The 67885-nt window shown below is 38.8% G+C and overlaps 4 protein-coding genes across 5 annotated transcripts in view; 2 read left to right on the plus strand and 2 right to left on the minus strand.

Annotated features, from left to right (window-relative positions):
* Nucleotides 1-25546: 25546 nt before the first annotated feature.
* Nucleotides 25547-32458, minus strand: LOC127428514 (glucagon family neuropeptides-like). Its single transcript, XM_051676982.1, has 7 exons — nt 32257-32458; nt 31876-31971; nt 30733-30867; nt 30391-30495; nt 28271-28405; nt 27681-27801; nt 25547-25987 (listed from the first exon to the last, which is right to left on the minus strand). The coding sequence occupies exons 2-7, from the start codon at nt 31968-31970 to the stop codon at nt 25979-25981; spliced, it is 600 nt and encodes a 199-aa protein (XP_051532942.1). The 5' UTR covers nt 31971; nt 32257-32458; the 3' UTR covers nt 25547-25978.
* A 7655-nt stretch (nt 32459-40113) lies between these two features.
* Nucleotides 40114-54234, plus strand: enosf1 (enolase superfamily member 1). 2 transcript variants are annotated; one of them, XM_051675020.1, is made up of 15 exons: nt 40114-40324; nt 40433-40538; nt 44048-44163; nt 44239-44325; nt 44457-44483; nt 44644-44716; nt 44803-44841; nt 45109-45191; nt 47064-47186; nt 47276-47410; nt 47969-48010; nt 50694-50823; nt 50958-51057; nt 51576-51657; nt 52557-54234. In XM_051675020.1, exons 1-15 carry the CDS (start codon nt 40241-40243, stop codon nt 52662-52664), a joined length of 1335 nt encoding a protein of 444 aa, XP_051530980.1. In that variant the 5' UTR covers nt 40114-40240; the 3' UTR covers nt 52665-54234. The 2 variants fall into 2 exon arrangements, with proteins under 2 accessions (XP_051530980.1, XP_051531055.1); XM_051675095.1 differs by lacking the exon at nt 40114-40324 and having other exon boundaries at nt 40506-40538; nt 44048-44325; nt 44679-44716.
* Nucleotides 52785-59958, minus strand: LOC127427722 (thymidylate synthase-like). The gene is made up of 7 exons (XM_051675544.1): nt 59620-59958; nt 57197-57270; nt 56937-57111; nt 56098-56199; nt 55817-55992; nt 54486-54557; nt 52785-54390 (listed from the first exon to the last, which is right to left on the minus strand). The coding sequence occupies exons 1-7, from the start codon at nt 59840-59842 to the stop codon at nt 54253-54255; spliced, it is 960 nt and encodes a 319-aa protein (XP_051531504.1). The 5' UTR covers nt 59843-59958; the 3' UTR covers nt 52785-54252.
* Nucleotides 59959-62748: 2790 nt separating this feature from the next.
* The window catches only part of LOC127426138 (collectin-12-like), a 15555-nt gene continuing 10418 nt past the window's right edge, over nt 62749-67885 (plus strand). Inside the window, exons 1-3 of the mRNA XM_051672747.1 lie at nt 62749-63651; nt 64116-64166; nt 67259-67381. Of these exons, the coding sequence (XP_051528707.1) occupies nt 63645-63651; nt 64116-64166; nt 67259-67381 (181 nt within the window). The 5' untranslated portion in view covers nt 62749-63644. The remainder of the gene's footprint in view (nt 63652-64115; nt 64167-67258; nt 67382-67885) is intronic.

The raw sequence follows: 67885 nt of genomic DNA on the forward strand, positions 1-67885 counted from the left end.
GCATATTTTGCTGTTTATAAATAACTTTTCTTTGGAGTGATTAAAGATAGCATCTAGTGAACATATGAGGGCACAGGGGGAGAGAATGCATAGGAGTGAAACGACGGGCAGAGAGAACGAGAGGGTGTTAGCAGGAAAGATCTATGCTTTCGTAAATAATATACATGAAGTCTTGTCTTTCATGTGTTTTATCAAGTGCTTACTGTACTGTTTTGTAACATGACTGTTGTGTGATTCTCAGGTCAGCTTATTTTTGTACCCATTAAAATGTCATTAGTGCTTTTGGATGTGGATCTGTGGAGGTGCAATTAAAACTCTCTTAATGAATCAATATCACCACTGGTGGGCTGAAAGTCTGCTCTGCCAAAGTCCTCATTAAAATAACACCCACCCACACATACACTCAACACCCCCCCCCCACCACACACACACACACACACACACACACACACACACACACACACACACAAATATTCTTATGGAGAATGTCAACTAACTGTTTGTCTCTGTGTGTGTCTGTATACGAACTTGACTATATTGTTGCCAAAAGTGAGCTAAATCTGACAAAGCCTCCATTTGGGGACATTTGGGGACGTCTTCAAATGGAAAATGTATTCAAAAATTGTTATTGAATTTTTTTAATTTTTTATTTATTTATTTATTCCTTGCTGTGGTCACCTTTGGCTTGCTCACTTGGGGTCTAAAAACAAATGTTATTTACTTAATAAAGCAAAATCTAATATCATATTTTTATCATATAGCACAATGATGACTATGACATTACAGGTTTTATTTTTTGTTATAGCATAATTTCCTGTACAGCTGCTTTGAAACGATGTGAAAAGCACTATACAAATAAAAATGACTTGATTTGACTTATCATAAATTGTTACTGCCAAGGACAGTCTCATAAGGGAGGGGTCACTGTCAGATAATTTTCGGATTGTTTAACCACAATATCTTTTATTATACTTAGAAATATATTAGTGTTGTTACATTATACAATCATTTTTATATTTTATGTTCCCTAACCCAACCCCATTCCTAAACTTAACCAATTATTAACATTATAAAACATGTAACAGACAGGTAAATTTAGTCACAATTATTTGATTTACATTGAGCTATTATATAGATATTTTGGAGCCCCTTACCCAAACTTTGCACCTAAACCTAACCAATTCTCAGCAATATAAATGATGCATCAAGCAGATACAAGTACAGTCAAAAGTATTCCAAACCAAACGACAGCTTTGTGTGAGGAATGGTCTGAAACCGAAGGTTTTAAGTGCCATCTCCCATCAGACAATTTTTCATCAATTCAAGGGTGATCACATTTCTTTCTAGCACTACTAATGGTGCGTTGTGCAAGCAACCTCTAAAACCTGGGTTCTGGTCCCTTGTGAAGTAATCACATTCACATGTAATCGGGCATCCAATCAATTTGCATCTCTCTCTTTGTCTAACATTTACATCAGCTTGCATGGTAAAGTGTGCTTTTGGCCGTGACACATGAAAGTGTGTCTTTAACCACGTAAGCTGTAGCCAAATAAATCCATACAAAGCTAGTCTAAATCAGTAGTTAAATAAGCTCTGAGCTTTCCTGGTTCAGGTACACATTATGAGTCAGGTCACTAGCCATTTAAGCTATTTGGCTAAGCAGGCCGAGGCACACATAGAAATTTAGTTCATGAGTGTTATGCCATTTGGCCACTGGCCAAGGCACACCTAGCACACTCTCGGTGCACATGGCTCTTCGGAGCAGCAGCAGCACACAAGTCTTGGCGATAGATCTGCTTAGTTGGGGTGTTGTGTTTTGTCTTAATGTGCTATGCGTTTTATGCAGCTTTGTTGGGGATTGTTAGTAATGTCTACAGTATTGTGCAGCAGCATATCATACATGCTTATGCAGCATGTTTTATGTTTTGTCTAAATATGAAGCAGCAGCAGCAGCATGTCCAAATGCTTATTCAGAATGTACATATGTGTATATTCTAGCAGTAGCAAGTCTCCGTACTTGCTCTGCAGCAGGTTAAGACCCCGCACCCTGTCTGCTCGTCGCCAAGGGTGTCCTCCTGCAGCAACAACACCGGCTCCACCGCAGCCCACCCCCATGGCCCGGCTCCGGCGTGGAGCCCTCTGCATGAAGCAGATGCCACCTGTCTCACGGCCGGCCACTAAGAACCCAAGGAAGGCTTCGAAGTGCCCCGAGACAGGTGACCCAGGAGCAAGGAGATCCACTTCTCTGGGGCTGGTCGACAGACCACTCCATCCCCCAGTGGAGGGCCGGGAGGAGAATCTTTTTTCACTGCATATCCAGGAGGCTGTGGCACCTAAAAGCCTGACAAAAGAATGGTTCCCTTGTCTCCTGGGTCACATATCCAGTGCGCACGGCCGTCGTCACGTCCACCATCCCATTTTGGCGGTGGACCCCCCGCCCCTGTGTGCCCAGCTGTGGCACAAACACGCCCACACGGGATTGGTTCCAGTGGACTACGGGGACGAGATTCCTCCTCCCCCCTCCTCGACCAATCTTATGGTGGGCAGCAGGAGCCAAGTAAGTGCTCGATATCCCTGGACTCAGCACGGCCACGGGGCTCCAGTCTCCTCAACATGGCACCTCGAGCTCCACCCCACCGCGAGGCCCCACCCACTGGTATGTCCGACATGATCATTCCCTTGGTCCCCCTGGCCCGGAGTTTGGCCGCATGGTTCGCACTTTCCAACCTGTCGCGATGGCTGATCCGGACTGTCCGACTCGGCTACGCGATTCAGTTCGCCAGGCGCCTGCCCAGGTTCAGCAGCATCCGCTTCACCTCGGTGAAGGGCGAGAATCTCGGCGACTGGCTGACTTTAGCTCACTCTCGAGAGTTGCTATGCACACACAGGGACCTTGTGCTTCGACACATCAGCCGACTGGGGCTTTGGGTCAACCGGGAAAAGAGCAAGCTCTCCCCGGTTCAGAGCATCTCTTTTCTCGGTCTGGAGTTGGACTCAGTCTCGATGACAGCGCGCCTCACAAATGAGCGTGCACAGTCGGTGCTGAACTGTCTGAAGGCGTTCAGACAGAGAACAATGGTTCCACTGAAACACTTTCAGAGTCTCCTGGGACATATGGCATCCTCAGCAGTGTCCACACCGCTCGGGTTGATGCATATGAGACCGCTTCAGCACTGGCTTCAGACTCGAGTCCCGAGATGGGCATGGCACCACGGAACACATCGCATGACCATCACGCCGGTCTATCGCCGCCTCTTCAGCCCTTGGACCAACCTGGCATTTCTACGGGCAGGGGTTCCCCTAGAGCAGGTCTCCAGGAGTGTCGTGGTTACAACAGATGCCTCCAAGATGGGCTGGGGCACCGTATGCAACGGACACACAGCCGCCGGTTCTTGGACTGCTCGCCTTGCGGAGGTTTCGGCCGTTGATCCAGGGCAAGCACATGTTGGTCCGGACGGACAACACAGCGACGGTAGCTTGCACCAACTGCCAAGGCAGTCTACGCTCCCATTGCATGTCACAACTCGCCTGCCGTCTCCTCCTCTAGAGTCAGCAGTGCCTCGAGTTGCTACGAGCCACTCACATCCCGGGCGACCTCAACACCGCAGAGGACGTGCTGTCACATCAGGTTACACTCAGGGGAGAGCGGAGACTCCACCCTCAGGTGGTCCAGCTGATTTGGAGTCGATTCGGTCGAGCACAGGTAGACCTGTTTGCTTCCCGGGAATCCTCCCACTGCCCGCTTTGGTATGCCCTGACTGAGGCACCTCTCGGTATAGACGCGTTGGCACAGCTGGCCCTCTGGACTACACAAGTATGTGTTTCCCCCAGTGAGCCTACTTGCACAGACCCGGTGCAAGGTCAGGGAGGATGGGGAGCAAGTCATCCTAGTAGCACCCTACTGGCCCATCCAGACATGGTTCTCGGATCTCACGCTCCTCACGACAGCTCCTCCCTGGCAAATTCCCATGAGGAAGGACCTTCTTTCTCAGGGACAGGGCACCATCTGGAACCCGTGACCAGACCTCTGGAATCTCCACGTCTGGCCCTTGAACGGGACGTGGAGGACTTAAATGGCCTACCACCCGCAGTAGTAGACACGATCACTCAGGCTAGGACTCCCTCTACGAGGCGCCTGTATGCCTTGAAGTGGCGTCTGTTCGCTAAGTGGTGTTCTTCCCGATGGGAAGACCCCCAGAGATGTGCAGTCAGATCAGTGCTTTCCTTCCTGCAGGAGAGGTTGGAGGGGCGGCTGTCCTCCTCCACCTTGAAGGTGTATGTAGCCGCTATTTTGGCTCATCACGATGCAGTAGATGGGAAGTACTTGGGGAAGCATGATTTGATCATCAGGTTCCTGAGAGGTGCTAGGAGGTTGAACCCCTCTAGACCACGCCTCGTTCCCCCGTGGGACCTCTCTGTAGTCCTTCACGGTCTACGGGGAGCACCCTTTCAGCCCTTGGAGTCAGCTGAGCTTAAGGCACTCTCTTTCAAGACTGCCCTCCTGACTGTGCTCACTTCCATCAAGAGGGTAGGGGATCTGCAAGCATTCTCTGTCAGCGAATCATGCCTGGAGTTCGGTCCGGGTTACTCTCATGAGATCCTGAGACCCCGACCGGGCTATGTGCCCAAGGTTCCCACGACCCATTTTAGGGATCAGATGGTGAACCTGCAAGCGCTGCCCCAGGAGAAGGCAGACCCAGCCTTGGCGTTGCTGTGTCCGGTGTGAGCTTTACGCATCTATTTGGATCGCACGCAGAGCTTTAGAAGCTCTGAGCAGCTCTTTGTCTGCTTTGGTGGACAGCGGAAAGGAAGTGCTATCTCCAAACAGAGGATCGCCCACTGGGTCATCGCTATGGCATATCAAGCTCAGGATGTGCCACCCCCTGCGGGGTTACGAGCCCACTCTACCAGGAGTGTGGTGGCCTCCTGGGCCCTGGCCAGTGGCACCTCTTTGGCAGACATCTGCAGAGCAGCGGGCTGGGCAACACCTTTTCGAGGTTCTCCACCCTTGAGTAGGACCTACCATGCGACTCTTCACATGACATACTTCCAACAAGACTCGGTAAGACCATGTGATGTATTTCCACTTGAAGTACCCCCCCCCCCCTTCTCTGGGCGGGGTGTGCTCTCTGCGGTGCCTTCCCCTTGGGAGTGACACCCCCCGACGTGGACACTCGCGGATCCCAGTCCGTTAACAAAATTCCACTCTTTTTGGGGAGAAATAAGAGGGAAAAGAGGCCTCGGCTGGGCTAGCCTGTCCCTATAGTTAGGCAGTCAACTTGTTCCTGATGGACCGTTCGACATTCATAAGAGTGTTGGGGGAGGTTACGTGACGGCCTGGTGCGCTAGTTACGAGGCACACAAAAGTCTGCCCGTCTCGCACCGCTAGTCCACGTAACACAGTTCAGCTAGTTGTGGCGTTTTGTATAGAGACCCCTAGTGTCACTACATCAACACAACGTCGAGTGAGTGACAGATAGGGAACGTCATGGTTACTTTCATAACCTCTGTTCCCTGATGGAGGGAACGAGACGTTGTGTCACTCTTGCCACAATGCTGAACTACCCGCTGAAATGGCCGGGACCTTGTTTCGGCTCCTCAGCACAAAACCTGAATGAGTGGTTGCATACCAGCTCCTTTTATACCCGTATGTCCTGGGGAGTGGCATGCAAATTCCACTCGCTAATTCTCATTGGCCTTTTTTCAAAAGATCAGAGGTGTTTCGGCCTCCCAAGAGTGACCCCTAGTGTCACTACATCGACACAACATCTCGTTCCCTCCATCAGGGAACGGAGGTTACAAAAGTAACCATGACATTTTGGGAAGCACCAGCAGGAACCTGCAAATGAGTCACTGGATCTGGAGTGGTTGAATGAGTGATTGGAGCAATCAGCACTCCTCCAGTTCCAGTAAAAGTAGCATTTCTAGCTCTAATTAACCACTATAGACTATAAATGATTTATGGTGATTCTTTGTGTCTGTCAATGTAAAGTACCTTTACTTAAACCTGAAGTGTGTAATTCCTGCAGCACTAGTCTCACCAGATGTAATTGCAAAAATATAGCTGCAAGCAGCAATTATCCAAGCATATATGGAGAGATGACCAAAATAATCAGATTTAACAGGAAAGATATTGTGGATGCCTTTCAACACAGTTGTTTTGGTGTTGTTAAGGGTTAGGTAAGCCTTAGGTAACCATAACGCTAACTCTAAACCTAACTTGAACCCTAACCACCTAAATCACAGTAGCCAGTACAGCCGCTCCCTATACGCATTGCGCAAACTGCGTAGGGCACCAGAAATTCCATAGGCTGTCCTTACTCTCACGTTATCCGTTATTCGCGCTCACACTTTCGTGCCACGCCTTGCTAACCCTTCCCATCCACCTCCTAACCCTGTCAACGATCGCTAACACCTCCCGGTTCAACAATCACAGAGCTCTGCATAGCGCATCAATTTGGCCAGTGGCGGCCCTGATTGTAGCACAAACAGAATTTTCTTAAGTTATAGCGCCCCCTAGAATCATAAATTAATGAAATTGTGCACATGACCTCAGAATGTTCTGTTGTCCATGTGTTTTAAGTTTTGTTTATTTTCAATCTTACGCTCACAAGATATAGTCCAATTAGTCATTATAGGCCACACCCAAAAGCATATTGTCTTATATCTTCCGAACAATTTGACGAATCAAAATTCTTTTGATTACTTTTTGTCAGGAGGAGCTGTAGATGGTGTATACTAAATTTCGCACAAATCGGGCAAATGGCCTAGGATGAGTTAAAAAAAAAATTGTTTAAAAAAAGTCGAAAAGGTAGGATAGTTTTCATGCAGAAATGGAAATTCCATGTGGCCACAAGATTTCGGGGCACAGAAGGATTTGGAGAAACTAAAAAAATATATTCCAGAATATACAGTTCCGGAGTTATTAGCAAAAACACAAATTAGCTAATTATAGCGTCCCAGTGTGGTCGATTCTCACAAAATTTTATATACAGCTTCGTGTCTACAACCTGCTTGTGTATAGTATGTTTTATGACCATCATTATGGCCATTCACAACTCAAGTTATTAGGTGCTAACATTTTATTGGCTACTGCCGACCATTTTTGTTGATTTGTCAAATCGATATTGTAAGAATATGTTAGCATTTGAATCAAAGAAGATGCCTATTTACTTTGAACAATTTATCGATCAAACGGCTGCGGAGTTATGACAGATTTTTAGTTGAAGCACCCCCTATGGGCAGAATTGTACGAAACTTTGTGTGCATCCTAAACATGGCCTGTTGACTATGTGTACCACGTTTTGTTAAATTTGGACTTTGCGTTGAGTAGATATTGATCAATTAATCAGATTGTGTTCCACCAAAGGAACTGTATCACTAATATCTTCAGAACTATTTGACATATCAAAATTCTCTTCATTACTTTTTGTCAGGAGGGTCTGTAGATGATGTATACAAAATGTCATGCAAATTGGACAAACGGCCTATAGGACGAGTTCAAAAAAGTAGATTTAAAAAAAAAAAAAATCAAAATGAAATCGGAGATATACAAAGGAATCAGAGGAAAAAATCATTTTGATTCTAGCCGTTTGGTGCTTGGACTCCTAATAATCAATGTTTTCAAACAGGTTTCCCCAAAAACACCCCTCATCTGCCAATGGTCAGCCAAACAGATAGTCCTGCCCCAAACTCATGCCATTGGTTCAGCCAATGTTTCTATGTCAGGCTGGTCAGGTAACAAACATAGCTTTCAGGCCGAATGTTAGAGACTGAAAGCCTCAGTCACCTTTCACTTTTAATGCATCTTTTTTCCCATAAAATGAAAGTGAATGGTGACTGAGAATGAACATTCTGCCTAATCTCCTTTTGTGTTTCACAGAAGAAAGTAAGTCATACAGGTTTAGAACAACATAATTTTGGGGTGAACTATCCCTTTAAGTGCACAAGTCACTATAGCAGGTGTTGTGTCTGGCAACCTGTTCAGAACTAATAAAATCCAACAGGAGACTGACAGCTGTGTGATCACACCAGCCACATGCCTGCTGACAAAATTACGACACAAGCGTGCACTGCATACACACGCACTATTTCTTTCCCTCTATGGCTCAATAAATCCTGTGATCTTCATAGTTTTTTTTAACACTTCACTATCTTGACATAAATCTTGACATCTGCAGTCTCCTCAGTGTGTTCATGACAGAAGCTCCATTACACTTCCTTGCACTTGAAGGATGCACAGAGTGCAGGTATAGCGCTTTACACATGCATCAGTCATGAGAAAGTGTAATATGTAGACAGCAAACTTGATTGCAAAATGCACTACTATGGACAGGATTATGTTCAATGATATGGAAATAAAACAAACAATATATTGAATTCTAAAGTCACTTATCACTTCAAATATTGATATATGTAGTTAATTGCAGTTTATTGAATTAATTAATTAGCAAATCATGCAATTCATCCGATTGCAATGCACAAAATGACAGCCCATAGTAAACTGTAAATATGTCATCTACTGATGAGACACATTTTTGTTCTTTAATTATTTATCTATTAAATGGAAGGATTGGTACTTGACATACAAATGGATATCCTGCCAGCAATCTCTGTAATATGATTAAATAAAGTGCATTAGCCTATAATAATAAATAACTGTGACCGTTCCTGCCTGACCAGCAATATTGAGACCACAACACTGTCATAAAAGAACCGCTTGTTGAAATCCAGAGCTCTAAAGTAAAAGAAATGCTCCTAAAATCATGCACCTGCTATTTTTATTTTATGATTTGGTTTGCTAGAAGAACCACAAACTATAACATTTATTTATATTACAAACTATATTCTAAAACATAAATATTAATTAATGTTTATGCTTTTGTGATTGAAAAAAAAAATGCATTCAAAAGCAAAGGCAACCTATTAATATCAGCTAGCAGTGTAATAATAAAAAAACATTTCTTAGATGAGAGAAGATTTTGAATCTCTTTGTGAGCAGCTCTATACAACAATTCAATTCAATATTATTTGTGCAGCACTTTTCACAGTACCCAATATGTATGAAGAGTTTGACACTTACTGACTCTTGATATATTTACTCTAACTGCAAGAACACACACACACACACAGGCACGCATACACACACACACACACACACACACACACACACACACAGGCTGTGGATATAAAATATTAAAATTCTCATTAAGCGGGTGATTAGAGAGAGGAGATAATGGCACGAGAGAGGAAGATAGGAACAGAAAAACACAGATGAGAAAGACGGAACAGAGGAAGCAAGAGGAAATAAGGGAAAAAAAGATGTTGTCCATCTTTAAACCTTTAGAAATTTGAAGTATAGGCTGATTTATCAATTGTGGGTGATAATGATAACCAATAATATTTTTTATGTTATGGCCGATATTCGATATGATAGCCAATATCAACTTTGTCTCAGATGTTTCTCCTAAAATGCCACAGAAGAAATAAAAACAAACAGTAGAGAGCTCACTGATTTTTGAGATAAGCGACAAAACATGTCTTACATACAAAAGTCATCTTTATTTTAAAAATCAAGAAATTCATAACAATAAAAATATTGGAAAAGTTAAATCTAAAGGAAATGTGTATACTCAGGGCATTGTTTACTTATGTTTTAAAACAATTTCATTAGAATTTTTTCAAATACGTGCTCTATACTTGGAAGCACATGTAACTTAACCACAATGTTAAACTGCTAAACAAAGTGTTTAAAAATGCAACAAATTCATAAATATAAATATCAAATGAAAGGTAGGGATCTGTAAGATATCAAACAATACATTAAGAAAACTTTAAATGATATTTTCCACATCAAATTTGTGTCCTCACTTTGCGTCAACAAGATTTGTTTTTTAATCCTGAATAAATCAGAAAATGTCCTGATCAGCTTTAACTCTGAGTACCCCTTTCCCACTTCCTGCTCATGGTGGATGCAACAGTAGGACACGTGGTCACACATTTGATATTTTTCATTTTTTAAACAAACAGTGTATAAGTCTCTGCGGTCACAGCTTCAACTTATCAACTCCGTCATTCTCATTATTATAATTTCTGTTAAAATTGTGGGATCAATTTTGGCATTTTAGTTTAGTTTATAGAGGGGGGGGGGCTCCAGTGTACAGCACATAGTTAAGATGGAAAAATATTACATTTTGTCAACTCTGTCAGAATTTTCAGAATAGTATGAAAACAGAAAAATATATATATATATATATATATATATATATATATATATATATATATATATATATATATATATATATATATATATATATTGAATGTATTATATCACTTAACTCCTTTACTGAACAATATTATTAGATAATTAAAGACTTTACACTTGTTGGATGAATCAAATTAAAATAGCACACATTTTGGTGTGTCTGATGGAGTTGACACAAATGACAGTATGATGCGAGTTATGAACTGAATAAATGTCAATTTTCCGAAAAGAAAAAAGAAAAAAAAAAGTGTTTTCATAAAAACCTGTTCCCTTACATCATTCGTTAGCTGAGACCTTTGTCTACAAATATATCCATTTCAAATGAATTTAGTATTAAAAAATAAAAACTCAGATTTTAAACATGTTTTGCCCCTTATCTCAAGAATCAGTGAAATATAAAACATGGAAAGTATAACTCAGATCATTTGACGTTAGGGGAATTTGTTAAGAAATGTTTAAGTTCATATTGAGATTGATTGCAGACTTTGGTATCTTGGCAAATGTGAGCACATTTTGAGATATTGTTGAGATCTCTTCTGAAACTCTAGAAGAGAAGACTTAACCAAAAGTCTGAATCTTAATTTAATTTAATTGCTGTCTTGGAGAAACAGTTCAGATATTAGTTTCAATAGATACATTTCATTTGTCCATATAGTTTAGATTAAAGAATATTCCTACTGGGTTACTGTGACCAGGAGGTGGGCTCAAATGGAGGAAGGAAGAAAGAAAGAAAGAAAGAAAGAAAGAAAGAAAGTTTTACAATGACTTTATTGACACATTTTTCACGCTTACATTAAAAATATCCCAATGTCTCAATATTCCAATACAATAAAAAAGAACAATAAATTAACCTACATTAAAAGTTCAAAACCATTTGACCATTATAAATTGTGCACAAAGTTTCATTGACACACCATACCAAAACCCATAACATTGTTTGAAAGACTATAATAAGAAAATTTTAACTTTAGCCTAGTGGCGACCAGTCCCTTAAATGTCATTTCAGGGTCCATAGTGCAAATTTCACCCCTTTATTTTCCCATGTCTTCCATATTGCTAGTTTTGCCATTCCTAACAAATAACATAACAAACGAAAAGAAAGAAAGAAAGAAAGAAAGAAAGAAAGATAGAAAGAAAAAGAAAGAAAGAAAGAAAGAGCTAATAGAAAACAGTAAACATGTTCCCTTAAGGCACTTGAAGACAAAAATACACACATACAGGCAATCATTCTTAAAAAGCCCCAGAGTTTTTGTGATGACATCTTTATTTATTATTTAAGATTTAAAAATGATGCGGCCATCCATCATTGTATGTGGTAAAATCCACTGAAGATGTAGTACTCTGCTTCATTTAAAAGGGGTTCCATTTTAACTCTAGTATTCACTCACATAGACACACAAACATGCAAACACAATCCAATAAAACCCATCTGTTCATTTTCTGATTAAGCCTTTCTTTTGAAAAATAAATTTATTTGATTCACAGCTATTGGAATATTACTGTAAACATGGTAGTCAGCATATTCTGAATTAACTAAGACTTGCAGTCCTGCCATTAACTTTTGAAAATACTGGATATGCTAATGCCATATACAGTATTTCAGTTAGTTTATGGTTATTCTAGACAGTAATAAACCAACTCATTAATTCTTCATATCCTTGAGAACAGCTAAATGAATTGCAAAATGTATGCCACGAGATTCTTACAGTGCTTCCATCTGTTTGTATAATATGTCTCAAATGCTCAGCAGCAAAACAAATACAAATAAAATAAATACCAAAAAAATTACTCTTTAAATTCTAAGGGTGAGAGAGAGTGGAAAATATGTAAGGGATAATGTACGGTCAGACGTTTGTTATCGCAAAATAAACCCAGACAATAAACTCCAACTTGCATCGGACTCCGATGCAAGTTGGAGGACTCTTGTATCACCCTGAAGGGGTTTATTTTTATTATCCCACTTATTACATGGCTAAAGCTACTAACCAAATAAATAAATAAATGGACATAAAATATTTATTTGTGTTAAAATTGTGTAATTATGTGAGAAAAAATAAATCACTGAACAGCTGAAATTAACTTCTGGTTTGCATCGGAGTTCTGTTGGTGTTTACTTACTGTCTGACTCTTCATTATTCAGCCTATTACAAGACTACTTGCCAAATAAATAGATAAATGCACATGAAACATTGGTTTGAGTTGAAATTATTTTATTAGCTTACTTGTAGAGATCACACAGTGATCCGAGAAGCAGGAAAGATGACTCACAATACCCGGATGAGCGGTTGTTACTCAGAGATATCAAACTGCTAGATGGTGCCATTGACCAAAATCGAGTTTCAGTAGTTCACATGTTAATGTAATCCTGAAGTGAGGATAGTGTAAACATGTTTGGCTCGCTGTCCCTTGTGGAGGGCTCAGGGCTCAAGACTTCACCCATCCTTGAATACTTTGGGGGGGGGGGGGGGGGGGTTGGCTTGCTGAGCCTTGTTGGGTAAGAAGGGCAGAGATGCCACAAATGATAGAATAAGCGGTTGCCACTTGCGGAGGCAGCCTAACACTAAGGTCTGCTTGGGGACAGGGAACCGAAGAACTAGGGGGATAGGATCCAGAGAAGGCAGGGAATGAATAGAATAAAGAATAGATGGAAACAACGAAGAAACAGTGGGGGTTACTGCTGCAACGAAATGAGCTCTCGCAGGAGCTAATATTGCACTGGAGGGATCCGCGACGCCCATAGCTCCTCCGGAGGAAGGGGGTGAAAACTCCGCTGCTGGGGCAGGTCCGCTCCTGGTGAGAGTGCCCACCTTGGACCCGACCTTAGGCCACCTCCAGATGCAAGTTGTTCGACGGGAGGGGCTCGCGCAGCAACTCGAATGGGCGAACCCCACGGGTGTGGGGCCCGGCTGCCACTCGAGCGGAGGCCCTCACCACATTTGAACAGTGGAGTCCTCGCAGCACTTTGCATGGGAGAGCCCATGATACAAATAAACGTGAGTTAGCTCACACAGCATCAGAACTGGAGGACCCTCACTGCGATTCGAATGGGACAGCCCAGATGTAATTAAACGGCATGGCCTTCATGACGATTCAAACAGGGGGGTGGGGGAGATTCTTGCCGCATCCAAACAGGAGGGCCCTTATAACGTATGAAAGGGCCTTCGCGCTGATTCGAACGGGAGGGCCCTTATCGTGTACAAACAAGGCTGTTTGGAACAAGCCCCCCATACAAAGGAACAAATGGGATGGGTCCCTGAACTTTAATTAACTTTGGTTAAATAGGATTATTTTTATATGTTAAGTCGGTTGGCCACACTTATTGACTGATGGATGGACTACCTGATATAGATGTTAGAGCACCTTTTTGATATGAAGTCGGTTGGTATGGATGTAGCTGTGGAATGTGTCAGATGACCAACGGCCCAGTGAACAGATTTGCTGCGATGGGTAGCACCTATTGACTAATAGATGAACTAGCTGATAGAGCTTTGTGCACCTTTTTGATGTGGAGTTGGTTGGTACGGATGTAGCTGTGGAATGCGGGCTACAGTGGTCACGGCGCCGATGTGGAAAGAGTGGCTTGGGTATGAGTTTGCTGGGATGTCAGGTGTGAGAACCAATTTAAGGTGTTTTTGGAACCAGAATCTTGACGCTGCCTGGTTGTTGTCATCTGCGAGAGCGGGTCACTTGGGTATTTAACTTGGGACCCTCTGTAAGACGGGTGGTATGAGAGTGATTAGAAGAGCTGGAGGGGGGTCTGCAGGTTGAAAATAAATTGAATGTCCTCTTTGTTGATCTGAACTAAAAGTCCTCTTTGTTAATCTGATTAGCTTAAAATGGTTTATAGTGCATATACTGCACCCTAATGACGTAAGGTTTGCACGGCGATTCGAACGGGTAACCTTGGCATGCATTCGAACGAGGGTCCTCTCTGCATTCTGCATTGTGATTGGGAGCTTTAAATATCTCAGAAGTATTCAGGAGGCGGCAGATAGTTCTTTGTTGGAAACGGCATCTTCGTTGGGATGGAGCTGTGTCATGGAACTGTTCTAAGAGCTTCATCCTAGTGCCCAGTTTCTGCTTTGGTGTTTGTACTTATGTTAAAATAAATGTTTTTTCACAGTTTTTGCGTGTTTGGTCTCCCTTTTTGTTACAGCCTTAGAGCCGGGTTGTAACGGCCTGGACGTGGTGACTCACTGCATTCAAACGGGAGAGCGCACACTGCATTCAAATAAAGTGACTGAAGTTGCTTTAGAACGAGAGCCCTCCCCCTCTTGCGATATGAACGGGCTGATTCCTTGAGCACTGTGTTCAATGAGAGATCATACGATTGATGTGAAAATGGTTTATGCTGTATTTTACTGAGCTCACTCAGCACTGCGAATGGCTGAATCCGCAGGCGTGGGCCCGCACAGTGTTCGACGGGAGAGCACTTGATTCTTGAAAAAGTGATATATGCTGCATTTAAGTGAACTCGCTATGTGATACGAACAGGCTGAATCCTCAAGCATAACGCCGTTCAACAGGAAGAGCCCCTGTTTGTGTAAAAAGTTTTATGCTGCATATGAATGAGAACTCACTCTGCGATATGAGCTGAATCATCAAGCAAGGTGTTCGATGGGAAAGCGTATATTCAAATGAAATTATTGATGCGGAGATGCAGGCTTGTGGTGAACTGATTAGAGGAGAACTGAAACAGGCCATTTGTTGTCAATCACTCAGGCATAATATGAGACGATTAAGCAGAAAACGCGGCACGGTTACAGTGTTCTGGATGCTTAATCGCATGGCCTGAAAGACACGCTGTGGTTGTGATGGGCAGCACGTTTGCACTGCTTCATAGATGAATTGAGCCAATAGCATGGGCACAGCAGTTGTGGTGTCACCAAGCTTGAAAGCACTGACCAAGGAGAGGATATTGCGATGAGGTACCGGGGTGGTACGTATGAGTTGGAGGAGAAAGGGACTTGCGGTTGCAAAATCGGGGCTCGTTACGGCTGCACTGACTCGATCGGATAGATGAAAGGGGCTTCAGCGGAAGCATGGCAAAGTGCTAAGGCTGCAGTGGATTAGTATTAGAACCATTAGTGAATGTGGCCGAAGGAACCTGAAGCGTGGTCAAACATAAATCGCATCACTCCGTAGCCAACATTGGGGCTAGCTGGGGCTCAAGTTTGGGCAGGCATCTGAGTTCTGCTGAGATCACAGCTGAGCCCGGCACTCTGATAGTAGGTGTAGCAGGGCTACCACTACTTGCTGCTTCTTAGAGGTATGGGATTTATGGATAATATAACATTTATGGATATTGTAACTGTTATATGTAAAACATACATTTGCAGAAACGCCTAGCATTGAATGCCGCTGGCAATTGAGGTATTGGACGAATAGTTGAGCCAGGATCATAAAAGGGCTCCTGTAGTAGCAGAGTTTAAAGCACTGCTATAGCAGTTGAGTAGTTGAACTGGAATGGTAAATGAGAGTATGGTAAGATGAGTTCTGGTGGAGACCAGTGGAACAAATGCTGTGTTACACTGCTGTGGAATCCACTGTAAAAGCACTTATAGGAAGATATTTCGGACCTGCAAACACATGTGAAACAAAGAAGCCATGTTCAAACACTTGTTGAAGGAGACATAATTAAACATAGCATCTGCGGACACCTTTGGTAGAAGGCAAGAGACACTTATGATTTTGATATTTGTTTCTGCGTATTGGTAGAGGAGCAGTGCTAAATTCAATGGCCTGTGAGCCATCGAGGGTGGAGAAAGTCTAGCAGGATGTTCGAGGCACTTTACTGATTTGTGGATCACAGCAAATAAAGAGTAGGGAGTTTAGATTGACTCAATCAGATTAGATTTATATAGGAGGCTTAAATAACAGCCATCGGAGGCCTGTAGGCCATGGAAGAAATAAAATTTAAACAGTTGAGTAATACAGGAGAAATGCATGAGCAGCCATAATGGTGATTGGTGGTCCAAGCATGTGGATAGGAGGAAGCTTTAATGTAGTGGAGAGATATAATTCTAATCTCCTTACAATTGTAAAGGAGGGGCAGAGGATGTGGAGGCAAACTTAAATTGTTTGCTGGATTACATTTCTGGATCATTTGTGAAGCAATGTCAGGATACATGTTTGCATGTATGACATCATGAAAGTGGTGATTTGTCATTGAATTAGAAGGTACCTGAAACTAAGTACTAGTATGAATATCCATGGTCTGATATTTATTTAACTTAAGCATAAGACTTGGAGCTTAGTAGATTGTTGTCCAACATAATGTGAGTAATTCAGTTAACTCTGTATTATTGCAATAGGGTGACTCGTCTCATTCTGTTGAGGACGTACAAAATTATTTGGACCTGGTGCCTGAGATCTGGATTTAATGAAAAGGCCTACTATATGGGCACTATTTGTAGTGTGGTGAATAAATATGGCTTATTTATATTGATAGCCTGTAATAAATTCTACAGAATAGCTGAAATATTCTGAAGTGCGAAGTGAATCATCCAGCACTGATTTCAACCCATTACTTTTAGCTTGAGTGGAGCACAAGATTATGACAGATTTTTGAAACACTTTAAAGTCATACAGTAATTAGGTTCTATGGTCAATCTTCTGAAGAGTCTGTAATCCAATGATTCAGGCAAAAGTAGAGAAAACTTGTGAGATTAAAATGATGGATTGATTTCACCAGCGTGAAATGTTTGTCCTGGGTGGGAGGAGAGAAAAATCATGTAATTGTCTATAGAGTTATGCATTTGATTAGAAGTTTGTAGAAGCGCTTGCTTCATGGTTATCGGAGCTGCATGGCGAGGTGATCTCAAATGCTGTTAGGAGTTGAGACGTGTGTGGAACGATTCATGAATGAGTTGTGACACGGAGTGCGATCCGCCACTTGCGGAGCCGAATTCGGCTCGGGTCTGTTCAGACAGAAGAAGTATACAGCTGTAGCATGGTCAGAGCAGATGGTGCTGTGGCAGCAATTTCGTACTAAAATGTCTGCAATCACTGTTTGGAAAGATGTTTGTAATTAGAGTAGAGCTCGTTTGAAAGGAAGTTCACTTGTTGCATGATTGCCCCTGAGTTCCAAATGGGATAAATCACACTCCAAAGGGCCCTTTGAAGGGAGAACAATCATGATTGTCATGTTGAAAGATAACTTTGGACTCAAGATGGCGCCGAGTATGGCTGCTGCATTGCGAGCTCCGACACAACATTGCAGTGTTTTGTTTGTTTTGTTTACAATTCTTATGTTTTTTGTCTTGGATGTTGGCTGCCTTATTGTCTATGACAGACAAACAATTTTGGACATTGGTTCTGCAATTACACACCGTAAACCGGACTTCAAATTCCTCAATGCCGACCCGCTGTTTACAAACACACCAGCAGAGCCCTTTGTCTGGGCTGCCCGGCCGCGGAACCGCAAAAGGAAAAGGGGAAACATAGCCGGCATTCTCATCAGAGTAAGACGTCATGCAAATCGACCCCCGCTACCCAGTATTCTATTGGCAAATGTTCAGTCTCTGGACAACAAACTGTGCGAGCTGAGAGCGTGGATCTCTTTCCAACGAGAGATAAGGGACTGCAGCATTATCTGCCTTACGGAAATTTGGATGTCTGCGGAGATTCCGGACTCAGCCATTGAACCCGCGGGGTTCTCCATGCACCGAGCGGACAGAGCGAAAGACCTCTCAGGTAAAAGCAGAGGTGGTGGTATATGTTTTATGATCAACAAATCCTGGTGTGATCAGAGGAACGTACATTCTATCAAGTCTTTCTGCTATCCTGATCTGGAATTTCTCACGCTTCTGTGTCGACCATTCTGGCTACCGAGGGAAATCACAGCGGTCATTATCACTGTTGTGTTCATCCCTCCACAAGCCGACACAGACTGGGCACTCAAGGAACTGTACAGGATTATAAGCAAGCAGGAAACCGCGCACCCTGAGGCCACATTCATTGTGACTGGGGACTTTAATAAAGCCAGTTTCAAATCAGTCGCACCAAAATACAACCAACACATTAGTTTTAACACATGAGGGGACCGGGTTTTGGACCATTGCTACTCTCCCTTCCGGGACAGCTACAAATCCCTTCCCCGCCCACCATTTGGCAAATCGGACCACTCTACCATTCTGCTTCTGCCCGCTTACAGGCAGAAACTGAAACAGGAAGCACCCACGCTCAGAACGATCCAGTGCTGGTTGGACCAATCAGACTCTATGCTACAAGACTGTTTTGATCACGTGGACTGGGAGATGTTCCGGTCCGCCTCTGATGAGGACATCGAGCTTTACGCTGATAGCGTAATGTGTTTCATCAGAAAGTGCGTAGAGGACGTTGTTCCGACCAGCACAATACGGATCTACCCGAACCAAAAACCTTGGATTAATAGCGATGTTCGCGCGGCACTTGATGCGTGGACCTCCACTTTTAATTCCGGGAACGTGGAGGAGCATAAACAAGCCAGTTATGCCCTCCGAAAAACTATCAGAACAGCAAGACGTCAGTATAGGAACAAGATTGAAGGACAGTTCAACACCACCAACTCTAGAAGCATGTGGCAGGGAATTAATATCATCATGGACTTTAAAGGGAATAAAAACTCCTCCATGAACACGCTGCCTCTCTCCCGGATGAGATAAATACTTTTTATGCTCGTTTTGAGGGAAATAACACCGCCCTCATGGAGAGAGCTCTCGCGGCCAAAGCTACAGAGGTTAGTTCACTCTCCGTCTCTGTAGCGGATGTAACCCGATCCTTCCGACGAGTGAATATCCGCAAAGCCGCGGGTTCAGACGGCATTCCAGGCCGCGTCATCAGAGCGTGCACGAACCAACTGGCTGGTGTTTTTACGGACATTTTCAACCTTTCCCTCTCTTTGTCTGTAGTCCCCACATGCTTTAAAATATCCACCATTGTGCCTGTTCCAAAGCAATCCAAAATCACTTGCTTAAATGACTGGCATCCTGTTGCTCCGACCCCCATCATCAGCAAATGCTTTGAGAGACTAATCAGAGATTATATCTGCTCTGTGCTGCCTCCATCACTAGACCCATTGCAGTTTGCTTACCGCAACAACCGCTCCACTGATGATGTCATTGCATCTACAATACACACTGCTCTCTCCCACCTGGAAAAAAGAACACTTATGTGAGAATGTTGTTTGTAGACTACAGCTCAGCATTCAACACCATAGTGCCCTCCAAGCTTGATGTGAAACTCCGGGCTCTTGGCTTAAACAGCTCACTGTGCAGCTGGATCCTGGACTTCCTGTCAAGCAGACGCCAGGTGGTTAGAATGGGCAGCAACATCTCCTCATCACTGACACTCAACACTGGAGCCCCACAGGGCTGTGTTCTCAGCCCACTCCTGTATTCCCTGTACACATATGACTGTGTGGCAACACACAGCTCCAGTGCCATCATTAAGTTTGCTGATGATACGATGGTGGTAGGTCTGATCACTGATAATGATGAAACAGCCTACAGAGAGGAGGTGCACACTCTGACACACTGGTGTCAGGAGCACAACCTCTCCCTCAACGTCAGTAAGACAAAGGAGCTTGTGGTGGACTTCAGGAGAAGAGATAGAGAAGACAGTCCCATCACCATCAATGGAGCACCAGTGGAGAGAGTCAGCAGCTTCAAGTTCCTGGGTGTCCACATCACTGAGGAACTCACATGGTCCATCCACACTGAAGCTGTTGTGAAGAAGGCTCATCAGCGCCTCTTCTTCCTGAGATGGCTGAGGAAGTTTGGAATGAACCGCCACATCCTCACACGGTTCTATACCAGCACTGTAGAGAGCATCCTGACTGGCTGCATCTCCACCTGGTAAGGCAATAGCACCGCCCACAACAGCAAAGCCCTGCAAAGGGTGGTGCGAACTGCCAGACACATCATCGGAGGTGAGCTTCCCTCCCTTCAGGACATATATACCAGGCGGTGTGTGAAAAAAGCTCGGAGGATCATCAGAGACTCCAGCCACCCGAGCCATGGGCTGTTCTCACTGCTACCATCAGGCAGGCGGTATCGCAGCATCAGGACCCGCACCAGCCGATTTCATGACAGCTTCTTCCCCCAAGCAATCAGACTTTTGAACTCTTGATCTCCCGCGATCAAAATACATCAGCACTGCACTTTATTACTCTTATATCTCACACCGGACTGTCATAAATTATATTATTATTATATTATATTCTCTCTTGACAACAAACTGGCAACTTACTATCAACCGACAGCCTGAATGTCAATACAGTACAATTCAACCTACTGTACATTATATATATACTATATATACTTTTTTTATTGTATAATGTGTATTCTATATTGTGTGTATTGTATACTGTACATTGTATGTTATTATTTGTATATTGTGTTATGTGTATTTATGTGTATATTAGCTTTTAAATTGTGTTGTGTAAACCTGATGTTTATTGTAAATTGGTATATGTCTCATCACTGTCACGACTACTATGTTGCTCGGAACTGCACCCAAGAATTTCACACACTATTGCACTTGTGTATATGTTTGTGTGACAATAAAAGTGATTTGATTTGATTTGACTTCAAACGGAATTTCCGATAATAAAGGCTTAAAGAAAGTTCCGAATTTTGAGCCCTCCACTTTGTAGCCCTCCAAATATCTCACAGTTGATGGTTAAGTCTTCGAAGGGAATAGGGCATGGGAATGATCACTTCTGAATGGAACGCACCCTAATCGAGCTGCACAGTGAGATAATCAGGCTGACAGGAATCACCTGAGCAGGAGAAACGGATTGAAACGTTGGAGTGTGTTGGAATAATGTTTGAATTAAATTGTTAATCTTTTGATTCCCTCGAGTTAAATGAAAGCAGTAATAGAGCTCAAGTGGCATGAAGCTGAGCAGCGGCCATTCGCAGAGGCAGCCTCACACTGGATAGGGACCGCTCCGGGAGGAAATTTAAGATGAGAGGACCTGTATACAGCCATAGGGGGCTGTACGACTAGTGAACAGCGAAGGCAGTGGCCTGTGCAGAGGCAGCCTCAATGCCAGTTCTGCTTTGGTGAGGAAAGATGAGAAAAAAAGAAAGACAACAGTTAAAATGGCATCTGGCGTTGCCACGAAATATGAAAATAGTGGCTGCTGCTGCAGCATGGGGAATAACGTAACAATTGCGATGGAAGAGCTTATCTGATGAGGGCAAATGCTTCGCACAGAGTAGCGGGTCATGGAAATCTGTCGCATGGATCTGTCGTGGGTAAGTGGGTGGGGCCAAATGCCAGAAGAATCGTCACAGCATAGAGGTAAGCGGCTGTTTATACACGCTTACTCTGGCAATGTGATTGGTCGAATTAAATTAACATGCTACTCCTGAACTTTTTTTTGTGAAACTCCATATTTCAAAGAGCCATGTAATAAGAAACATTAATTTATGACTGTTTTGAATGCAAAAACCCCCACAACATTATAAAAGTTCATCAGGTAAAAAATCAATCATACAATTTGAGAAGCAAAAAAATCACGCTAAAATACATATTTCAAATTCTTTTGAATCATACTGTTCAACCCATATTAGACCCCAAATTTTACAACTCCTGAGCAATAGTGAATAACAGTGTATGAGATCATTCGACTAGCTAACTGTGTGTGTGTGTGTGTGTGTGTGTGTGTGTGTGTGTGTGTGTGTGTGTGTGTGTGTGTGTGTGTGTAAAGTATGTTTATAAAGGTCAGTGTTTTTGCTTGCTGTGCTACAATGATGTAGGGGTCCAGCGTGAGGTTATTAGCTCTGATCTGTTCTGACGGACACTAAAAGTTTCTCCTTCTCCTGGTGTCTGCACTATAATACACCAGTCACAACCTAGTGTGAGATGCACACAAACATAGAGACACACACTGACTCTGCCTTTCTCCCATAGGCAATGGTCTATTCAATTGACTCTAAAATATTTCACCACATTAGTATGAGCATGAAACCTAAATTTATGGATGGATGGACAGACAGACAGACAGACAGACAGATAGATAGATAGATAGATAGATAGATAGATAGATAGATAGATAGATAGAAAGAAAGAAAGACAGAAAGAAAGAATGAAAGAAAGAAAGAAAGAAAGAACAATAAAAGGAAGGTAGGAAGGAAGAAAGAACAATAGAAGGAAGGAAGGAAGGAAGAAAGAACAACAGAAGGAAGAAAGAAATAAAGAACAATAGAAGAAAGAAAGAAAGAATGAATGAATGAACAATAGAAGGAAGGAAGGTATTGTTGGTGTTTGTGTGAAGTGAAGGTCAGAGTGGGTGTGGGGTGTGAGATTAGGCCTTTCAAATCTGCAGTAGAACACATTCAGGTCGTCAGCCAGTTGTTGGTCCACCACAGGGTTGGGGGTAGGAGTCCTGTAATTTGTGAGTTGTTTCATGCCACTCCACACTGATGCAGGGTCATTAGCTGAAAACTTGTTTTTCAGCATCTCAGAGTATCTTCTTTTAGCCACTCTGATTTCCTTGTTCAGTGCGTTCCTGGCCTGATTTTACAAGACTTTATCCCCAACTCTGTGAGCATCCTCTTTGGCCTGATGAAGCTGCCTGAGCTCTGCTGTAAACCACGGTTTGTCGTTGTTGAACTTTAAATAAGTCCTAGTAGGAATGCACATATCCTCACAGAAACTGATATATGATGTAACAGTATCTGTGAGCTCGTCTGTGGCTGCAGCCTCAAAAACACTCCAATCCATGCAATCGAAGCATGCTTGTAGTTCCCGCTCTGCTTCATTGGTCCATCTCATACAGACCTTCATACAGGCTTAGCAGATTTTAATTTCTGCCTATAGGTTGGAAGAAGATGAACCAGACAGTGATCAGATAGTCCCAAAGCTGCTCTAGGGACAGAGCGATATGCATCCTTTATTGTTGTATAGCAGTGATCCAGTATATTTCTGCCTCTGGTGGGGCATGTAATGTTCTGTCTATATTTGGGCAGTTCACGTGTGAGGTTTGCTTTGATAAAATCCCCAAGAATAATAATAGCTGAGTCTGTTTTGTGTGTGTGTGTGTGTGTGTGTCTGTGATTTGATCAGTTAGCTGTTGCAGTGCTGCGTTCACGCACACGTGTGGCGGGATATAAACACTCACTAGATTAAACAGGAAAACTCCCGTGGCGAGTAGAAAGGCTTACAGTTAATAAAGAGTTAATACTTCCAAATTAGGACAGCACATCTTCTTTAACGTTGTTACATCTGTACACCAACTTTCATTGATGTAAAAGCATGTTCCACCACCTCTCGTTTTCCCCATTAACTCCGCGATGCTATCTGCTCTGAACAGCTGGAAGCCCGGCAGATGTAACGCACTGTCCGGAATGGCTTCACTCAGCCAGGTTTCTGTGAAGCACAATGCAGCAGAGTTTGAAAAGTCCTTGTTTGTGCAGGTGAGGAGATGTAGTTCGTCCGTTTTGTTAGGAAGAGAGCAGAGATTCGCTAGATGAATGCTCGGAGTTTGACCAGCGCACCGGCTCGTCTCCCTCGCCTGCGTCTCATAGCACGTTTAAAAAACACAGCCGCGCCTCCGACTAAAATGTCCAGCAAAACGTTCAAATATTCAAAAACCGGAAACGTTTTTCTGGTATATGCTGCCGAATGTTCAACAGTTCGTCCCTGGTAAAACTGACTGGAATAATATTACTAAACACAGGACAAACAAACAAAAAGAACTGAAGAGCTACACACCGAGGTGGCCATCCGTGGTGCCATCTTGTATCTTGTAATAGATAGATAGATAGATAGATAGACAGACAGAAAGACAGAAGATAGATAGATAGATAGATAGATAGATAGATAGATAGACAGACAGACAGACAGACAGACAGACAGACAGAAAGAAAGACAGAAGATAGATAGATAGATAGATAGATAGATAGATAGATAGATAGACAGATAGAAAGACAGAAGATAGATAGATAGATAGATAGATAGATAGATAGATAGATAGATAGATAGATAGAAAGAAAGAAAGAAGATAGATAGTCAGTCAATCAGACAGTCAGTCAGACCGACAGTCAGATAGACAGATAAGCATTATCTTATTTTGTCACTCAAAAAAGCATCTTGCTGTCTCAAAATTATTTGCATAAGTTGACAAATTGTGGCCTATAACTATTGCCCTGGTATGTACACTATATCAATATAATCCCCCTGGGGGCCTTTTACCCTGTAGAGCCGAGGAGGGCGGGGCCGGGCTGGAATGAGACACACCCAGTCCCCAATCAGCCTGATGGGGCGCGCGAGGGATAAAGGCGGCCGGGGACGACAGTTCGAGAGAGAGAGAATTGCAGGCAGCTGTACTGTGTGTTTATAGTTATGTGTTTTGTTTAAATTGTTTATTCAATTATTATTTATATTATTAAGCCGGTTCTTGCCTCCTCCTTTCCACTGAACCCCCTTACACACCCCAAGTGAGGGGGTCTTTTACTCCAGGTGTTTTTTTTTTTTTAAAGAAAAGAATTGTATTCGAAACAACCTTCTGTTCTTTTCACGCAAATTATGTTGCTCCATCAATATTCAATAAAAATAAATGTATTTCTTGAATCCTGAGACAATTTGTGACAAGAAAAAAAGCACATTTTCATTAAGGTGTGCCTTCAGCCCTGTTGTACCCTACTTTTCGCTCTATTCTTCACACAAACTTATGACATCTAAACACTTTTACTATAATGCATGACTTGTTGGCAATGCATTTCAATGTTTGCATTACATTATCAACTACACGTCCACACATGAGCCAAAAGTGTCATTGAAGCAGCACAAAATTACATGGTTGCTTCAGCAATAGGTAGGTTTTGTTGATTTAAAACTTGATAGAGCAATACCCTTAAAAATCTTATATGTTTAACTTTTATTTAATATTTAATTTAACTTTTAACGCCAAAAATATGTTGCCACAGTCATGTATTTTCATGAGATCATGAACCCACGCTCACATGTGGGTTATTATTTTTTCTCATGTTCTATTTCATTTTGTGAATCAGTGGAGACATCAAATATAATTTTTCAACTTTAGACTCATTGCTGGTGTATAATTTGTATGGTTATAGGTAAATACATTGAGATCTTCCATTGTGACTATACAGTATATTAGGCTACTTGCAGTTGTGTTATATTTACTGTATATATTGTATTTATGATCCAAGGACTGAAAGGTGTATTATTTGGCAGGTTTTCTTCATAACTTGTGAGAGTTTCAAGGATTAGACGAAACCGTGTTGTTTAAAAAAAATTTATTCATACAAATCTTACAACACTGTGTTTTTCAACATTTTTTATGGTGACCTTGTGCGGTTCCCATGTGTTATTGTATTAATGATCAACACAAGACACAGAGATTTCTTCATCTAAAGATTTATCATAATGTTTAAGTAAGGCTTTGGGCACTGTCAGTCTAAACACACACAAAAATGAATTTCAATGGTGAGGATGTAGTGAACGCTATACAGGTAGCTTGAACACACTACATATAGTGAAGCTAAATCAAATAACAGGACATGGTGAAGGGAGTCAGATTAAAACAGAGAAGGGCCAGGTGACATTAAACAAACGCTATGTGATACGAATGATCCAATTATATAGGAGAGCTGTGAGCAGGTGACTGCAGCATTGAAGGGCCACTAACGTGCCATCTGAAATTGGTGGCCATTTTAAAGACGAAGCAAAGGCACCCAAGCCGCAAGCTGCCCTCCTGTGTCACAAAGCCTGCAGGAGAACGCAGAATTAAACACAGATTGATTTCGCATGCTTGCCCTTTTACACACACGCATACACTAACTCACAAACAAACACATACATATCACTAACAAGCCTAAACACATGTACCTTTGTCGAAAACTGTACCTTGGTATGTTATGCAAGTTGGAGGCATGTTTTCCAATGAAATAGGAGTTTATTGGTTTATTTCCTTTCCTAGGTTTGTCTTCAAGGGATATTTTTTGGTGAACTATCCTTTTAAATCATGATATTACTTTTCAAATCTCTCCCAAAACAGTTCTCACCCCCAAACCCCCAAAAACATAAATTCCCTCTCCAAAACTTGGCATCTTCTCGCCTTTAAATGTACCAGATTTCTTTGCACACATAAAGGACAGATTTTAGTTACAGGTGTATTTCAGATCAGAATACCTCTATGTCATACACACAACTCTAGTAAAAATACTCCTACAGCTGTGAAATTGTTCTTATGGATACTAATGGATGGCTTAGTGTGAGCATTCTCAGAAGTGAGGGACTTAAAGGAATAGTTCACCCAAAAATGCAAAATTCTCTCATCATTAACTCACCCTCATGCCATTTATTTCTTCTGCTGAACACAAATAAAAATTTGATATCTAATTTGATATAAAAAGAATATCTCAGCTCTGTAGGTTCATACAATGCAAGTCAACAGGGTCCAAAACTTAGAAGCTCCAAAAGTACATGAAAGGCAGCATAAAAGTAATCCATACAACTCCAGTGGTTTAATTCATGTCTTCTGAAGCAGATCAATATTTAAGTCCTTTTTTTTACCATAAATCTCTACTTTCACTTTCACATTCTTCTTTTTTTGATGGCGATTCACATTCTTCATGCATATCGCCACCTACTGGGCAGGGAGGAGAATTTAAAGTTAAAAGGACTTTAATATTTATCTGTTTCTCACCCACACCTATCATATAGCTTCTGGAGACATGGATTTAACCACTGGAGTCTTATGGATTTCTTTTATGCTGCCTTTATGTGCTTTTTGGAGCTTCACAGTTTTGGACCCTGTTGACTTGCATTGTTGGCCCTACAGAGCAGAAATATTCTTCTAAAAATCTCCATTTGTGTTCAGCAGAAGACAGAATGTCATACACATCTGCGATGGCATGAGGGTGAGTAAATGATGAGAGAATTTGTTTTAATTTTTGGGTGAACTATTCCTTTAAATCAATGGTCCCTACAACAGGAGAAAGGTAGAAAGTTGTGAAAACAAAACAAACAAACAAAATAGAAATATTGTAAGAAACCGATTTAAATACCATTTGGATCTGTGGTAAAGCACTTTAATTAGTTCTAAAAACATTCATAGATAGAAATTATTTTTGGGAATTTTCAAAAGGGAATAAATGCATGCTCAGTCAAAAGGAAGAAAGACTGGACAGTGTTTCCAAAAGAGGCATCTGTGCAGAGGGTTCTTCACAGAATTTGAGGATGCAGCTTTAATTCAAGTTTACAGTAAAAGGGTTGAGGTTTTCAGAGTATTAATAGCAGTAGTCAGTTAGGTCTGTGCAAGAAAGGAAAAAGTATGGAATTACTCGTGAGATTTCAGCCATTGATGACAGTTGGGAAAACTTCACGGGTGTAAAGAGAGCTTGGAAGGGCAAGAGACGCCACTCTAAAAGGACTACTGTACCGAGCCTTGGAAACTCACCGGGAATTCAGGAGGGAACTGTCTCAGCCAATCCAACAAAAATGCCTCAATCTCATCCCCATCCTGGAGCACACCAAAGTCTATGTCTTGTAGAAATTGGTGCAAATCTAAGTCTTCAGGGCTGTTGTAAATAAAAACACTACACTCTTAATTTCAGGTATGAAAGAAGGAAGGTAACATTCAATGCAGTGATTGTCTTTGAGACTATTTATTTACTCATGTGTTTAAAAGACAAGCTACTGAAGCATACCGGGTACAATCACTTTCTTTATTTAAATAAACAAACAAACAAACAAACAAATAAATACTATATTTTGGTCAGACTAAACGGTTGGTCCACAAGGCAGATTGATGCATTGTTCAGGTGCTTCAGTACAAAAGAAAAACAATATTATTATCAAAATATTCATTTTAATGTCTTCATACATAAATACATGTTTAAAGGACACAGGCGCGATCAGCTTATCATCTTGGTCTGGCTGACTTTTGTTGCAAGAGCTGTACATACAAGATAGTTTGAGGGACATATATTTGAAAAGCGCTACAAATAGGTGAGCCGCCGTCCTTTGCTTCTATATCTCTGTCTATACCTTTTGCCAAGGACCGTGGCCAGATACTTCTTCACGGCCATTTGCTTCCGGTAGCGACTGTAGCTGTCCGTGAAAACCCCGTCCGAGTGACGCTTTGAAAGCGGCTCATTGTCGTCCTCTATTGTGTTCCCTCCTCTGTGTGAGAGTGAAAAAAAAAAAATGACAAAGCGTCCATTATTAGAACTTAGGATCATTAAACACTTGACATTGTCTTCACTTTGTCAACAAAAAAACAAAAAAATTAAAAAATAAAAACATTTCCCTGACAGCACATGCACATCACCCAGACGTCTATTTGATGTGTGTGTTTACATCTGGAAGACGTATTTTTTAGGTTATTTGCGCATCTGCAATACATCTATTAGAAGTTACTTTTCAGATGTCAATAAGACATTCAGCAGATGTCTTTGAGACGTTTATGATTTAGAATGTTTGTAAATCTCAACCCTATCTCACGAGAATTCGTCACAATAGTACGAGGTGCCGAATTCGTACCAATTTGTACGAGTTAATTCCTACAAAATCGTACGAGGTATACACCCAACAATAAATGACGCTTCCCTCATGTCCTTGTAATTCCCAGTGAGGCTTTTGTTCCGTGGTGATCCAAAACGGTGTTTTTGTAAGTTTAACCCCTAACCCAAACCCCATCCCTAACCCTAACCATAGAGCATAAACATAACCATGATTTTAATGTTAAAAGCCCTGATGTGTAATATGGAAGAAAGCGACACTTCCCAGATTTCCGAGATGTCTGTTTTAGATCTTTTCATCTGGAAAGCATCGCGTTCAAATTAAAATCTTCTAAACATCTTAAAAAGATCAGATTTACAAACATTCAAAATCATTTACGTCTGTCTCAAAGACATCTATGGAATGTCTAACTGACATCCGAATGGAAACGTCTTATAGATGTATTGCAGATGAGTAAACTACATTAAAAATACATCTTCCAGATGTAAACACACACGTCAGATAGATGTCATTCAGCAGATGTCTTTGAGATGTTTATTTAGACTGTTTGTAAATCTGATCTTTTTAAGATGTTTAGCAGATGTTAATTAGATTGTGATGCTTTACAGATGAAACGCTCTTAGACAGACATCTCTGAGATGTACGTGTGCTATCTGGGTTATGTGTGCCAGCATTTTATTTTTGTTATTACTGGTGCCAAATAGAAAATAAATTGTTTGTATGGAAAGTGTGAATTAGTGTCCGTTAACCGTACATTTTTTAAATGTTGGTCTATACACAGACAGTCTTTGGCTGTTGAGTTTTTTTATCCTCGCATTACGCTTTAAAGTGTGTCAAGCTTAAAATAGTTTATCTTTTGAAAAACAAAAACTCGTTGCGTGAGCCTTCCCTGATAGCACCCCAGAGAGAAAATGTGCATCTCCTAGATGTCTGTTTTAGATCTTTTCATCTGGAAAGCATCACAAACTAATTAACATCTGCTAAACATCTTAAAAAGATCAGATTTACAAACATTCTAAATCATAAACGTCTCAAAGACATCTGCTGAATGTTATTGTCATACGTCTTACAGATGTATTGCAGATGTGCAAACAACGTAAAAACATTTTTTCCAGATGTAAACACACACACATAAAATAGACGTCATTCGGCAGATGTCTTTGAGACGTTTATGATTTGATTGTTTGTAAATCTGATCTTTTTAAAATGTTTAGCAGATGTTAATTAGATTGTGATGCTTTCTGGATGAAGCACTCTTAAAACAGACATCTCAGAGATGTAGGCTACATGTGCTATCTAAGTTGCACTCTGTTTCATTCAATTGTGCTCCTTTCTGAATTTTTAACGTGTCCTGTGTGAACGCCCTTATTTTCACCCACATCTTTTTAATTCTCTAGAACCGTCCCTGAATATAGCTGTTATGGTTACCGAAAACCGCAGGGGGGCTCAAACCTTATTTAGGTTCAGATCCCTCCCCCCAGTAATTCGCACCCTGCAAACTAGTGTGAATAAGAAAGTGAAACACTGAACTTGACTTGAGGTGCATGAGGGACCCCTGAGAAGGCGCTTTTGATCAAATGCATAGCACGGTCATGTCATCGAGAGAGAAATAGACAGAGATGGAGAGATAGAAATAATATTCTTACCCCACTCTTTTCGCCATCAGTGCATGCAGGTATTTCCTTGCTGATAACTGCCCAAGCGCTTTCCTGTAGGCTTTATTAAACATCCCATCAGCGTGCCTTTCCAATCTGGGATGACAAAATGCCAAACAGATTGTACAACAACGTGTCAATCGTTTTCCAACACTGAGGTCAATTTCAGCAAATAAAACCTAACCTTTCAGTCCAGGCATTTAAAATCTCACTATAATCAGCAGCAGTAAATTTGACAATCACACAAATGAACAAACACGTATGGAGAGAGTGTCGCATTTTGGGAATGCTAAGGGGAAGAATGAGAGTCCGGTAAATTAGAAGGATTATTACCTTTTTGAGGGAGGATACAATAAGGTGTATGCATCATCAGAAACTGAAGGAGAGCTCTGAATTGTGATCTGGTCACTGTCAAAGGTTAGATCCGTTAATGAGTTTCCCTCCTCGTCATATCCCGCAGTCTCCATTCTGTAACAAGACATGAAGTCTTAATTGATTGATGTAAGGTGACTCTGGCATGCAGTGAAAGTAATAATAAAAAGTCTTGAAAGTGCAATTACAACTATTTAAAAATACTGTATATGTATAATACTTTATATATATATATATATATATATATATATATATATATATATATATATATATATATATATATATATATATATATATATGAATAGTGCATATGTACGTACTATATATATATATATACTATATATATATATATATATATATGATAGTGCAATTATGACTATTTATAAATACTATATATTTATAATACGTTATTATATATATATATTATGTCCAAAACGCGTTAAAAAATGTAATTAAAAGTTACGTATATCCATAACATAAGCGAGAAGTAATTCCAGTTAGTAGCCTATATGATTAACCTACTTTATTTGTTACCATTGTTGCTTATTATAAGTAGCTTAGAACCTATTGTTAACTTTTTTTTTTTTTTTTTTTTTTATCCATACCGGATAACAAAATGTTCAAAGGTCTGCAGTTCTTTCAAAATAATTTACAATCCGATAAAAAAATAAATAATAAAAAATAAATAAATAAATAAATAAATACAAATTTAAAAAAAAAAAAAAAAAGACAAAGAAAAGTAGTTTTTTTTTTGTTTTTTTTTTTTTGATCAAAGAAATAAAGCGCGCGCGCACACGTACACTTATATTTTCATTAGCGGCGATATCGCGCGAATAACGTCGCGTTAAAGACAAAACGAAATAAAAAAGGTGCGCTCTTGTTTGCGTATAATATTCAATTTTTTTTCGGAATCTTTTTATGTATAGCCTATATTTTTATTTTTATTTATTTAATTATTATTATTATTATTATTATTATTATTATTATTATTATTATTATTAGTGCCCGTTTTACCGACCATCCATACCACTGTACCATCCTCGGGCAAAGGTATAGAAATATCTTGTTAGGGCGTTAGGTGCGACGCACGTCCCATTTCCGTACCTGACGTTTGGATAGCTGAGAGGAGAACATAAGCTGCAGTGCACGAGCAGCCCGTAGATGAAGAAAGCAAGCGTCGTTTTGCTGCTCGTCATCATTCTGTAAGAGAAAGATATAAAACAGTTAGACTGCATAATCGATTGGAAAGCATCATTATAAGAGCACAAATCTAAGCTCACAACTTTGATCTCGCTTTGTCTGGTGAGGAAATGTTCTGTGTTCCTCCCTGCTGTTGCATTGTCCTTCCATAATAATTGTGTCTCTGAGACAACTAATGACCGGCGTCAATAAAAAGTGCAACTACTCCCCCAAAAAATGTTTATACACTCTAAACAGTCACTTTTAGTCTCAATTTGAATTTTTGGAAAATAAAATATCACATACCTCCGGCAGCGCGCGGATGCTGTCCAGTGGAGATGCGACCACAAGAACGAGATAAAATCTCAAGCTCTCTCTCCCTCCCTCTCTGTCTGCTTTTTAAACTTTCCTACGCGTCGCTTCGTTATCAATGCAGCACTAAAAGTAAAAGTGCATTTCTCAGATCTCCTTAATGAGGATAGAAAACGAGTGATCATTTGTCTCCATCTCTCAGCAGTAGCGCGAGTTTTTAGTCTTCCAGCCTCTTCTTCAAGCCCTTTTCACTCCCCTCGTTAGGGATCATGCCGACGTCATCGGCCCTTACTATAGCGAGATTGCTGTACTTTTCCTCCCTCAAGTCATAAAGTTTATTTTGGGGGCTTAAGCTAGAAAAAAGAAAAAGAAAAGAAAAGAAAAGAAATCTCAGGTGAATACAAATATTTGCTGGCCTTTTTTTTTTTTTTGCCCTTGATGTCAGTTGTGGTCGTGGTCTTTAGGCTTGTCATTCCCTGTGATGCATTGCTTAGTGTTCATTTTCTACTGGTGCTCCTTAATTAACATTTTTCTTTGCAACATATTCTGAGCAACTGAATGGAGAGTTTAATCGGAGGAAAAATGAACATTTTTCCATATTTCGATAGCCTACATTAAACTTATGGTTTTAAGTGTGATTTAAGCACTGTGCACTTGTCAGTGCAGACCTTCAAAGTTGTGTTGCCTATTAGTTTTCTACTCTTTGCATTCTCAATGCGTGCATGCAAACTTGGAGGAATGAATCATCCTGGCGCTCACTTTGACGTCATGTGACGAACTGTGTGGTCCAAAGGTCTATGACGCACTAACTCATTGCATACATAGTAAATAAATAATAATAAAAAAGTGTTTCAAGTGTTTAAGAGGGAGAAACACAAAATAATCAGATGAACATGCTTTTCAGAACAGGTGCAATGTATTGACAGAATAGATTGGACAGTGGCAGTGTTGTCAAACAGGATACTTGATAACTTTAGTTCACATAAGAGCTGTATCTCAGGAACTACAGCTAAGGTTTTGGGTCAAAAGTTCAATTAGACAAACGATTGTTTAGCAAGAGTCCTGAATCTTGGTCTGGAACACCTAGTTCAAAACTGTCTTAAATAGCGCTTTGTTCGTTTGTTTGCGAATTCTGCCCTCCAAACTTAAATTCCAATATAATTTTGAGTCAAGTGAACATAAAACCCAAAAAGGTTGGACAAAGGGTGCAATGGGGCTGAAGGCCCCTTGGGGGAAAATGCACTTTTGATTTTATTTTCCCCTAAAGCAGTAAATAGTAACAAAAACTACCACGACACTTTCCTAAACACCTGTTTGTTACAATGCACTGCAAAATTACTTTTAAAATGTTGTCAATATACAGTACATATAATATTATATTTACGATACATGTTTTATATATACAGCGTATATACATTATATTGGTACTTGTATATATAAAACTAATATATGATAAATTATAGTTATATATAACTACTCTTATTTGTATTAATGGTGTAAAATCCAGTCAATTAATTAATAATTAATTAATTAAAATGTTTGAGAGTTCAGCCTTAGGCACTTTGATCGTTATATTATATTATATTATATTATATTATATTATATTATATTATATTATGCAGTAGCTAATGAGAATTCCTGAAATTTTCACATGTTTTGGAACAAAATACTCATTTTCCTTTTTTTTTCTTCTTAATTTGATACTCAAAAAAGCATCTTGCTGTATCAAAAGTGTTTTCTTAAGTTGACATTATGCCTAAGTATAAGTATGTATACTTCTGACTATTATATACCCCAAGTGTGTAGGGTTAAAGACCCTCTCGCCACCTTTTTTTTTTTTTTTTATGAATTTTAATCAAGACAACCTTCCGTTATAATTTCTTTTCACACAAATTATGTTGCTCCATCAATATCCAATAATGATACATTTATATTTTCAATCTTGATAGACTTTGAGACTATAATAAAGATAAGGGGTGCATTTAGTTTCATTGAACCCCTTTCATAAATGTCAGGTTGAGTAGTTATGCCACTTAAATACTGTAATTTTATACAGAGGTTTACCCTATTACTTGTTTTATGTTTAATTAATTGTTTTGTGTTTCATCATTGTTTAAAGGCTATTTAATGGCAGATTTCCTGACAATAATGGTGGAAATGTTACATTTTTGTAGTCAGTACTTTAAGGTACTGTATATGTGTCTATACATAAATACACTTTCGAAAATAACCCCCAAATGTTTTACTAGAGTGAAAAGTATGACTACCCTTCTGCCTTACTGCACATATAAAATAAAGCATAGAGCTAGTCACACGTTTTCAACATTTTCAAAGCTGGTTTAGGTTGAAATTAACCAGTTGGGGAATTTTGTTTGTTTGTTTTCAAACCCAATTTAATGTTAAATTGCTACTGAAGTGTATTTAGAATCATGCGAGCAACTGATTTTCCAATAAATGAATGAATGATAATTGTTGTGAACTTTCTTTTTTTTTTTTTTTTTTTTTTTTTTTTGTCTAAAGGGCTAATTTAGGTGTCTAAAGAGTCAAAATTCTTAATTTTTGCAATTGCACACAAGATTGGAATCTAATTAATGTGTATGTAAAATCTTACATTTTGGTCATTGATTTTCCAGTTAAATATCTATAGTCTTGTTATATATTTAAAACAAAGTGGCTTTGGGGGCCTGGGTAGCTCAGTGAGTATTGACGCAGACTACCACCCCTGGAGTCGCGAGTTCGAGTCCAGGGCGTGCTGAGTGACTCCAGCCAGGTCTCCTAAGCAACCAAATTGGCCCGGTTGCTAGAGAGGGTACAGTCACATGGGGTAACCTCCTCATGGTCGCGATTAGTGGTTCTCGCTCTCAGTGGGGTGCGTGGTAAGTTGTGCGTGGATCGCGGAGAGTAGCATGAGCCTCCACATGCTGTGAGTCTCCGTGGTGTCATGCACAATGAGCCACGTGATAAGATGCACGGATTGACTGTCTCAGAAGCGGAGGCAACTTGTCCTCCGCCACCCGGATTGAGGTGAGTAACTGCGCCACCACGAGGGAGAAAATTGGGAGAAAAGGGGATAAATAAAATAAAATAAAAAAAACAAAAAAACAAAAACAAAGTGGCTTCATTTTACAACATATTTATTCCAGCCTCTTTATAACAAAATATTTATTTACATTTATGTTTCGTGGATACTTTCTTAACTTATAAGAAACTGCACATATCACATAGCAATTGTGAATAACAAAAATACTTTTATACATATGGTACACACTTTTATATGACAGCTGGTCTGGAATGTGCATTTTGAAACGTGCACAAAAATAGAAAATATAATTCTCATTTCCAAGGTTCTGTAAACTGCAGAGAAATCCCCCTGGAGAGTTAATGGAACAAAGAAGCTTCATTTAATGATGGCAACATTGTGCTTATGCTCCACAAACCTCTAAGGTCAGCCTTAAACACACACATATTTATATATTTCTCATGTATTAATTAAGAGTGGTACTATACTGAGTCAGGCAGTGTCATGGTCATAAACGATCTACTTTTGTCCTATTCAATAACCTGTGTTTGCTTTTTGAACAATGGCTCATCTGAACATATGTTTCTGTTTGCAGTGTCCTAATTAGTAAAGTTTGCATTTCTTTTATGAGGTAAATATGACATTTATTTCATCCTTGGGCAATTGTGGACACAATGTAAACATTTGAGTGACACTTCGTCAAATGAGCAATGAGTAGGTCAGTTTTATTGATCTATTTGAGAGGATATTTGACACAGTCATATTCCAATGCATAGAGACAATTAAACTGTTCCTTCCCTTGATTTCTCACACTCAACAAAGCAATTTTAAAACTTAAAGTGCTTCAGTGGTTCTTTGAAGCACCTTAGATTCAGTAAATTACTCTTTTACTATCAAGAACCATTTTTGGCTGTAGGGTTCTTTGTTTTTTTTTAAAATGTTTTTTTGGAAATTAAAATAGTTCTTAGTATTACAGTGTACTGGTTCCTGGGTTCATAGATGCATTTCTAAAGAATTGAAGTTATTTGTGGGACTTAAAAGGGTTCTCCAATTACATCTGGCTGTTTAACCCTTTAAAATAAAGGTTCCAAAAAAGGGTTTTCACAACAATGCCATAAAAGAACCAGTTTTGGTTCCCCACAGAACATTTCAGTGAAAGGTTCTTAAAAGAAGAACCTTTTTTATAGACTAAAGAAGGTTTTTCCACAACAAAGAACCTTTTGTGCAATGCAAAGTTTCAATGGATGTTAAAGTTTCTTAATGGAACCATAAATGCAGATAAACAACCTTTTACATTCATCTTATTCAAAAGATGGCGCCGCGGATGGCAGCCTCGGTGTGTAGCTCTCCAATTGTTTGTTTGTCCTGTGTTTATTAATTTTTTTTCAAACAGTTTTACCAGAGACGAACTGCTGAACATTCGGCAGCACATACCAGACAATCTTTTCCGAGTTTTTGACCATTCGGACGTTTTGCTGGACATTTTAGTTAGAGGCGCAGCTGTGTTCTTCAAGCACGCTATGAGACGCAAGTGAGGAAAGCGAGCCGGCGCACTGGTCAAGCTCCGTCAGCGCGGCTTTCGAACAGTGCTGCTGAGTATTCATCTTGCGAATCTCCGCTCTCTTCCTAATGAAACAGACGAACTACATGTCACCTGTACAAACAAGGACTTTTCAAACTCTGCTGCCTTGTGCTTCACAAACCTGGCTGAGTGAAGCCATTCCGGACAGTGCGTTACATCTGCCGGGCTTCCAGCTGTTCAGAGCGGATCGCATTGCGGAGTTAACGGGGAAAATGAGAGGCGTATACTGGATCACTGCTACACAACATTAAAGGGTGCATATCGCTTTGTCCCCAGAGCAGCTTTGGGACTCTCTTATCACTGTCTGGTTCATCTTCTTCCGACCTACAGGCAGAAACTGATATCAGCTAAACCTGTAGTAATGACTGTAAAGAGATGGACCAATGAAGCAGAGCGGAAACTACAAGCTTGCTTTGACTGCACTGATTGGAGAGTTTTCGAGGCTGCAGCCACTGACCTGGACAAGCTTACAGATACTGTTACATCATATATCAGTTTCTGTGAGGATACATGCATTCCTACTAGGATTTATTTAACATTCAACAATGCAAAACTCAGGCAGCTTCGTCAGGCCAAAGAGGATGCTTACAGAAGTGGGGATAAAATCTTGTACAATCAGGCCAGGAACACACTGAACAAGGAAATCAGAGTGGCTAAAAGAAGATACTCGGAGAAGCTGAAAAACAAGTTTTCAGCTAACGACCCTGCGTCAGTGTGGAGAGGCCTGGGGGGGGGGGGGGTTGGGGGGGGGTTGATCTCATTTACAGTCACCACCCAGTGTTTCTTTGAGAAATGCAATGGCCTCATAAAGTCATTGACTTTTATCATTATATCAGCTATGTCTGACAATGTCAAAGGCAATTCAGTTTCTATGTTTATAGATGACATGAAAGTGACTTGAGCGTGAAATAAACCTGGCTTATGTCTTGTTGGAAATGACCTCATAGTAATGAAGTGAAACAAGCAGGCCGTGCATAAAGGAAAAGGGCAGTCAGCATCAGTAACACTGAAATCCAGTAATTGTTTTTACATTGACATTGATCTTTCTCTGTTTTTGTGAGTTGTTACGCCATCTAGAGATGAGATGCAGTAAAGACAGTGGGTGAGACCCCCTTTCCAACATGCATCAACTCATAAAATCGAATTATTATTTTTAATTGAAAGGCAAGTAAAGCACCCAGCCTCTGAAAAATGGAGATAAGTTTTATTATGTTCTTAATTTACATCCAAAGTAACTAAAAAGATAAAAAGGAGAAAAAGAAATGCACAGATGTAACAAAACTGACATCAGGTTTTGAAAGGAGGAAGAGAAATTAGTAATAATGTAAAACAAGGACATTTATTAATTTCATAATGTACAAAAACACCTTAAGCTACACACACACACACACACACACACACACACCGTGTGTGTTTGTGTGTGTGTGTGTGTGTGTGTGTGTGTGTGTGTATAATAAAGCCCTTCTTAATATGAAGTCCTTTTCAGAAAAGAAAAGCCCTTTGTATTTAGTATGGAGATGCAAGGGAAACGTAGTGATATACTACCTGGGTAATTAAGTTTACATTTTTCTAAAGTGAGAACGCTATAATATGGTTGAAATCCTGGGTTTGTAAACACTAGCTCCAGCATTTAGGGACATGCCATGTTTTCACTAGTGTATATAAGTACTTTACTCCCAATGTCATATGTGCAGTTTCATGGTTTTTAAGCGACGCTGAAGAAAAAAAAATTCTGAGTTTTAAAGTTTAAAGGAATATTCCGGGTTCAATACAAGTTAAGCTCAACCGAAAGCATTTGTGGCATAATGCTGATAACCACAAAAATGTATTTTGACTTGTCCCTCCTTTTCTTCTTCAAAAAAAAGCAAAAATCTCGATAACAGAGAGGCACTTACAATATAAGTGAATGGGAGCCAATCCATAAACATTTAAATACTCACTGTTTCAAAACTACAGCCACAAGACGTAAACAATATGTTTGTTAACATGATTTTAGAGTGATGAAATCACTTACTAACCTTTTCTTTGTAAAGTTATATCCAATTTTACAACTTCGTTGCCATGATGACATAACGCTGTAAACACTAAAACCTAAAACAACAGTAAAAATGATGATTTAAACAACTTTACAGCTCAAATAATAAACAAGTTTTAACAGAAGAATTAATCTGAGTGCATTTATAAAATGATAAGCTTCACATTTCTGCCTTTAAACCCTCCAATAATAGGCCCCATTCACTTCTATTGTAAGGGCCGTTTCCAGCTATAAGCGGTATAAGCGCCCCCAGGGGGCCCCACAAACCAAGGTTGTTTTTTATTTAATTGTATTTAATTTTTTTATCTTTAAATATACTAAAATGTAATGATTTGAGTCAGGCAGCTGTTAAGACTCAATTAGACAGTTATATGGGGCCCCCTTGTGGCCTGAGAGGGAAGGGAGAATGTAACCGTAAGGAGAGAGATGTAGCTAGATGTGACAGGCATGGGCACGCTTAAATGGTTTTTCATCATCATGAAGTGCACCTACAAGTAGGATTTCGCTTAGGGCCCGCCCTCATATGCTCAGAAACGACCCTGATTGTAAGCGCCTCACTGTAACCTTGATTTTTGCTTTTTTTAAGAAAAGGAGGGACAAGTCGAAATTATTTTTCACAATTATGCCACAAGTGCTGGCGATTGAGCTCATTTTGTATTGAACCTGAATATTCCTTTAAATGATGAAACTTTTAGGGAGAATTGGGCCATTCTAAAATATTGAGATGGGGCCCAGTGTACCTGAATTCACCCTATATGAGCGAAAAATGTAGTCGTTGAAGTACAAGACTCACATTACTCGCATTCTAACTTACTATACATTAAATATTGGAAATGAAAAGAACATAGGAAGGGTTAGCAGACCTACAGCTGAAAAAAAAAAACTATTTTATTTTATCTTTTAGAATTCTCGTTTGATCTTACAGGATTCTTATTTGTTCCAATTAGGATTGGTTCTAAATTATGATTAAAAAAATTCCATTATCCTTTGGGAATTATTATTATTATTATTAATTAATTAATTAATTTTTTTTTTAAGAAAGATTTTGCGTACAAGTTACATGTATGTCAATAACAGTTTTTCGTACTTAATGCATTTCCCTATTGTCCATTAATGTTTTGTACTGTTAAAATTCGCCTGTATGCCGTAGTTTCGTTTCTATAATCATGTGATCAGGTTGTTGTCCCCTGTGACGTCCATCTAAGACCCACCAATCTCTTTTTCTATATTGTGACAAATTATTTCCTGCAATCCAATCGCATCTGTCCGGGGCGGGATGTCTTTTGAAGTACAGCGATAACAAAACTTCCCAGTCGAGGAAAAACTTCAAAGCTGCTGCAAAATGTTGGGATGCAAAATTATAAATGTGACAGTGCGCGACGTGAGATTCCCGACGTCACTGGAGCAGCATGGATCGGATGCGATGGTGCGTATTTCGCGATCAGAGTTCATGCAGTTTGCGACACTCTGCCAATAATAATAGCGAATGCATAACGGATTGGACAGTTTCTAATCGATGTGATTGATTCCGCAGCACACCGATCCAGATTATTCTGCCGCATATGTGATTCTGGAGACGACGGTCGCTGAACTGAAGGGTTACGGGCTCACTTTCACTTTGGGAAAAGGGACGGAAATCGGTGAGCTTTACAAACTTCATATATGTCAGATAAAACCTAAATGCGAGTGGACTGTCATATGACTTCAGTAACTCTACAAGCCTGCCGCTTTGGGGTGAAAACTGTTATTGACCATAAGGTTTTGTATTGCCCCAGTCTAAATAAATAAATAGGAATAAACAGGATTGGAATTTCTATTATATTTCGGGATAAATCCTGAAGGGATCAAATAATAGGATACAACGGGACTAAAGGCTCCATTGATTTTATTTTTTCCCAAAACACTAAATAGCATAAAAAATTACCACAGGACTTTCCTAAACACCTGTTTGTCACTATACACTGGGAAATATTCCTGTTCCTTGAGATCTTTGTTTGTGATGTCTATTGTTTAATTTTTATGCAATTTGATCTCATTGATTTTTCATATTTTTTAAAAAGTTGCAAATTTATGTAACTAATGAAAATCCCTGAAATTAACACATTTCTTTTGAGACAAAATACTTATTTACCATTTTCAGTTTTGTTTAAGGTCATTAAATCAAACATTTTTCAATAACTGTCCCATAAGTGACAGGATAGTATTTGGGGTAAAAAAGCCCCCTTGTTGCAGGAGCAAAAGGTCTCCTTTAAACACATTGTTTTTCTTAAGTGGGGCAAATAGATTTATTATGAAGAATGTTAAAAGTGTGCTCACATTGACTCATCCAATCATAATAGAAATTAGTTTGTTTATAGAATATTTGAGATGTAATAAAATGCCAAATGTGTTTGAAATGGACAGGAAATGGTTGACTTTTTCTGAAGTGGTCATTTTGAGGAAGCATCATCTTAATATGTTACTCAGTAAAGCATCTTGGTGTCTCAAATGTGTTTGCATTAGTTAGAAATTGCATTAAAAAATACCCCTATTAACCCGAATAAGTTAGTAGAACTCAAAAAAATGTAGGTAATCGGTTACATAAATTTTAATAAATTCCAAATTGAAGTAAGTGGAACTGTCAGGTTTTGATTTTGTGCTACTTATGCATGCTAATTGGTCTTAACTTGTAAAATTGAGTAAGCTAACTCATACATTTTGAGTAAACCACCTGATTTTTTTTTTTTTTTTGCAACACAAATCAATTATTTCCATCACTTTATTCACCCAAGTTAATTCTGACTAGTGACTTGCTTAATAATGGATAAAGCATTAAATAAGATACACACTTGGCATCGGTCCTCAACCTAAGCTCAAGCTCCACTCACCCCCAAAACTCCAACATAACAGAAACTATTCTAAATGGCAACATAACAAAACATTAAACACTAACAAGTTCCCCCTTTACATTCATGTTGCAAAAACACATAAAATAACACTTAATCTTAACATTTACTTTCCCTATCGAGTCCCATGCAAAGCATGCTGGGAACAAGAAATCTCCTGCCCAATTTGAGTTGACCAAACAAAAACAAAAATGAAGTTCAATGAACTCAAAACAATAAAACAGTTCAGGTTACTTAAAAGGTGTCAGTTTCGTGAACTCAAAAGAAAGAGAAAGTTCTAAATACTCATCAAGATTAAATATTCATATATAATGAATTGAATTTCTTCGATCTTGATACATTTTGTGACCAGAAAAAAACACATTTTCCTTAAGCCACATTGTACCCTAATCCTTGAAAAATTAAATGAGACCCTACTGAAAAACGTCTGGATTTTTTTTTTTCTGTTTATTTTTAGAAATTTTTACCAGGCCTTTATTATTTATATGTAATAGGGCACTTTCAAGATGCCTTTTTATGTATACATTTGACTCTTTTAGCTTTGTCCCGGGCACAGACTATCAGTATTTAACTATGAAAATCCATTATAAAAACACAAATTATTACATGTTTAAAACTATTATAGCCAGGCTACCACCCCTGGAGTTCGCTAGTGTGCTTGTTCGAATCCCAGGGCATGCTGAGTGACTCCAGCCAGGTCTCCTAAGCAACCAAATTGGCCCGGTTGCTAGGGAGGGTAGAGTCACATGGAGTAACCTCCTCATGGTCGCTATAATGTGGTTCGTTCTCGGTGGGGCGCGTGGTTAGTTGAGCGTGGATGCAGCGGTGGATGGCGTGAAGCCTCCACACGCGCTATGTCTCCGTGGCAACGTGCTCAACAAGCCACGTGATAAGATGCATGGGTTGACGATCTCAGACGCGGAGGCAACTGGGATTCATCCTCCGCCACCCGGATTGAGGCGAATCACTACGTGACCACAAGGACTTAAAAGCGCATTGGGAATTGGCCATTCCAAATTAGAAGAAAAACAAAATATATAAAAAAAACTATTATAGCCTAATCTAAACAAAGAGTGAAATAGATATAAACCAATTCAATATATATTGTGTGAAAATTATTTCTATCTTTTTTTTTCTCCTAAAATGACTACTGTCCCATTATGATTGTAATTTCCACCACACCAAACAGTTTTGCCCCTAATAAAGTGTTTTTTTTTTAAGCTAATGTACTAGTTAACTAAATCGACAAAAGTGAAGAGCATGCTTGAGATGAAATATGGGACAAGTGATGTTTGAAGAAGAAGAAGAAAAAAGGTAAATATCAAAGTTAGCAGAATATTTTTATTTGCTGTCATTTCCAATCAAGGTGTCATTTTGCCAAATTATGCAAAGTGTGAAAATATTTATTTGTGTGTATTTAGGATACATAATATGTTTGCTATGAAATTAGCCTATTTTTTTTATTTTTTATTATTATTTAAAAAAATGATAAAAATGTCATTTCCAGCACAGAATTATTAAACACAAAACAGAATTTGATATGCTGTAAATGAGACTGTACACTTTAAAAAAATTATTTTAGTGTATTTTAAAGATTTACGCATTTCAATTTCATAACAAAATTCCACGAGTTGAATTGTGTAATGTTTAACAAAATTAAATGAATAAATTTGAAGTATTTCGTTTTTGTGTTTTATTTTATTACAGATTGCTCAATTCAATTTCATGGAATTTTGTCATGAAATTGAAATGCGTAAATCTTTAAAAAAAAAAAAGAAGTGTGGTGGGAATTTTCAGAACAATAAAAAAGACAAATCTCATGTGATGGATGTACACGCACTGTTGGACATTGTTAGTAGACAAATTCAATTAACTAGTTAGTGTGAAAAAAAATAAAAAATTATCAAGACTTTACTTTCTAAAACTTCACAGTGCTAAAAGTGCCAGAAGTTGAAGAAACACCCATTTATAATTTTACCGGATTTATACATATCAACTTATTTACACAGTTGCCCTATTGGATATAGTGTTATCTTGATCAGAACCCCTATTGGAATAAACCTTTGCTGTTGGACTGTTGAAAGAAAATTGCACAAGGGACTGTATGGGTTTTACATTTCTGAAAAAAACTTGCAAAATAGTGCTGTTAGGAGCTACTGCATGGATTGCTTCCAAAATATGACAGATATTCAAATTGGATTCCTGTTGGATTTTTTGACTACTATGCTGACGGATCAATGAGTGCGTGTTTGTTTTGTCTCTAGTTGTTTGTGCAGTTGAAGCCTTGTCTTCTCTGGTGGTGGGTAAAACTTTGGAGGAGATCGTCAGTGATTTCCGAGGTTTCTACAGACTCCTGACCAGTGATGGTCAAATGAGATGGGTGAGTAAAACAACAATGACCTGTCCTGACTGTATGAACAGCTCAGTGAACCAATCAGCATGAACTTACTGATAGATTGGGCCAGAGAAAGGCGTCATTCAGCTTGCGACAGCAGCCGTCCTCAATGCTATCTGGGATCTATGGGCGCGAGTGGAGAGCAAGGTAATCAAAAACATTTTGAAACAGCATTTTTTTTTACATATCAACTTGCAGGAATATAGTCTGAATGAATGTATATGGGAGATATTCATCACGAAAGGCAAAATTTTAATGCGTAAATTCATGTTTTGCAGCCCTTGTGGAAGCTCCTTGTTGACATGGTAAGTATTCGTTATGAAAAGAGTATTCATTTAATTGTCGCTTCATTAAGATGCACAACAAATCAAAATGACTTAAAATGAGGATTTTTGTTGAAGAGCTTTGATGTGTTTTTAATGTTTTGCATGATGTTACATATGTGTATACATCGTCTGCCTATAGGATCCTGCAAAGTTGATCAGCTGTATTGATTTCAGATATATCACTGATGCACTGACGGAGCAGGACGCTTTAGGTGAGCGCATCAGGAATTGTATCACCAATGTCATCTCTCGTCAACCCTGAATTAAATAGATGCATTTTCATTTCTGCTTCTATTAGATATACTTGTAAAAGCCAAGGAGGGAAAACAAAGGAGAGGTAAATAGCTGATCAATTCACACAGTATATAAGAAGTGGTGAATGCATTATTGGGTTATTTGATTATTTACGTTCAATTCACGTACATTCAGTATGCTGAGAAAAGGCATTGGTTTGTAGGACTGTAATGCTTCAATATGTAAGGATATTGAACATACCCGTTAACATTATGCCAGTAAGACATGATCAAATATGATACTTTGGTGATTCAGGCAGAAAAATACATATATCTATCGGATCAGACTCATGACTTAATAACCTCTACAGAGGAGCAGATGCTAAAGGAAGGCTATCCTGCCTACACCACTTCCTGTGCCTGGTTGGGCTACACTGACCAACAACTTACCCAGGTGACTTTGTTTATTTGACTTTTTACTGATAGAATTAACAGCATACTGAACTTAGTCACACTATTTGATAGATGTAAATGTTTAGTGTGTTATGCAACAGAAACTATAAAATATGCATTTTATTTTAATAGTAACATCAGACCAGTTGCAAAATCAGCATTTTAATCCTCCTATTGCTTTCAGAATCTGCATAAACCTTTTGCATTCGCGAGTCAATTTTGACCCGGTGGAATTTAAGCTTATAAATAATTCATAACCCGATGGTTTTCATCTAAAACTATATTGTAAGTATATTGTATATTGTAAAAAATTTCTTAACTGTTCATGCATGTAAAAATATTGATATTTTGGCATGTTAACTGCCAAATATAAAGGTTATTAATTAATATGCCATTTTTTTTTTGTAAATAATAAAATTTAGAAATTATTTGACATTTCAAAATATCCATTAACTACATCGAAACCAGTGTGATACATGTGAAGAAATATTTTTTATCAACATTTCTGTGAAATTGTATTTAAATATAACATAATATCAAATTTATATTAACATCTAATGTGAGAATTACTAGTAATTTGAATGAATTTCCTAATACTCATAATTGCTCAATACAACACATTTTTGAAACCAGTGTATTCTTTTTCAACTAAACAAATATCAAAACAACTGTACAACTCAAGTCTACAAAATTATTATTTTTGGGGGGGGATTTTCTCCCCTTTTCTCCCCAATTGTGAATGCCCAATTCCCAATGTGCTCTCCAAGTCCTCGTGGTGGCGTAGTGACTCGCCTCAATCCGGGTGGCGGAGGACAAATCTCAGTTGCCTCTGCGTCTGAGACCGCCAATCTGCCCATCTTATCACGTGGCTTGTGGAGCGTGTTACCGCGGAGATGTAGCGCGTGTGGAGGCTTCAAGCTATTCTCTGCAATCCATGCACAACTCACCACGCGCCCCACCGAGAGTGTGAACCACATTATAGCGACCACGAGGAGGTTACCGCATGTGACTCTACCCTCCCTAGCAACCGGGCCAATTTGGTTGCTTAGGAGACCTGGCTGGAGTCACTCAGCACGCCCTGGATTCGAACTTGCGACTCCAGGGGTGGTAGTCCGCATCTTTACTCGCTGAGCTACCCAGGCCCCCTAAATATGATGGGTTATTAATATTTTCTCAGTTAAAATGCATGATTCATTTCAAGACATTTAGTAATATCGCCAGAATTTACTCAGCTATCTATTTTAAGTATATTCCAAACTTACTGTAGGGATTGAAATAATGTAGTGCTTTTGGGGTAAACTTAAATAGTTTAACTATTAGTTTTAGGGTTAGTTTTAAAGGGTCACATAGTAATTTTTTCCCTATTAAAAAAGTTTTACTTCTAAAGAAATGAATTGTAATTTTGAAATGTATGTATAAAATCATGACCACTCACATGAGATGAGGACCCTAGTCATATCAGTAACCATATAAAAGCTGTTTTATTCTACATGGGGCAGGGGCGCCCTCATGGGGGCTGCCATTTTAGAATCACATGACCAGCTGAATACTACTCGCTCAATCTCAGGAACCATCTTGTTATTGGACACTTTCACTCTTGGATTAAATGAATCATGGCTGATTGTGAATAGTGAATTTATACAGTGGCACCTGTAACTGAAAACTGTTGATTTTGAATGATGCTGCATCCACACCACTAGGTGTCACTGTAAGTCCAAGATGACATGAACAAAAAGTTACTGAGTGCACTTTTAAATAGCAAGGTTGTAAGCATAGATATCTATACGTAGATACCTCATTAGCAGCTGTTCCTAATAATAAACATTTACAACGATCCTTTTGTCATTATATGTTTTGTTCTGTGTTTGCATAGCTTTGCACTGAAGCACTCGCTCAAGGCTGGATGAGATTTAAAGTGAAAGTTGGTGCCAATTTACAGGACGACATTCGCAGGTGCCGCCTCATCCGAAAGCTGATTGGACCAAACAACATCCTGGTAATTCTTCTAACAATTCAGAAACAAACAGGATCATGGCAAAACTCACCGCAGATGTTGGGGAATTTACAAAACCTCTTTTCTCTTAGATGATTGATGCCAACCAAAGATGGGATGTTGGTGAGGCGGTTACCTGGGTAACCAAGCTGGAAGAGTTCCACCCCCTATGGATTGAGGAACCCACCTCTCCAGATGATATTCTGGGTCATGCATTCATCTCTAAGGTAAAACATGTTTCAGGGTTCGCACCACGGTCATGGAAAACCTGGAAATATCAGGGGATATTTCAGTGGTGTTTTCTAAGCCTGGAAAAGTCAAGGAAATTAATACAATCTTAAAAGACATGGAAAAATCATGGACTTTTCTATAGTCATTACACATTTTTGTGGTTAGCTCTGCTTTGAATAGTTAATATGCTAAATATTGCCCTTGTGTAAAGTAAACCTTGCTCACAAACCCATAGTGATGTGCCATTTGAGCTCAATTTGCTCTTTTGGGTTAGTTATTTATTTATTTATTATTAATCAGTCAATTTGATTTAAAAATTGGTCTAAATAGTTAATTAGCGCATTGATCTGAATTTCAAAATGATTAAAAAAACAATTATCCAGTTATTACAACTAAAATCATTGTGGAAAAGTCATGGAAATTCATCTGTTGAAAAGGGTGGGAAGCCTGATGTTTACTCTACTGAATAACGTTCATTATTAAAGGATGTGAGTTTTGGTTTTGAGATGTTTTGAGCTTAGTTATGAAGTTCTACTGTTTGTCTTATTTCTTAGGCTCTGGCACCCTTTGGTATTGGAGTTGCCACTGGAGAGCAGGTGAGTGTGAATGTATGTAAGCATATGCCATGAGCTATAACAGGAATTCTCAACAGGGGCGTTCAAAGGATGTTGGGGAGGCTGAGAGCAAATTAGTAGAGAGTGGGGCGTTAGGTTACAAATGGGGGGCATTTATCAGTCATAAAAATCAAATCTATTGTTAAGTTCATCTTTGCATTAAAATGTTTATCTAGACTTGGAGTATATCAGTTGGTTCTCAATTAAATGGGTTAGTATGCACTTGTACCGCAGTTCATCTGATTTTGAGTCTAGCGACGTTAGTAGTACTGTATCTGGTTTAGCAGCATCAAATACACAGGTGGAGGCACAAACTCCGCTAATGCACCTGTATGGCTCTATAGATGGATACGGCTCAATGGACAGAGCAGTGCGAGCGCAGAGCTCTTAAAGATCGAGCTCTTAAACTCACAGCTTTGCGAGAATCATTGAGAAGCATGGCGCGAGAAGTGGAAACCATTTGAATTCAGCACAAAGTTCTACATCACCACCCTTGAATTTACTATAGTAACTCTTAACCTTACTTTAGGCAGAAATAGACTGATAATAAATATTATCATATCACTACTTCAGCTCTATTAAATTTGCCATAGGCTACATTAGGGGAGTTTATTATTAGTTTCTGTCATCGCATTTTCATTTTATAGGCCCTAGATATAGCCCTCCATCTGCTTGAATTCAAGAAATGCAAGGTTTGGTCTCACATTCATGACGCATAAGCCTGCTGAATTTATTAACAAAACTTTAAAATTATGCAATGCATCGAAGTTGCATTGAGCAAATTAAGCAAATAACAAATACTGAGTTTTGTGTTTTATGTTTTATGTTTTTTTTCTTTTCTTTTTTTTTTTTTTTTTTTTTTGGTACAACAAAGTCTCCCCTTTCAAATTATGTCACATAACTGGGTGGCGGCTGGGGTAAGCGAATGAAGTAGGGGGGCGTTCATCAAAAAAATTTGAGAACCACTGAGCTATAACATCAAAATCTGAACAATGCCCTAACCCTACAATATTAAACTTCAGTGTGTAACTCATCCTGCAGTGTTTGTGCACAACCATGAATCATACCTCAAAACATATAGGCTGTTCAGGAGAGATGTACTGTTATTTTTCACTTGATTTACGGGCGATAAAATGGGCAAAACAATCCCATAAACTTACAAAGGAGGAGGGATCCGAGACATACACTATGTTGCCAAAAGTATTCGCTCATCTGCCTTTAGACGCATATGAACTTAAGTGACATCCCATTCTTAATCCATAGGGTTTAATATGACGTCGGCCCACCCTTTGCAGCTATAACAGCTTCAACTCTTCTGGGAAGGCTTTCCACAAGGTTTAGGAGTGTGTTTATGGGAATTTTTGACCATTCTTCCAGAAGCGCATTTGTGAGGTCAGACACTGATGTTGGACGAGAAGGCCTGGCTCGCAGTCTTTGCAGGCCAGTCAAGTTCTTCCACACCAATCTCACTCATCCATGTCTTTATGGACCTTGCTTTGTGCACTGGTGCGCAGTCATGTTGGAACAGGAAGGGGCCATCCCCAAACTGTTCCCACAAATTTGGGAGCATGGAATTGTCCAAAATCTCTTGGTATGCTGAAGCATTCAGAGTTCCTTTCACTGGAACTAAGGGGCCAAGCCCAGCTCCTGAAAAACAACCCCACACCATAATCCCCCTCCACCAAACTTCACAGTTGGCACAATGCAGTCAGACAAGTACCGTTCTCCTGGCAACTGCCAAACCCAGACTCGTCCATCAGATTGCCAGATGGAGAAGCGTGATTCGTCACTCCAGAGAACGCGTCTCCACTGCTCTAGAGTCCTGTGGCGACGTGCTTTACACCACTGCATCTGACGCTTTGCATTGCACTTGGTGATGTATGGCTTGGATGCAGCTGCTCGGCCATGGAAACCCATTCCATGAAGCTCTCTATGCACTGTTCTTGAGCTAATCTGAAGGCCACATGAACTTTGGAGGTCTGTAGCGATTGACTCTGCAGAAAGTTGGCGACCTCTGCGCACTATGCGCCTCAGCATCCGCTGACCCCGCTCTGTCATTTTACGTGGCCTACCACTTCGTGGCTGAGTTGCTGTCATTCCCAATCGCTTCCACTTTGTTATAATACCACTGACAGTTGACTGTGGAATATTTACTAGCGAGAAAATTTCACGACTGGACTTGTTGCACAGGTGGCATCCTATCACACTACCACGCTGGAATTCACTGAGCTCCTGAGAGCGGCCCATTCTTTCACAAATGTTTGTAGAAGCAGTCTGCATGCCTAGGTGCTTCATTTTATACACCTGTGGCCATGGAAGTGATTGGAACACCTGAATTCAATTATTTGGATGGGTGAGCGAATACTTTTGGCAATATAGTGTATCTAGAGACCAAAATATCATTGAGACTTGGGGGTTGGCTCTTATAATTTGGACCAGTAAAGAACCGCTTAGCAACCATTCAGAACACCTTAGCAACCACCTAGCATCCACCCAGAACACCTTAGCAACCAGCTAGCATCCACACAGGACACCTAGGCGACCACCTAGCATCCACCCAGAACACCTTAGCAACCACCTAGCATCCACCCAGAACACCTTAGCGACTACCTAAGAACCTTTTCAAGTTCATAATGAAACGCTGTATCTTTACCTTTGTTTGCAGTGTCATAATCGAGTGATGTTTAAGCAGTTCCTCCAGGCCTCAGCTCTGCAGTTTGTTCAGATTGACAGTTGTCGAGTGGGTAGCGTGAATGAAAACCTCGCCATCATACTTATGGCTGCCAAGTTCAACAGTAAGACAATGCGCATTGTCAACAAAACTCTGAATTACATGGCTATATGTATGTGAAATATAGACATGATTATATAGGGATACTCAAGATTTTTGTGTAATCTAATATTTGATGTTTTTTCGTCTTCTTTACAGTCCCTGTGTGTCCTCATGCGGGGGGTGTTGGACTGTGTGAACTCGTTCAGCATCTTATTTTATTTGACTACATTTCAGTATCTGCTAGTCTGCATAACAGGTATGTGTGTTGAAGGGATAGTTCATGCCATCCCAGATGTGTGTGTCTTTGAGATGTCTTTCTTGTGCAGAACACAAATTAACATTTTTAGAAGAATATTTCAGCTCTGTTGGTCCTCACAAAGCAAGTGAATGGTGGCCAGAACTTTGAAGGTCCAAATACTTTTATGATGCCTTTATGTGATATTTGGACCTTCAACTTAATTGATTCATATAGAACCAAAGCACATGATTTAATCATGTTAAGTGAAAAAACATTTTTTTTTTTCTTCAGTTCACTGACATCAAGGACAATTGGTCTTAATGTGACATGTCTAAATTGAATGCAAGCGGGAATGAGATTTGAGAGTGGAGGGGAATATTTTCAGTCTGTTTTCATTTTTTGATGACTTATTCCTTTAAATGTGATAAGCATGGAATATAAATTATATAAGTTAAAATAAGTGTAGAAGCAAATAAATAAATAGCTCATTGTAACTGTAGTGTCTTTGAATTGACCCTGAGTTTTTTGTATTTAAGGATGTGTGAGTATGTGGATCACCTTCATGAACATTTCAAGAGCCCAGCTATCATCAGAAATGCCTGCTATATACCACCAATGGTGAGTTTGAACACAAAGGAAAAAAATGCAAATGAAAATATAGATTAACCTACTGCACCAAAAATGAATGCATATGGACTTTGTGAACAACATGTACTATTATTCTGCTCTGAAGTGAAGCTGAACTTTGGACAACAGCATACTTTTGCACTTTGTTCCTCAATGTTTGCTGCTAGTTACAGTGTCAGTTGAAATTTAGCAAGTTAAATGATTCTAAATTTTGTCCTGGTCATATTTCACCCTAAAATCAAGAGAACTGGGTGGAACGTGTTTAGTCTTGAAAATGCCAAAATGCAGTAAATATTATGGTACTAAAAACAGGCTTCATTTGGGCAAAGCTCAAGTTTGCAAAAACATACAGCACTGTGCAAAAGTCTTAGGCACATAAGATGTTTCACAAAAACATTTGTCTTAAGATGGTTATTTATACATGTATACAAACAATACATTTACTAATTGAAAAGATTAGAATAGAAGAACAGGGAGCCCTGCAACAGATGTCATTGCCCCCACAGAGTTCCCCACTGAACGTCAAGTCAGTCTGAGATTACATAAAGAAACAGAAGCAATTGAGACAGTCTAAATAGATAGAAGAACTGTGGCGAATTCTCCAAGAAGCTTGGAACATCCTATCTGCCAACAACCAAGAAAAACTGTGTCCAGGTGTAACTAGAAGAATCGGTGCTGTTTTAAAGGCAAAGGTGGTCACACCGAATATTGATTTAGCTTTTTTCTGTTTACTGGACTTTGTATGACGAATTGAAAATTATTTTTAAGAAATCCTCACTTTGAAAGTTTTTCACAAGTGCTTAAAACTTTTGCACAGTACTGTATATTAAATGAAAAGAGGTGGAAATATGTAGCACAATAGTATAAATAAGTGTTTTATGTTTCTCCAGGATGCTGGGTTCTCTTGTGAAATGTTGGAAGAGTCGGTTCAGAAGCATCAGTTTCCTCAAGGAGACGTTTGGAAAGCCATTCTGAAGCCAAACGAAAAACAAAAATGAATTCAAACATGCTACTCTAGCTGATGATAAAAATGATAAATCACTGAAACCATGATCAAACTTTGAAGTCCATCAGATGGTCTTGATCAATGTGAATCATAAAAGAATGAGGCAGAAATGTAAGCATAATTTAAAACTTTATTTTAAGTGGCATTCAGCTGATCACAATGTATATTCAGGACATTACTGATGTAAAAAAACAGCACCATCACTATTTAAAAAAAGTCATTTTTTAACAAATCTAGACAGGCCCCATTTCCAGCAGCCATCACTCCAACACCTTATTCTTGAGTAATCATGCTGAATTGCTAATTTGGTACTAGAAAATCACTTGTCATTATATCAAACACAGCTGAAAGCTATTTGATTCATTAAATGAAGCTTAACATTGTCTTTGTGTTTGTTTTTGAGTTGCTACAGTATGCAATAGACTGGCATGTCTTAAGGTCAATATTAGGTCAAAAATGGTAAAAAAGAAACAGCTTTCTCTAGAAACTCATCAGTCAATCATTGTTTTGAGGAATGAAGGCTATACAATGCTTGAAATTGCCAAAAAACTGCAGATTTCATACAAAGGTGTACACTACAGTCTTCAAAGACAAAGAACAACTGGCTCTAACAAGGACAGAAAGAGATGTGGAAGGAAGATGTACAACTAAACAAGAGGATAAGTACATCAGAGTCTCTAGTTTGAGAAATAGACACCTCACATGTCCTCAGCTGACAGATTCATTGAATTCTACCCGCTCAACACCAGTTTCATGTACAACAGTAAAGAGAAGACTCAGGGGTGCAGGCCTTATGGGAAGAATTGCAAAGAAAAAGACACTTTTGAAACAGAAAAATAAAAATAAATGGTTAGAGGGGGCAAAGAAACACAGACATTGGACAACAGATAATTGGAAAAGAGTGTTATGGATCTTAACCCCATTGAGCTTTTGTGGGATCAGTTAGACTGTAAGGTGCGTGAGAAGTGCCCGACAAGACAGCCACATCTATGGCAAGTGCTACAGGAAGTGTGGGGTGAAATGTTTTTTCAAATTGTAATAGTAATTTTTCACGTTATTAATGTTCTGACTATACATTGTGATCAGCTGAATGCCACTTTGGTGAATAAAAGTACCAATTTCTTTCCATAAGAGCAAAATCTGTACATTATTCCAAACTTTTGGCTGCCAGTGTAATTTATTTATGGAGATCATAAAATATACAAATGCACAAATGGTGAGAAATATGAACGCTTTGGAAACACTTTACAATAAGATTGTATTCGTTAAAATTATTAACATGAACTAACAATGAACAATACTTTTACAGCACTAAATAATCTTGGTAATTGTTAATTTCTATATATACTAATACACTTTTCCATTAATATTAATCTAATATGAACATGAATAAAAATGAACAATAGTATTTTGATCAAATAACATTAACAAAGATCAATAAATGCTGCAAAAATCATTGCAAATTCATGATACCTAATGCATTAACTAATGTTAACGAATTAACGTGTTACAAAAGATTTTTCAGTTCTTCAAAAGCTTATTAAATTGTAGAGTTGAGGTCACTCAGGTAGTTGTGAGGTCTAAACAGCCATTTGCATTTTGATTGTTGGATGCGGCTTATAGTCGCATATCTCAAAATCCTCTGCACAGAAATCATCGATTTTTTCGACTCTGCGTCGGATCTTGAGTTTGGGGAAAGGCCGTGGGTCTCGCTGAAGCTGCAGGCAACAATGTAAAAAGAACGTAAATGATGCGTAAACAAACATACATAGGCAGATTAATTCAGACTGTTATAAACTGATGCAACACGTACCTGCTCTTTCAAAGGCTCAATGTGATTTACGTAGATGTGGGCGTCACCTAATGTGTGCACAAAATCTCCTGGCTGGAAGAAAAATTCACAAGTTCTAGTTTAGTGGGTCAGTCCATGAATCATAAAGGAAAATGTAGATTTCACACACTACAAAAAAATACTTTTAAGATTTACGCATTTCAATTTCAAAACAAAATTGCATGAAATTGAATTGTTACCTTTAACAAAATAAAATGTAAAATAAAAATAATATTTTAGTTTTATTTAATTTTAATTTAAAAGAATTGTATTTTATTAAATTAAAATGCAAAAATCGTAAAAATAGGCAAAAAAAATTTGAGCGCATACTTTGATATGAAGGGTTAAGACACTCATTAAATAAATTAATTAAAATTGAAAATTGTTTGATTTAATGAAATAATACTAGATTAATGGATGGTTACTTTATATGGAACACTACATATTGTACATTCCACATGAAAGTCTGAAAAGTCATGTAGAAAATGCTTCTATTTTACACTCTTTTATAAATGTAATACAAGTATTTTCTTCCAATTTGGAATGCCCAATTCCCACTACTTAGTAGGTCCTCGTGGTGGCGTGGTTACTCACCTCAATCCAGGTGGCGGAGGACAAGTCTCCGTTGCCTCCACTTCTGAGACCGTCAATCCGCGCATCTTATCACGTGGCTCGTTGTGCATGACACCGCGGAGACTCACAGCATGTGGAGGCTCATGCTACTCTCCGCGATCCACGCACAACTTACCACACACCCCACTGAGAGCGAGAACCCCTAATTGCGACCACTCTACCCTCCCTAGCAACCGGGCCAATTTGGTTGCTTAGGAGACCTGGCTGGGGCCACTCAGCACGCCCTGGATTCGAACTCGCGACTCCAGGGTTGGCAGTCAGCGTCAATACTTGCTGAGCTACCCAGTCCCCCCAATACAAGTATTTTCATTACAAACTATATTATCAGCATAACAATTTGAGATTAAGGTTGAAAATGTACTTAAATTTCAAATCATGTTCTTTTTGTCATCCTGTTATGTTTGGGTCATTTTTGACCCGTTTAGGAGTTAAAAACTGTGAATAATCTTAATCTTGTGGTCAAAATGCCTTTAGATTCTCTACAATAATTAATAAATGAATCTACAGTATTTACTTGTAAATACATTTTATGAACTTTTTACTCAAATTGTTATGCTGATATTATAATTTTTATTGAAAGTGTGCAAAATAAAAGCATTTTAAATAATAGTATGTATGTAGAAGATGTAGTTTTCTAGTGTGTCAGATTGTGAAATGTGTGTGTGAAAGAGTGTGTTCACCTTGAGTCCAGTGATGTGGGCGATCATATAGGTCAGGAGGGCGTAGCTGGCGATGTTGAAAGGCACACCCAGACCCATGTCTCCAGAGCGCTGGTATAGCTGGCATGACAGCTCACCCTCTGATACGTAAAACTGGCATAATGCATGGCAGGGTGGCAATGCCATCAGAGGGAGATCTGAGAATAACATTGTTTTTATGAATAAAATTATTCTGTCACTATGCATACGTCCATGTTTGGATATGTTGTGTTAGTGAACAGCTGCAAGTGTGATTTAAAGACCTTTCGGGTTCCAGGCACACATGATGATCCTCCGGTCCTCTGGGTTTGACTTGATGGTGTCAATCACCTTCTGTAACTGGTCAACACCTTGTTCAGAGTAATCTGTGTAGAAAGATTCAATTATAGCTATTCAGTTAGCTATACAACTGCTAACATTACATTCAATATTAATACATGCAGGCTATGCATGTATTGTTTTATATATTTGATATATAAACACAGATTTGTGCCTGTAAATACATATGGATAGTTGACAATTAATATGGAAAAACTTTTTCCAACAAAGATTTCAAATTAAAATATATATGAATGTGTATGTTTTATAAACTGAAACAGTTCATAGAAACATTTTTAATCACATTTGAGCTTTTTTGCAGTTCACTTTAAGGGTGCACACCATGCATTTTTATTATTTTTCTTGCCGAGGTCCATTTATAATATTGGTCAAGTTTTTTTGCGGCAAAAATATTCTAGTTTATTGACTGGAATTAAACGAAACTTTATTAACAGCAGAGTTCTGAAAGGTACAATATGTTTTCATAGTACATCGAGCTCTTTTATCTCAAAAGTTCAAGGAAAAAAAAAAAAAGGTCATTTTAATTTGAAATTTGATTTAGACACCTTTCAGTAGTCATGTGGTATGACTAATGCATTTTTAAAAGTACAGATATTCTGTTTAGCATCTCAATATGGTCATAAAAACGGCATGCATAATAATTATAACTGAATGTAAAAAATACTGTTTAAAATTTAGATAATTTAGTATAATTTATATTTTACGCTGCGAGACATTGCTGTTATGTGTCATATCAACTGCCCAGATATTAAATTCATGTTACCAGTATGCATGTCCTTGTATTCGGCTCCAAAGTGTCTCCATTGGAAACCATAAACTGGTCCCAGATCTCCTTCTTCCCGATCCATGAAGCCATTCTTATCCAGAAATTCCCTGGAGCCATTGGCGTCCCAGATTCTCACACCCTTCTCGGACAGATCCTTAGCATTCGTTGAACCCTAAAGTCAATAAAACAATGGATTAATGAAAATGATTTTGAGAAATTGGCAACAAAACAAAAAAAAAGTGTGGGATTCTTTGTACCTTAATAAACCACAGCAGCTCCTCCAGTATGCCTTTCCAGAAAACCCTTTTGGTTGTCAGCAATGGAAACTGATCTGTGAGACCAATGATAGTGTTATGAGAATGATTACCAAGTGTAATATAATTCAAAGAGCAGGCACTTTGAAAACATTAGTGTTTGTGCCAAAGGGAATCAAATTTGATGCCAATTTGACACTTGATTGTGCAAAAATTGTATTTATTTTTTATTTTTAGGACCATTACGATTGTTTTTGCATTATGACACGAGTTTATTGGTAAAGATTCTTATTACTGCAATTATTGGTCAACCAATAAATTGGCTGTTATTCCATGTTTTTTAATTATTGGCCGATACATTTTCCAATTTGGCCAATTAGTAAACACTACGATTTTTTGGCATTATGACACGAGTTTATTAGTGAGGATTCTCATTATTGCAATTAGTGGTTGACTGATATATTGTGGGGGCGATTAATCAGCCGATGTTCTGCATTTTTTAATTATCGACAGATACATTTTTCTATTTGGCCTATTAGTTAACATTAATTTTTTATTTATTTATTTTTTTGGCATTATGACATGTTTATTGGTAAAGACTTTTGTTACTGCAATTAGTAGTTGACCGATATATCGCCGAGGCCGATAAACCAGCCAATATTTTGTATTTTCAAATTAACAGCATTGGCCGGTAAATGATCCCATTTGGTCGATTAGATAACATTAAGATTTTTTCACATTTATGACAAGTTTAATGGTAAAGATTCTCGTTACTATAATTAGTGGTCAACCGATATATCACAGAGGCCGATAAATCAGCCTATATTCTCTATTTTTAAATTACCAGCATTGGCCGATAAATTTTCCCATTTGGCCGATTAGTTAACATTAAGATTTTTTTCTTAATGATGACACGAGTTTATTGGTAAAGATTCTCGTTACTGCAACTAGTCTACCGATATATTGTGGTGGCAAATAATCAGCCGATGCCGATAATTTAAAAATGCAGAATATCGGCTGATTAATCTTAATGAAAAAAATCTTAATGTTAACTAATCGGCCAAATGGGAAAATTTATCGGCCGATGCTGGTAATTAAACAATACAAAGATAAATTTTTCTATTTGGCCTATTAGTTAACATTAATTTTTTATTTATTTTTTTTTTTGGCATTATTAAATGTTTATTTGTAAAGACTTTTGTTACTGCAATTAGTAGTTGACCGATATATCGCCGAGGCTGATAAACCAGCCAATATTTTGTATTTTCAAATTAACAGCATTGGCCAGTAAATGATCCCATTTGGTTGATTAGTTAACATTAAGATTTTTTCACATTTATGACAAGTTTAATGGTAAAGATTCTCGTTATTGCAACTAATAGTCTACCGATATATTGTGGTGGCGAATAATCAGCCGATGCCGATAATTTAAAAATGCAGAATATCGGCTGATTAATCTTAATGAAAAAAATCTTAATGTTAACTAATCGGCCAAATGGGGAAATTTATCGGCCGATGCTGGTAATTAAACAATACAGAGATAAATTTTTCTATTTGGTCTATTAGTTAACATTAAGATTTTATTTTATTTTTTTGCATTGTGGCATGTTTACTGGTAAAGACTCTTGTTAATGCAATTAGTAGTTTACCGATATATCGCTGAGGCTGATAAATCAGCCAATATTTTGTATTTTCACATTATCTGCATCGGCTGACACATTTTTCCATTTGACCGATTAATTAACTCTTTAAAAAAAAAAAAAAAAAAAAAAAAATTGAGAGTTTTTTGATAAAGACTTACACTACTCCTATATTATCCAGTCCAGACAGATTTGTTTTTTAAAAAATAAGCATAAAAGTAGTACAGCAAATACTATCATGATTTAGAAATACAATAAAATTTTACTAATAATATAGCATATAGTTTTATTTACAGTATTATAGTACTAATATAGTATTATTCCCTCACATTACAGTAATGAGAATGGTGGGGGTGTACTTCATTGTTTAAAAGTGTTACAAAATTAAAATAATAATAAAAAATAAAAAAAAAGGCTTAATTTTGTTTATGGAATAAATATGAGTGAAATTATTGACAGATATCATCATGATATTCCCACAAAACAATACGCTATTTTTCACTTTTTTGACCAATGGGTTCCCATGGATTTTTATTTTAATAATTTTTTAATAATATTTAAGAGATTACATTTAAAAATAGCACTTTCTAGCTGATTATACAGCTATATATAACTAGAAAAAATACATTTAGTATTCAAATATCCATGACTTTATGTTTTAGTCTTTTCCATGACTTCCATGTATAACGTAGTAAATACCATATATATATATATATATATATATATATATATATATATATATATATATATATATATATATATATGGTAAATATGAATGCATCTCACCTCTGAGACTGTACCTCGCCTGTGATCCGAACACAGAAATCACCCCCGTCCCGGTTCGGTCTCCTTTCCTTACACCGTTCTGCAGAATATACTCGATCTGATTCAAATAACCGCGCTCGTCACAAAAGAGAGAGAAGAGCCTTTTCTCTCCCTCAGCATTTGCTTTGTCATTTTCAACCTCCGTGTAACGCGGGTTTGAGATTTCCACTGCCGTGCCGGGCATTTTATTTCGCAAGATTATACTAAATACAAATATATTTCTAGACAAATCCAGTAGCGCAAAACAGCGTTCACGGAAACTTCAATATTCCCGCGAAATTTAACGCGCGTTTCATAAAGTCATCCAATGAACGCGCTCAAAACTGAGGAACCAATGAGCTGACTGGAATGAGAAGTAGGCGGGGCCTACCCATAGACTGCTTTTGATGATACTCAAGGTTGTTGCTTTTTCAGAGGGGCTCAAAAAGCGGAATCCTCCATTGCGCCGCATTCAAATTTAATGACAGTTTTCAGTGTTTATGGAGGAATTTGTACGCTAAATTTTATAATCGTTTAAATATATTACTTCTAAGGATGGGCACCTAACACAACAAACAGAAAACCGCTCCTGCAATCTCTGTGAAATTAATATTTTAAATTCTAGTTGCGCTAATCACAAGCGACTGTGATTGGTCCATCGTAAGCAGCGCTGTGAAAAGTAACAGGTGCCATGTTGAGACGCCGTCTGCGTGTGCTGCGTCAGCAGCGTTATATTTTTTTATTATTATTATATTTTTTTATTATTTGTTTACTCCTGAATAATCAAACTTTAATAACCACTGAATTATACATACATAGTGAAGCGTTCAAATTAAAACATTTTCATTTAGACCAATCTCTGGCCAATTCGAGGCAACGTCCGGGCTGCTAAAATACACCCATTAAATGATCTACTGTATTTCTGTGGTTCACAGCCTAAAATATTGGAAAAAAAACTTGCAATTTGTAGATTTTACCAAAGTCATGATTTTATCACAGATTATTTAGCAGAGACGGGTCACGTTTATTGAAATTAATGGGAGAAATTGGAACGCTCAACCAAGCAACACTGAGCGCCCAACGGATGTAGAAAAGAAGTCCCGCCTTACAAGTTAAAAGAGCCAATCACCTTTTAGATTTAGAACGCGCATGCGTATTAGCTATACAAGCCGGGACATATCTTAGCATTTATTTAGCGTGATATGAGGTAAAGAAACATGATTTATGATTTCAGTATTGTCAGATTTTATTGCTGATTTGAAATATGTTCTTTGATCGTAATCTTGTCCAACCGTTTTTGAGATTTTGGTCTTTCTCCATTCAAGTAGATGGGAGCTGCACTGGTATGACTGGAAATAGTCTCCTGAGAGCGTTCCAAAGATGGCCGACAATGGACTGACCTGCTAGAAAGACTTTGGCTGCGTTCGAAATCGCTCACGTGTTCACTCATTCACTATTTCCTATATAGTGGATGTCTGTGAGTGCCCTATATCAGGCAAGGAGTGAACGAAATGAGTGAGTGAATTCGGACGCTGACTTCGGAGAGAGCGGGAAAGAGCGCTGTCACATATGAACTTTTATCTTACATGTTGGATAATAATAATCATAATAACAACAACAATAACACTTGTTATTCTTATAAAATGTTATATACAATACATCTTTATTCTGTTTGTCATGTTTAACTCAATATATATTTTCATAATGATTAAAATATTAATACTAAAATTTAAATCGTCCAATTTAACTCTATGACTTTGGATCGCTATATTTGATTGTTATTTTTAATCAAATCTGATACGTCAAAAAGTGAAACACTATCACGATCATTGTGGGTAAGAATGATTGAACAAATATAGGGAATGAGATGTATGGAATGAATTCGGACACTACTTCAAAATGGCCGACACTCAAAATAGTGCAGTATATAATGGACTGGGGGCTATTTCGGACACAGCGTAACAGTGGTTTTGTATGTTGGTTTCAAACATCTAGTTAAAAACCCTCTTAACTCTCCCTCGCTAACTAAACTTCCCATATCAAACATTTGTAATAACTCTTGGTTAAACAAGTGAATACTTCAGCCAAAACAATGGTTTGATATTATATTAATTGTTTTGCTGTTTCATGAATTGTTTAGTGTTTCATAATTTATTTTTTTTCCTATAAGGAATAAGGCTATTAGGCATACAAGCACAGTTTGCATTTAATCATTTATCCACACTTGAAACTTTAAGGTGTGGTTAATTATAATAAACTAATAAGTGAATACATATTTCAATTAGAATAAAAATCACATTTTTAAATTTAGAGTTCTTCAGAAAAACTATTTATGCATGCATAAGAGTATTAAGTTTAGAAACCTTTTTGTTGGGTTGCAAATGAGACCATTTTCCCATCTTTCATGATACACAAGACTGGGCACACTTCATTTACCAGCAAGACTTACTTGTTCAACCATTACCCAAAAAAGACATGATGGTTGACCAGCATTACTTGCTAATAAACAGCATGGCTATACTGTTCCACTAGCTACACCAGCATCAAACCAGCATGGAATAGCTTGGAAATGTATGCTGGTCTGAGCTGGTCTTTCTAGCAGGGTGGAACTACAACAAGATCATGAACAACATCAAGGGTGCTGACCAGGAGGGATGCATCGTTGAGGGCTTTGAAGACCTAGAGTTTGTAAGATGATGCAGCTGGCAGTGCGTCTGAAAGAGAGGTTTTTAATAACAGCTGGTGAGAGACCACAAAAGTTAACGTTTACTGTGAAGAACCCACAATCAAAGGCTTGAGATCAAGGGTTTTAGCATCACAGTATAGAACAACAGTTTTTGTGATTCCTTCTTGAAATGTTCAAATCCACCAACAGCTGTAGGAAATTTAACGAAGCAAATCTCAAATAATCTTTCGGAAGGTGTTTTAGCTGCACAAACAGCACATTTTTGGGCGTTTTCAGCTCAGTTTGATCGAAGCGCCCCCTTGAAACACGTTCTTTTCTGGAATTTATCGTTTGTAAACAGTAACTTCATCTATAATGCTACATATCAAGCAAACGTTATCTCAAGATGGCTCCACAGTTTCTCCAGCGACCTCCAAAGTCACCAGATCTCCACCCAATAGAGCACCTTTGGGATGTGGTGAAACAACTGATTTGAATCGTGGATGTACAGCCGACAAATCTGTAACATTTCCGTGATAATATTATCTCTATATGGACCAGAATTTCGGAGGAATGTTTCCAGCACCTTGTTGAAGAATTCCAAATCTTTTGGTGCAAAGGGGACTACTAACTAGTATTAGAAATGTGTACATCATAGAGTGGCAATACAACTCAAGTATATCTGCACAAGCCTGCAAAATGTCTTGTGCAGGCCCCCCATTTCAAAGTCAAAACTGCCTTTATCAGTGCATTAAACACCACCGAAGTATGCATATCTATTCTGCAACAAGAACCTGGCTGCATTGCACTGGCTGAACCTTTTCCATGAAACCTTTCCAAATGATTTCCAGATGTTTCACAAGGGGCCGGACTCTTAAACAGGGCTTTAACATCACTGTGAGCAGTGCCTGTTGTTTCCACACTGTGGAGTTCCTCTTCTTTCTCTCCAAACATAAGGAGACAGTCAGTCTAGCTGATGGAGAAAATATGTGGTCAGCAGATCCGGAGCCATGAGCTCGAAACTCCTGCCGTTTGACATTTTTGTGGATTTTTGATTCAACCTAAATGCACGGGAGGACAAACAGCATGCAAAGGAACAGCAATTACGTAACAAACACATATGAAACAGGAAAAATAGAAGAAGCAGAAGCAGAAGCATCATTTTAAAGCTGAATTGAAGACTGCAGCGACTCCTTTGGAAGTTTGTTTGTCCACAGATTTAACCTGAGCAACTCGCTTTGGTGGGTTGGTGAGACAGCTGTTAAACAATTTGTGAGAAACACTGTTTAACAGAACACCGATTGTATATCCTTCTCAAAAACATCCAGTCCTGTCAATCACAATGAAAGGTAGGCCACATGAAAAATCTGTGATATCATTACATAAATGGCTGTTGTTGTAGTTTGTCTGAAGTATGTTATTGAAGATTACACAAGAAAGGAAATCTAATCGTATAAATATCATATTGGATATTATTTATATAGATTATACAGATTATAATTTTGTAGTTTTGTTTCATGGGATTTGAATGTTTCCTTTTTTTTTTTCATTTGGCTAGAACAAAATATTTTTTTCACAATGAGAAGCAGATTATTTTGGCACAGAAGTGAAAGTGTGGCATTTCACCAGTGAAACTGCAGAAAACAACTGTAATTATATTATTTATTAGGGGCAAAAATTACTTGTACTTCTTGTTTAATTTTACTATGTGGATGCATGATGATGTTTTGCAACAAATAAATATCTAAATAAGTCACCCTCCTTCAAATGCTTTTCATGCTAATTTTATGCCACCTATCTTTTTGTCTCTTAGATGACTTTGCTGATGAGGAGGATGTTCAGTCAGTTGGATATAAGAGGTTTGGTAAGAAGCCCTCGAATTCTGAAGAATACATCCTGACAAAGTTGAGGGATCGTTGTTTTCTGCAGCAACAAAATCAAATCTGATAAATTCATATTACTCCCTCTATTTTCCATTTAAGACTAATTATGTACATTATACATTTTCATAAACTCTTGTCTCTTAGAAGCAACTTTATGTATAGTTCAGGGGTAAATATGAGCATAGCTCAGAGTTGAAGAATTCGTATTTATGCAGTGTAGGTTGAAAAAAAAAAAAGAGATGGCACTTCTCTTAAACAAGGTATAGCTTCAGAAATTGCACTATAGACTGTGTAATTCATTGTCGGTCCATCAATAATTTTTAATAGATTTAGCCTTTACCAATGTTTTTGTTGGACACGATAACTACAGTTCTATTAGGAAGACTCGCAGACTTGAGTGAAATTTAAGATGACATTTATTTGATTCATATAAAACAGAAATGTAATGTCTCTCTTTGGTGTAAGCCCCGTCTGGCGGTCCGAAGAAGTTGTATTCGGAACCGTCATATCCCGCCGGAGATAGGAGGCAGGGGTGAGGAGCCTACCCCTGTGCAGGACGGGACTCGACTGGTGGTGGTGGGGTGGTGGAGGTTGCTGTGTTAGCACAACTGAAACAGCAATGTGATAGATTGTGAGCAGACTTATAAAACATTGGCTTACATGTGATTGGCTAGGAGTTACCTAGCTAATGGTGTGATGATGTACAGCTGCTAGTCTTCCCGCTAGAACTACGCTGCGCTTACATATATTGTCTGTAGTTTTTTTGTTTCCTTGTGGATCTGTGGATTTTAACCTGTGTTGCCAGCTTGACATTAAACTTGTATGGAAAATGCTAATAAAAACTAAAAGGAGTGATTTGTAAGTTCTATTCACCCTGCTCTATATTGAAAGCACTACAACAACACATTATTTGATGTTTTACCTTAGATTTGTTTTTAAATTTACACTTGTGAGGGAAGGAGATCACTGGGACAGGAAGGTTCAGGTCTCAGGTGAGCTTTTAATCACAAACTTAGGGGTAACACAGTCACAACTGGCACAGTAACTTCTTCAGCTTCACAAACTATTTAGCGTCACAGGCTCATAGTCACAGCCTCTTAATCATCACAAAGTCTTTATCACAACACTTTAGCATCACGAACTCAGTAGCTTCACCGTGAGACTCTCGTGCCAGACTTTCTCTCTCTCTTCTGGCGGTGGCGTGGCTGTTTATATGCCACTCTCCCCAAGCTCATTGGAATTAGAGACAGGTGTTAGACATAATTTAGCTCAGGTGTAAGCACCCTTACCACTTTCTCTGTCTCTCTCTGGACGGGCGCCCGACCACGCCCCCGCTGCCACAACACTCATTTCAAATCAAATGCTTGCAACACGCTCCAAAAAAAAGTTGGAACAGTCGAGTGTTTACCACTGTGAAACATCACAATTTCTTCTGTTAATGCTTATTAAGTGTTTGGGCACTGAAGACGCAAGTTTGTTAAGTTTAGAAAGTGGAATTGTCCCCCAATCATCCATTATGCAGGTCTTTAGCTGCACAAATGTATGTGGTATTCGTTGCCGTATGCTCTGCTTCATAATGCGCCACACATTCTCAATTGGAGACAGGTCAGGACTGCAGACAGGCCAATCTAGTACCCACACTCTCTGCTTACGCAGCCATAGCACTTGTAATCCGGACAGTATGTGGTTTGAAATTGTCCTGCTGGAAAATGCAGGGATGTCCCTGGAAAAGATGGCGTCTGAATGGTAGTATATGTTGCTCCAAAATTTGTACATATCTTTGTGCATTAATGGTGCCCTCACAGATATGGAAGTTACCTATGCCATAGGCACTGACACATACCCATAACATGACAGACACTGGAGTTTGGACCTGATGCTGATAACAGCTTGGAATGTCCTTTTCCTCTTTGGCCCAGAGAACACTATGGTTGTTGTTGTTGTTTTTTTTTTAAATCATTTGAAATATGGACTAATCGGACCACAAAACATGATTCGACTGTTCTGCTGTCCATCTCAGGTAAGACAGAGCTCTGAGAAGTCAGCGGCGCTTCTGGACAGTGTTGATGTATGGCTTCTCCTTTGCATTGTAAAGCTTTAACTTGCATCTGTGGATGCAGCGGATAACGGTGTTGACTGACAAAGGTTTACTGTAAGTATTCCCGAGCCCATGTCTTGGTACCCATTACAGACACATGACAGTTTAAAGACAATTATGTCTGAGGGATCGGATTTCAAGCGCATTCAGAAGTGTTTTTTTTTTCAGCAGGACAACTTCAAACCACATACTGCCCGGATTACAAGTGTATGGCTGCGTAAGCAGACAGTGCGGGTGCTAGATTGGCCTTTCTGCAGTCCTGACCTGTCTCCAATTGAGAATGTTTGGTGCATTATGAAGCACACAATATGACAACGAATGCCCGGTACAATTGTGTAGCTGAAGACCTGGATAATTGATGAATGGTGGAAATGGGCCCAACTGCTTAATAAGTGTTATTAGAAGAAATGGTGATGTTTCATAGTGGTAAACACTCCACTGTCCCAACTTTTTTGGAGTGTGTTGCAATCATCTGATTTGAAAAGAGTTTATATATATATATATATATATAAAAAGAAAAAAAAAAAGGTAAAACTTCAAATTCTATGTTATTGTAGTGCTTTCAATATATAACAGGGGGAATAGAATTTACAAATCACTACTTTTTATTTTTATTAGCATTTTCCATACTGTCCCAACTTTTTGGGAATTGGGGTTGTATATAGTGTGTCAGACAGATGAGGTGAGATGAGGTAAATTTGCACATTTACCCTAAAAGGGTAGTTTGTTTAAATTGTCTGTGGCCATTGTTGGCTGCTCCCCACAACAGACATGATTACTATCCTTGTGGAGACAAAAACCTGGTCCTGACCCAAAATTTCCACCATCATTCAAATCAGTTGCCTCAGCATCTGTCCTGTGAAAGGTTTTATGCTAAACTGTGTGTCTCTATGGCATTGCTCCATTACTGAACCAAAAGTTTCCTTTCAGATGTCAGTCAGTTTAAAACAAAGCGCTGTGTGCGTATATTAACAGGAATCCAGGAGGGAGCTCAGTGTACTAAATGTAAGAGCAAATGGGCTCTCAAAGCTGCTGTTGTCTTGCTGTATGTGCTGTGTACCATCCTGACCATTATTGTAGCAGTGCTGGGTTACAAAGGTAACACACATTGTTATTCATTTACACACACAAAGTTCTACTCTTTTGATTTCTACATCACTTTATGAAACTCACTGTAGCAGATATTTTTGCAGATATCTTTAAAATAAATAAACATTGCATTGATAATATGATTTGCTGATTAATTAATCTAATTATTCACACACACACACACACACACACACACACACACACACACACATATATATATATATATATATATATATATATATATATATATATTTACTGAGAAAGGCTCTCAAATAAAAACAATTCAATATATAATGATTAAATACTTGCAAATATATTTAAATTATTATAAATATAATATATAGCATAAACATAATAATTCATATAATTAAAATATATTACATTATTGTGGCAGATGAGTATAGCATTGCTAAAACAATACAAATAGTAGTTTATATTGTTCATTTCTATATTAGTAAACATACTCTTTGCCTATCAGTCTACAGCAACCCTTTTTACAATTGAATTCGTCAA

Source organism: Myxocyprinus asiaticus, chromosome 1 (assembly GCF_019703515.2).
Source record: "Myxocyprinus asiaticus isolate MX2 ecotype Aquarium Trade chromosome 1, UBuf_Myxa_2, whole genome shotgun sequence".
NCBI classification, from domain to species: domain Eukaryota; kingdom Metazoa; phylum Chordata; class Actinopteri; order Cypriniformes; family Catostomidae; genus Myxocyprinus; species Myxocyprinus asiaticus.

What these genes read in the sequence shown, in the direction of transcription:
- LOC127427722 (XM_051675544.1), bottom strand. Translation starts at nt 59,842, where the DNA reads ATGCCCGGCACGGCAGTGGAAATCTCAAACCCGCGTTACACGGAGGTT. An exon ending in CCCACATCACTGGACTCAAG is followed by an intron (nt 54,558 to 55,816) that starts GTGAACACACTC and finishes TTTTTCTTCCAG; the next exon opens with CCAGGAGATTTTGTGCACAC. An exon ending in TTGAGCCTTTGAAAGAGCAG is followed by an intron (nt 54,391 to 54,485) that starts GTACGTGTTGCA and finishes TGTTGCCTGCAG; the next exon opens with CTTCAGCGAGACCCACGGCC.
- enosf1 (XM_051675020.1), top strand. Translation starts at nt 40,241, where the DNA reads ATGTTGGGATGCAAAATTATAAATGTGACAGTGCGCGACGTGAGATTC. An exon ending in AGCATGGATCGGATGCGATG is followed by an intron (nt 40,325 to 40,432) that starts GTGCGTATTTCG and finishes TTGATTCCGCAG; the next exon opens with CACACCGATCCAGATTATTC. An exon ending in GAGTTGCCACTGGAGAGCAG is followed by an intron (nt 48,011 to 50,693) that starts GTGAGTGTGAAT and finishes CTTTGTTTGCAG; the next exon opens with TGTCATAATCGAGTGATGTT.
- LOC127428514 (XM_051676982.1), bottom strand. Translation starts at nt 31,970, where the DNA reads ATGATGACGAGCAGCAAAACGACGCTTGCTTTCTTCATCTACGGGCTG. An exon ending in TTGTATCCTCCCTCAAAAAG is followed by an intron (nt 30,496 to 30,732) that starts GTAATAATCCTT and finishes TTGTCATCCCAG; the next exon opens with ATTGGAAAGGCACGCTGATG. An exon ending in GCCACGGTCCTTGGCAAAAG is followed by an intron (nt 27,802 to 28,270) that starts GTATAGACAGAG and finishes TATTTACAACAG; the next exon opens with CCCTGAAGACTTAGATTTGC.